At 35.4% G+C, this 72089-nt stretch overlaps 1 long non-coding RNA gene across 1 annotated transcript; it reads right to left on the bottom strand.

Annotated features, from left to right (window-relative positions):
- Positions 1 to 13294: 13294 nt before the first annotated feature.
- LOC109449691 (uncharacterized) lies at positions 13295 to 46872 on the bottom strand. Its single transcript, XR_012495154.1, has 4 exons — positions 46765 to 46872; positions 32038 to 32079; positions 31213 to 31288; positions 13295 to 14211 (listed from the first exon to the last, which is right to left on the bottom strand). It is a non-coding gene; the product is annotated as an uncharacterized LOC109449691 (long non-coding RNA).
- Between the last annotated feature and the right edge of the window lie 25217 nt (positions 46873 to 72089).

The following is a 72089-nucleotide window of genomic DNA, read 5'->3' as shown; positions in this document are numbered from 1 at the left end:
CCAGCGTTGCATGGTACAGGAACCCTGAAGAATGCTTAAGCCCTTGTATGGAGGGATGACCAACTTTTCCTTGCATGTTTGGTTATAATTTTTCCTCTATATCAGTCTAATGGAGAAAATAGGAATTTTGAAAAATAATTCACATTTTTAATGCATTCTCTTCAGTTATAGGACATCCTTTGCTTAAGAAGGTGTTTTCTGTTTCTTTTCTTTGGTAAACGGTTTCTCTTCTAAGGATTTATAAGAATACTAATGACTGGTTTGGGTTTTTAATTCTAACTGTAAAAAATACTTAAGTAGTTAAAGAGACTGACAAAATAATTTCAGGGATAGATAAAACAGACTTCCTAGCAGCTTAATCTCATAAATTCAGAGTACATCTAGGAAGATTTTAATAATAAAAATCCTTTTTTAGTACTAGTTCCGTAGCAAGTTTATACGTTTAATATTGTATTTATTTCTTATAGTTTCTGTATTTATGTAAAAAAGTAGTTGTATTATTAAAAGTATAAAGATCTGAACATATCTTTTAGAAAACCATAAATGATCCTAAGTTTTAAGAAATGTTTGTACTACATTAAAAGGGTAGGCTCTTCAATCCTAACTTTCCATGAATTACAGGGGAATAAAAGTATCTCCATAAATTAGTATGTGAAAAATTCCCCAGAGAGAAAAAGATTTTCAGCCATTGTGGAGGTAGAGAACCACACTAGTTGCCAGGAAAAACAAAAACATGTATACTCATTAGTATGGGTATCTGAATCAATCTGTCAAAATATTTTTAAAGTTATTTGTAAATTACAAGTAGGCAATTTTATTACTTTCTTCTTTAATTTAGGTCCAGAAAGGTGCTAGCAAAACTTTTTTTTTTTTTCCAGGACTAAAGAACATGCACAGAAACGCACAAATTACAAATTGCTTATATTGGTTAACAATTTATGTTTTTCACAAACAGTGTAGAGGTTGTAAACATTTTTCTATAAATAATATCTGTGGCTATAATTGATCAACAAAAAGATAATTCATCAGCCATTTTCAATCTCTCTTGGCACCTCTGATTATTGTCTCTATTACTCAAACTTCACACCAGTTTTAAGGTAGAAGAGTTTGTATCTCTAAGTATTGGGTTACCTCGGAATTTCACCATGGACTCAGACCACTCCAAAAATTTCCTTCTGTACCTTCTGGATGAATTCCAGAAAAGATTTTTTTTTTTTTTCTTTTTCCTGATTCAGACATTCTAAGAGGTGGACACTTACCCATTGGTTAAGGATAAAACCAATCAAATGAGGGAAGGAGAGACAGGGAGGAATGATATGTCCCAGTGCCTTTCCTGGACCATTGCCTTCTGCCAAGCCTGAGCCGTTAGGAAGGATTGCTCTAGGGAAAAAAAATCATGATCATTATCATCCCTGGGTGATGCAAAGCAGGCAGCAGGAGGGCTGGTGGAGAGGTGAATTATGACAGGTAGCATATTGAGCCTTCTTGGGTTCCCTTTGGGCAAGATTTGTGCACAGAGTGGAGCCTTTTGTCTATATGACAGCTAGTGTGAGGTGAGGTTGCTGAGAGCAGCTCAGTTCATGGGTCTGGGATTGGATTAAGGACTTCAGCATTTTGACTATTATACTCTCTTTTATATTTATAATGCTTTAAAATGTTTGACAAAAAAACACTCCCCAAAGAACGACGACAATTTAAATGGTATCCATGTGATTTCAACAGAATCTGTGAAGGGTGAAATATCAGTTAGTTCACTTCACTGAATTTCTTGATGCCCAGTAATGAAAAACCTACAAGGACACCCTGTTCATGATAAGACCAAAGCTGTCCGTGTTGGCTGTTTTTACCAATACCTTTCATTTATTGAGCCAGAGTCCTCATATGCATCATCTTACACACTCCTCATAACAGTTCCAAATGGTCCACATTATTATATAGAAGGAAGCTGAAGATCAGAGAGGTTCAGTACTGGGAAGGTCATAAGATGTGACCCAAAGCCCTCCACTTGCTGGTCTGTCTCTCATCCTCTAATCGACCCTCCTCCCTATTCCCACTGTCTCCCCTGCCAGCATTTGTGGTTTTACTCTCAATTGACCCTGGAGTTCTAAGAAAGCAAAGGTCTAGTAGAAAGAAAGAATCAAGCATATGGGGCATGAACCCCATGTCTGCCAGATGAGTGACCTTGGGCAGTTCCCTAACCTCTCCAGATCTCACTGTCCTCAATAAACCATGGATAATCCTCACTCATAGAAGACTGAGGGAGAGAATCAGATAAACTGCTGAGCACAGCAGGCACTCCATGAGGGCCGTGCATTAATTTATAATGATAAACCTCCCAGTCAAATTTTGAAAGGCTTTTCTTTCCCTTCAGGAATCTGAAGTAGAGGACTTTATAAAAACATACTCCTTTTCTTTAGAAGCCTCATAAAATTGAAGCACATTTATCCATAAAAGACATATTTATTTACATTTTTATAAAACATGGCCTCTTAGGATATTCAACACTTTTTGGGTACAATTATTTTATGTAAAATAGTGCTTTAGAATATTTTTCCTTTAAACTAATTTCTTTAGTTTATAAAAGTGGTAAGCATGGCATTTTGATTTAGAAAGAAGTTAAGCTTTTATAGCTGATTCTTGAGAAATTCTGATAATCATTTATCTTGAGCTGCTTTCCATTACCACCTTTCCATGAGAGATGCTTCTTTGCATATTGAAGGTGGAATGGGGGTGTCAATCAGTTCTTCAGATAAGAGAGCTTGCCAGGTAAGTATTCTGGACACCATCAGCTGTTAGATTTTCATGGCTTTGTTGATTTAGCATACGTTTATTGAACCCTTAACAATGTCTAAATTCTGTGAGAATAGAAGGATATGAAAAGAAAGACCCACTTACCTAAAGCAGCTTATTGTTGAGTAAGGGAGCTAAAGCATTGTATATAAACAAATATAAACTTGTGTGAGGGGGAAAACTGAGTTCACGGGAGGTAGGAATCCCTTCAACTGAGGGGATTAGGCTTCCTGGATGGGTGATTTTTTTAACTTAAGGTTATAGAGTAGGTGTGATTTGGATGAAGATAAGGGGAAGAACTTTTTGGTGAAAGAAGGAAGGAATAAAACGAACAAAGAATGAAAGACCAAGGTCTGTGGGCAGGGAACAATAAGAAGTCCTGCTCTGATAAGCAGAAAGGCGGGTTTTTACCTCAAGTACAGCAGAATTACCTGAGGAGTTTATTAAATGTACATGTCCCCAGCCCCCACCCCAACCTCCCCAATGTCTGTTTCATTCCTCTGGGATGAGGCCCAGGGAATAGAGTCCAGTTAATTCAGACGGAACCACTAGAAACAGAGAAAAGGCTGAGTAACTGGAAGTGATGGAATGGCTGAGGAGTGGACAAGTGATTCTTAGTCCAGACTGTGCATGCATTAGGACCACATGGAGAGGTTCCCCTCCCCCCCTCCTTCCTTCCTTTACTTATTTCCTCCTTCCTCCTTCCCCCCCTTGCCCTCCTCTTTCTTCTCTTTTGTTCTCTCTCTCTTATACCTAAGACCCAGGACAATTAAATTAGAATCTTTGAGGGTGGTTCCTTTATATCAATGTTTATATATTTTTCACTATTTATTATGGAAAATTTTAAGTATATGTAAAAGTAGGCAGAATAGTTTAGTTAACACCCATGTACCCAATCTTAACAATTGTTAACTCATGCCAGTCTTGTTTCATTTGTATTATTTTGAAGCAAATCTTGAAGATTATAAAATTTCATCCATAACATTTCAGAGTGTATCTCTAAATATGGACATAAAAGTGCCACAGTACTATTATAACATTTACAAACAATATGTTTTTAATACCATGAGATAGCCAGTTGTGTTCTAATTTTGTACTGTTTCATAAATGTGAGTGTGTACATATATGATTTTTTTTTACAGATTGTTCCAATCAAGACCTTAACAAGGTCCATACATTAAGGTTGGTTGATATGTCTCTCTTAATCTATACATCTCCTACGGTATCATTGAACATATTTGCTGGTCATCTGTGGATCTAGAGTTTTGATAAGATTAGGTTCCAGGTTTGTTTTTTTCCCAAGACCATTTTCTAGGTAGTGGTGTGTTTTTCTATTAGGAGCACATGATATCTATTTGTCTCCCTTATTGAAATGTTAGCAACCACTGATGAGTAATGTCTAGAGCCATTAATTTAATAGAAATTGCAAAATAATATTCAATCTTTTCTTCATTTATTTATTGGAATACTTTGGTAAAGAGACATTTCCCCTCATTTACTAGTTGCCTAAAAAGTGGTACAGTTTAGATAGGAAAGGCAAGATCTGTGATTCTTTCCCTTATTTACCAATTTTCAAAATAATGAATCTGTTCATTAACATCACTCAATGGGATCCACTTATTTAATTATTATTTTTTTATTTAGTGTTATTATGAATTTAAACATGTTTGGATATTCCAGTCCATTGCGATATTACTGCTATTGATTCTTAGATTGTTATTTCTTTGCTTGAAGGGAACCTCTTCAATTTGGCTCCTAAATTGTTTTGACATGACCCTAATAGTATTTGAAACATTATTTACTTTCTGCTATGACAAGATGTTACAGAATCATTGTGTACATTTCCTGCCCCAAACCTGCAATCGTTTATTTCTCCAAGGAGCTCTGAGATCTTTTAGTGGGAAACAATATTTGAAGATTACAATCTGGATGCTAGTGGTTCTCATTGCTATTAAGCGATGGTTCTGAATCTTTGCCGTGGAAAGAGCTAAGGAAGATTTTATTTTCTAAGGTACCATTACATCCCAAATTCATACCGATATTTTCAGTTCAAATCCAGCACGACAGGGATCTATTTTATGTTGGTATCTCCTTTTCCTCAGGTTCCCCCAACATCCCAGTTCTCACTGACATCAGGAATGTTAGAATGAGAATATTTTACAATGAACCATTTGCTTTGTCCTACAGTGCACACATAAATGTTTCAGATGAACAATACTAACACCTTTTCGGATAATGTTACTACTGAAAAGTTTATTCTTTTAGTCTTTTTGTTCGTGTATGTGCCACTGGGGATGCAGGCAAGTTGCTGTGTTTTAAAGTTACTTAGAATCATTCCTCTTTTTGCACCAGCAATTGGGCACATATTAAGGCTCATTTGTTTTATTTTATTTTCATTTTTAGAGATTATTGTATACATTTAATTTTGTTTTGTAATTATATAGAATGTTTAATTCAAAATTAAATTTAGAAAACAATTTTTTTTGTCAAAGTAGTTTAGTCTGTCCCTTGGGCCTATCTTCTTCCTCTCCCTAAGGATGACCATTTAAACAGTGTATGGTTTGTAGTTCTGCTGTTTATGTTCAGTACATAATTGTAAAGCTCCCCCCAGTGATCTTATGTGGTTTTGGACTGAAGAGCCTCTACTATAGAAAATGCTGAGCTGCAATGTCAGTCTTGTGGAGCAGGGACTTTGCCCAACATTTCAAAGACTGTATTTCTTACATCTAGATTAGTGGCTGGCACCTAGCAGATGGTTGGAAAATATGTGTTGTATGAATAAATGAATGAATGAGTAAATATTTATTAGAAGTTTGTGATCAGAAGAGTGAGAGAATCAAAGTTGTGCTTTTTTGGAAAGTTAATCTAACAGCAGAGGTTCAGGTAGTTTGGAAGGATAAACTGAACGCTGGGTAGCCAATTTGGAGACATTTGGTTGATTGGATGACAGTAATTTTGAATGAAGAAATAAAAAGCTTAAGTGTGTGTGTGTGTGTGTGTGTGTGAATTCTGTGGATTGAAGGGGTGATCCGTCTGGGCTGGCTCTACTAATCTCTGTTGGATTTGCTCATGTGTCCACAGTCAGCTGGCAGGTTGGCTGACTTCATTTACATCAATGGCAGTGGGCAGGCTTTTGCCGTGGGGCTGTCTGATTGTTGACTGGGTCACCTCACTTCTCTTTGATGTCTTTCATCTTTCATCCTCCAGCAGGCTAGCTTGGGTGTTTTCCATCCATGGTGGTCTCAGGATACCAATTACAGCAAAAGGCAAGCCTCAAGGAGCAAGTATTTTTCAAGCCTCTATTTGTGTCACGTTTGCGAATTCCCATTAGGCAAAAGAAACAATGTTGACAGCCCTCAAGAAGTAGAGAGGTGGACTCTAGCTCTTGATGAGAAGGGAAGAATGTATGGCCATTTTGAATTTCCCATAGTGTGGGATGTGTATGAAACACACAGGTGAATAAGGTCATTTGTTTCTTACAGCTTTTAGTTCCAGTGCCTTCCATGGTTGTTAATTTCTCCCTCTGTGTCATTTCTCATGTCCTTTTCTGAAATGTCTCTTATTCACATAGTCCATTTTGAGTTCTATATTTTATACAAAACTTTCCTTTACCAATGTTTCACTCATGAGAATTTCCTTAGTACTCGAGCTTTTACCTTGGTGAAAGCCTCTTAATTATACACTATTATGTATTTTTTGCATTGTTCTCTAAATTCTTCGTGTACGTTTCTCTTGAGTTCTCAACTAATTTGTGTTTTTTTTATTGTAATCCTCAATGAATTTAGAATAGTGTTAGAATATAAGTACTCTATAAATGATTATTACTTGAATTTTAGATTGACTAAGAAAACCCTTGTGTTATTGGGTATTATCAAAACCCTCTAATTTGCTTTCCAATGGCTCCGTCCAATCACAATTTGCCATGTCTAAATACAATGATTTAAGAAATCTGGTTCATTTCAGTAAAACAGTTGTTTTTTAAAGCATTTTCTCAATGGGAGTAGATCAGTTAAAAAGAAAATATTTGTAATTGTGTTTTTCAAATTATTTTACATGTACAGTAAGTAATTATTTTACATGACCACTGATAAGACATATCTAATACCCTTGCTAAAGCATGTATATGGCTGAGGGAGATCTTACAATGGTCCACATTTTTTGTTAAAAAACAAAACAAAACAAGCAACAGAGATGTGATGATCCAGAGCACCTTACTGGGAGAACTTCTTCGATTTTCTTTAGGACCAGGTCACATTGGGGGATCTCAAGGACAGCTGATGGTGTTTGTGTGAGGCAGAAGACTAAAGATGAAGGTTATGAGAAAAGGTGGAAAAGAGGAGAAAGAGGTAGGGCAGCACTGGCCATCAGCACCCACTGGCACCTCTGGCTCTGACTTAGCATCCTATGGTCTAAGGAAGCGTACTTAGGAATTCTCAGAGGAGAAAGCTCTTTTCTTCTCATTCTTACTGAACAAATATTTCAGAAAAGGGTGAAGGAAAAGTGAGATGCTGCTGAGAAAGAGAGAGGAGTGGAGTATGGGATCATTCTAGGTCTTAGAAGAGAAGGAGAGGAGAAAAAATGGAATTTATGCAAAAGCCTCTTCTCATAAACCAGTAGTGCTCTTTGCACCATGGTTGAAGAGATTTGTACCCAACTATGGGTGAACTAAATTCAAATTAAAACTGCCCATGAGATCTGGCTCTAATAGGATTATTTGTGAAATGTTTGACCATTTGAGGGTAGTGTGGTGGGATACCATGAATTTTGAGATTTTTCTGTGTAATGAGAGATACATAGAATTTGTGTTTTGTCTGGAGACTGTCATTGTAGACTGAAGTGAACCTCCAAAGTCTACATTGATCTTCTGTAAATGAAAAGGATTGCAAAGGAGTTAACAAGTGTATGTATATGGTAAGAAATGAGGCTTAGCAAAATGCATAGCAATTCATCAATGAGAGCAATATTAGTGTACAGAAGTCTAAGGAAGCTATCATTTTCAATAATTGTTGGAAAATGCTTGTTAACAGATTGGATTGTTTGTCATAGACAGTGACAAACTATAAGGATCTTGAACTTGTTTCATGCATATTAAATTATTTATGTAAATATACATACACATGCATATATTTTTCATGAGACTGTTTTTCTGCATTATACAGTTTCAGGATTTGTCTGATAAGGCCTGAAATCTTTTTACTAAATGGTGGAACTTATCGTGACATTTCTATACTCTAACATCCAATCATGTTGGTTTTAATGAAAATATTTTCCTTAAATATTTTGATAGTAAAGCATCTTCACTAAATCAAAACTGACATTTTAATTTGAACTCTCCACTCTGAAATGAGTTTGCAGTCAAAATTTGTCATTAAAAAAATTCAATGAAATGAAAAATAATGATATGCTGGCTTGCTCCTACAAGCATCTGGAATAGAAATGCTACAGATACTGTATTTTAATGCTCAGTCGGCTTCTTTTAATTCCACGAAGGGATTAAGTGGGAGGCAGCTCTCAGTGCAGTGCAAAGAGCCACGGCCTTAAACTCAGAAGAATTGCATTTAAGACAGAGCTGTGTCACTTATCAGTGGGATGACTTTGTTTAGGTAACTTAGTTTCTTTACACTTAAAATTGAGACTATGATAGATATATCACAGAGGCTTAAGACAATACTATGTGGAACAGTGTTACAGACAAAATCTTACGTAAAGGTAAGGTTATGAAAATGTACTTTTTATATTTTCTAATGAATGGTATTGTTCTATGAAAATCAGTTTCTATGAAAATCAATATATATTAGTTCCAACTATCTTATTGCTAAAGCAATACGTGGTGAAGTTGAAAAAAAAAAAAGAAAATTAAAAAAAAAAGCAAAACAGAGGAACTGAGGATTACCCATAATTCCAAATAATATTGTCACATGTTTATGTCATTTTCCTCTAAATTTTCACTTATGCATATAGTTTTAAAGGTATACCTTATTATTGCAGTCTGCAATGTACAATGTACAGTTCATTCCTTTTGCCCTTAACATTTTATTATGATCATGTTTTTATGACAATACATGTACTTTAAAGGATTGCATAAGTTAATATATACTTTTTATTTGAATGAACCACATTTATTATTTACTTAACCACTTTCCCATTAGTTGAACAAAAAAACTGTAGGATATTTCCAATCTCTCAAAGAGATGAATATTGTTTTTTATTAATCCTTGTATACAATCACTAGTATTCCTGGATAAAAGAGTAAACAACATTTCTGTGAGGGTATTTTTAGATGAGATTAACATATAAATCAGTGCACTTTGAGTCAAGCAGACTGCCTACCATAGTATCAGTGGACCTCATCCCATCAGTTGACAGCCTGAATAGAACAGAGAGACCCACCTCCCCGGAGCAAGAGAGACTTCTCCAGCAGAATGCCTTTGGACTCATCTGCAACATCAGCTCTTTCTGGTTCTACAGAAAATGGCCTTCAGACGTGAACTAGAACATTGGCTCTCCTGAGTCTCTAGCCTGCCAGCCCACCCTGCAAATTTTGGACTTGTCAGCCTCCATTAATCCAGTGAATCAATTCCTTATAATAAATCTCTTTCTATTTGTATGCACATGCTATTGGTTCAGTTTCTCTGGAGAACCCTAACTAATGCAGGTATGGTATTATACTTTTGTGTAAAACCCTTCAAGGGTGCCCTGTCACCTACAGGATATATAAAACTCTTTAGCTCACATACTCTACCTTCATGATCTAGTCTCTTGGAATTATATAAAGTACTGGGAATTTTCAAGAGGGGCCATGCTTTTTCTTGCACGTGCAGGCCCTTCTACCTCAAATGCCTTTATACTTCTGTTTTCCTGGAAAAGTCTTATCCTTTAGTTCTTAATTCAAATAATATCATCAGTGCAGGGAACCTTCCCAGCTAAATGCTTATGATTTGGAAGTACCTATTCGATTACCTCATCAGTTATCTCATTACTTTAGTTATTTGTTCATATGTCTGTCCTCTCCATCAAACTTTGAACTTCATGAGATAAGTGATCTTATTAATCTTCATGTTGACAATATTTAGTAAAGCTCCTGGCAGTATTAACAACAAATCCATACTTGTATACTATACTTCCAATGAAAGATCTCAGTCATTCTACGGTGTGTGCTTCCAGCACAAAGTATGAGTCTACTTGAGAATATTAATGATTGTTGGAGTCTGAATTTTTGGTGATGATCATTGCCACTGAATTTTTAATATACCCCAGTAATCATAAGTGATATATCAAAAATTATATAGCCTTTGTTTGTTTAAAATAAGACAGATTGTGCGGTATCTTCAAAGATGATCTTTGAGGCTCTTAGGACTCACAAATAGGTTTTTAGAAGATTCATTTTGATATGGTGAAAATGCAGATAAATAAGGAAAGTTTTTTTCTGTCACAAAAGATATCTGCATTTTACCAGAGTGTATTCAATTACATCTCCTTGTGTATTTTTTAAATTTAGTTTTACCTCCTTTGCAGAATTATTGAGTGCTGAGAAATGAAAAATTTCAGTTTATGAACCTCTGCAGTAAGGAAGATCAGTCTGAAATTACAATAAGGAAACTATACTGACTGACAAAAATTACATTAGCATGCATATTTCAGAGCACATATTTATCAAATGAAGTTGGCTTTATCTGAATTGCCTAGTGGAGGAGAAGTGGTCCAAGGAGAGGAGTTACAGGAAGATTCTGGATAACTGTTAAGTCGTCATATGTTCTTTCCAAGTGAGATTATTTTTTAAATGTGATTCCTCCATGAGTGAAGCTTCTGGGAGTTTCCAGTCTCTTCTGATGTATCTGTTTTGTCTGCCATCCCATCATCAACTCATTGTTCAAATAAATCTGCAGAACCATCATTCTTAATCTCCTCAGCTCACACACACTGTGGCTTGACTCTTTTCAGCATTTGTTCAACTCTATTAAATATACAAAAAAAAATAAATTATACACACACACACACACACACACTCAAACACACATATATATATATATGTATGGACAGCCGTGTCATTTCACAAAATCCCTAGAATTAGACACTAACTGCCTCAAAGTGGAGTGTTGTCAAATGGATAGCAAATTGTTTCAATTGACAACTTTTAAGTATAATTACACTCATTACCCTTCATCCTGTTCTGCCATCTTAAGCTAGATTAGTTCACTCCCAATATTACTGTTGATAATAAAATTTCTGTTAACACAGTATGTTGCTGAGGTACGTTCTTCTCATGAATGAAGGCTTGCTTGTTCCTCTGATGGAGACTGACACCCAGCTCTGTGCACCAGATCTTCTGGAAAGTAAAAAGTTCTTCCTTGTTATTGCCCTAAATCTTTGAAATCAGGAAGAACTTTGCACAGTTCCTGAAGAAATTGCCCCAATGTTCCTGCAGACAAACCTCAAATAAAATGACACAGCAAATGTTTTTCTGTTCGCAACGACTGCTAGTGGTGTGTTGGGAACGCTCCTAGGAACAGCCTATTCAGGGAGAAGTTAAGACCCCGTTGCAACAGCTGTAAGCACTGCTGACAGTGTTGCCTCCCGACTTTGGTATACAGATTTTCATCATTTTTGGTAATTACATAGTATTCTACACACTGATTAGTCATTAATTTATTTGGCCTACTTCTTATTGTTGGGACTTCTTTATGCATAAGTTTCTACAAACTACTCTTATTAGTTCTTTGGACTCTTTTCCAGAACTGTAGTTGCTAAATGAAAGTATATCTGTAGTTGTAATATGTGTAGTTGATCCATATTGTCAAATTGCCTTCCAGTAATGTACCATATACTCATAGTTATGCTGGTCATGTATGGTCAACCATTGTCCGGCATCGTCATCAAAGCGAGCATTATAGTTCTTGCTTTTTTTTTTTTAAAGGAAGGCGCAGCTCACAGTGGCCCATTCAGGGATCGAACCGGCAACCTTGGTGCTACCAGCACCACGCTCTAACCAACTGAACTCACTGGCTAGCCCCCACGAGCATTATATTTCATAGATTCACTCTTAACACTTCATAGAGGACACTACTGATGCATTTGTTAATATGATAACCAGTCTCTAGGTTCAGTGATTCAGCCTTTAAAAATTCTTTGCCACACATTTTTTCCACATATGCTTATTAAAAATTCATATTTTAGGAATCATAATTTCTTTTCTTCACTAAATAGTAAAACTAAAGGGACTGCAAAATGATTTATCTTCTGCATAATGGGTAACTGAATAATATATTAGAAAATCTTTCCTATTATTGGTGACATTACCACATTAACAGAAACTTTTACTTCACTTTGCTTTCAAGGTTCTATGAAAGGCTTTGCAACAGTTAGTGAAGATTATGTCACAAAATCTGTCCTCATTTGAATTAGTAATTCAAGTGTCTTTAACCTATGACAAGCAAAAAATCCATAAATTTACAGTAGACTTTATATGAAAACAAATTAAAAATCTACTGATTTTTTTTTAAGTGCGTGCTGTGCCCTGATTTTTCAGAATGGAGAAAGACAGCAGGAAAACATAAAGAACAATGACTTGAGGAAATTCTTTTTTTTAATGTTGGTTTTGATATTTCTATTTGTGATTGATGTTTCAACATTTACACTACAAAATAATTGTGTTAAGTTTAATGTCTAGTCAGTGTGTGGTGTACTTTATGGCTGAAATAAAAACAGTGTTAAAAACAATGCAGTAATGTTTTTATCTAAGAATTCAAAGTTAGAACAGATCTATGTTCAGATTGTTTTCTTCATTTCACCTTTCTCTAAGTACATTCCTTGACGTCAGCCTATTGAAAGTCATTATGATTTTTGTATATTTATTTCTGCCAATTTTAGTGATATATCATTTTACTGAAGTAAATGCTATGCCCCCAAGGAATAGCAGTGCATAAATTTTAACCTTCAAGGATGATCCTCTGTTGTGTTATAGTCAGAGTTCCTTATTAGATGAGAGGTAAGTTTTGAGGGGGTTTAATTTTCTCTTGCTGGACTCACAATCCTATGGATGGAAATGGAAATTTCACCTCCAACAAATATGGAATAAACATATTAAGCTAAACTGGATGTAAGAGAGACAAGAGGAAGTTTGGATAGTTATTCAGGCAACGCAGATATCATCTCTGCTTGGCGTGTGACTGACTAAGTTATATAGATGACTCAATTATGGCTTATATGTTAATATGTTTCAATGTTTTCTTTCTCTTTGCAACATCTTATATGGTTATGTGGACTTCCTCTTACTATTATTATATCATTACTGTTACTCATATTTTTATAATTGTTATGATAATGGATGACAGGTGCTATTATACTCTATTCTCAATGATAGATTGCTGAAGAGGGGCAGCAGTGGGGTGTAGAGATAAGATGTTTTGGGGGACATTTGGAAGCACATCATGATGACAGAGTCCCTGGTTGCTAGGAAACAGCACAGCAAACAAACCACACTCAGACTGACGGAAAATATTGAGTGTGTGTGTGTGTGTGTGTGTGTGTGTGTGTGTGTGTGTATGAGAGAGAGAGAGAGAGAGAGAGAGAGAGAGAGAAGGAGGGTGAGATACTGTGGACCATACAGCCACAAAATATAGCAAAATCTACATTAATCTTAAAAAAAAAGCTGTAATCCTTGTGTTGCATTTTGGCAGACTCAAATAGTAGGATCATTTCCTTCAACTATCATCTTATGTCAGAAAGAGCATTTTTAAAATTCAGTACTTCTGCCTCTATAGATTTTAAAGTGAGTTTTCTATTCCAAATGCAAACCGGTTTAACGACCGTTTTCCACATGTGGTATATTATTTAATTTTGCATACATTTTAGCATTTTTGCGACATAAAAATTATCATTTTCTTACCATTTAATTGCACTTTCCACTTTCTATGCAGGGTGCAAAACAGCCACAAAAAAACAAAAAAAGTCCCGCTAACGTCACTCTGCCTGGTGCCAAAGCCCTCTGCTGTGTGGTGTACTGTCAGTGGCTCCCTCTAACATACAGCCTGACCTGGTTTAGGGTTCCCACAACTTGAAGGCTTATCTCAGTACGAGAGCACAACAGGAACCCATCAAGCGGTCTCTGAGCTGGAGTCATCCCAGACACCAGACTTTTGTTCCTGGTGTCAATGTCCTAGGGCCAATATAAATATTTAGAGTCTCTCAAGCTGACTCCTCTCCCATGGTGGATCTGTGAGCCTGAGAATTGGGATAGTTGAATTCTGAGGCAAATCCTAATGCCATTTGTCACTAACTAGATCGATTCTTTCTCTCATCCATTCTCCCTCTCCTTGGAGCGCGACAGTTCTTTGGAGGTTCACTGGGGGCTACGAGGAGGATGTGGGAGACGCCGGCACCAGGATGTGAGCGCAGTTCCTATCTGTTTGTCATCAGGCTTCTCTGGAAAAATAAAAAGTATTTTGGAAAAAAAGTGAAAATGATGGAATTAGATGATCTCAAAAGTCCATTCTAGTTTTATCTTGTGGTAATTTCATCATTTTCCTGGATGTAAGACCCTATTTCTTGGCTCTCAAGGTTCCTAGGTTTTTGGGGAAGGCTCTACTTGTTTTATATAACATTGGACTACTGAGAGAAAGCCGTTTTTTTTGTGTGTTTTTTTTTTTTTACATTTCTATAACACATCACCTATACATTGCATTGTGTGTTCACCACCCAGTCAGTTCTCCTTCCGTCACCATATATTTGATCCTAGTTTAGCCCTTGATTGGTAGCACGCCTATACAGGAGACATGTGATTTTTGTTTGGCCATACCTCTTATCCATACTCCTCACATCACAGATATTTGCAGTATTGTGTCATCTAAGTGGACTTAACTAATAATAATAAAAATGTGTGCTTCCTTCAACTGATATATGATACAGATAACTATAATATATGTGTGTGCCTTAGCATGCCCTAAGCATCTGTTGCATAGAGAGAAAGGAGTATATTGTATTCTATTAGGTACATCATTTTTTTAAGGAAAACTTCATGTGTTTTTCAGCATGTTGGTTATGACCCATGTATATTATTTTTCTATAAAGATAATTATTCTTTTGTACTCACAGACACTCTCCCGGGGAATGACCACAGAGGAGGATGTGTGCTACATTTGAGGTACATTTAATCAGTTCCTTTAGCTAAACTTCCAAGTCGGGATGGGTTAAGTATTAACACTGAAAATTCTTTGGAGAACTGGATGGAAAGCATCAAAAAACAAATCATTAGATACCAATTCCCAATCTCCCTTCCTCCAGACCTAAAACTTGTTTATGCTAGGGCCCATATTCTCCTTCCGCACTTCTGTTACAATAATTTTCTCTTTCCATCTAAGATCTGGATCCCATCTCCAGCCTCCTTCTCAAGTTTCTCATTCCTTTGAATTATCACCACTATCATTCAATCAGGTTGTGATATTTCCCATCTTAAAAAAAAATTAACTCTCCCTCTTAGTCTGAATAAACTTCTCCAAAGAACTGTCTACACGTCTTTACCTTCTTACATCTCATTTACTTCTCGCAGTTGTAGTCTCACTGCTCTGCTGAAACCACTCTTGTCAACATCACCAATAACTTGCAAGCGCCGTATCTTGCAAACTCTTTGTCCTCAATTTAGTATTTTTCCTACTTGAAATCTTGTCTTCTGTTGACTTAGAGGACATGACTTGGAGGACATGCCTCTCTCCTGGTTTTCCTTGTTCACAACGGACCATTCTCTGTCAATTTCTTTTGCAGGTTTGTCCGTTACCACACTTAAAAATATTGGCGTTCTTCCAGGCTTGGTGCTGGGTTCACTGTTCTACTCTATACTTCGCCCACAGAGGAGAAGTCATTAAGTCTTGTGCACTTAAATATTATGTTTGCTCTGATGACTCCTAAATTTAAATCTCTAGACCTCACATGGGTCACATGCATTCTACTGCCTCCTAGACCTCTCTTTTTGGATGTATTATAGTCACTTCAAACTTCCTGTGTCCAAAATGGAAATTTTGATTCTTCATTTCACTAAGTCCATTTTCTTCTCCCAATTAGCTAGGTGCTAGGAGCCAACATTGATTTTTTTTTTGTCTTATGCCCTATTCTATCTATCAGAAAGTCTGCTTATATTCTCTACAAAACAGATATGGACCCATTCTCTTTTCTCTACTTCCACCACTGTCGCCTTAACCCAGGTCATCATTATTTCCCTCCTGAACGACTGCAACAGTCTAATATTAGGTGTCCCCACCAGCTTTTTCTCTCTTCTAATCCAATTTATTCTCAGCAAGAAAAGTGACCATACCACTTTCCTTGTAAAGGTCCTTCAGTAACTTCCCATTGCATTTAAAATTAAATTGAAACCTTTTACCAAGGTCTAAAAATCCCTATGTGGTTCCACCATTGCTTAATACCACTCTATTCCTTATTTGCCAGGTTCCAATCCCACTAACCTTTTCCTTTTACGAAGGTTTCAGCCCTTTCTCTCCTGAGACTTTATAGATGCTCTCACCTCTGCCTGGAGAGCTCATTTCAGTGTTCATAGAAATAGGTCCTCTTCCTTTTGGTCTCTGCTTAAATGCTCCCTCTAGAAGTCCGCCTCTGCCTACTCTCTATCATTCTTGTCCTCAAACCATTGGTTTTTCTTCATAGCATTTATTATAATTTATTTTTATTTTTTTGTAATTGCTCTAATCATGTAAGTGCCACAAGGGTAAAGAAGATGTCTATATAGTGTATTGTTTTGTTTTCAGTGAGTAGCACATTTCCTGGCACATAGTAGGTACTTAATAAATGTTGAATGAACAAATCTGTTGTCACTTCATTTTATTTGGAGGTACACAAAAACCATTGTGTACAGTTTTGTCAAGTTTTAATTTTCTAATTGAGAAAAAAGAAAAGTAGGCTGATTCTGATAGAACTAAGTGAAATGAGAAACAGGAAAAAACATTTGGGTGATTCAAGAAATTCAATCTATGTTTCCCTACATTTTTATTCAACCCATCTTTCACTATAAGGGTAAAGAACAATGTTACGTACTTACTATGATCTTAGGCATTTTGAGATTTGGGGCATATAAAGAAATATAAATTGTGATCTATTCCACAAATATTTTATAACCTAGTTTCCTTTAATTACCTGTCAGTTGTATAGGAAGAATTTTTGCTTGAATTTTATGGGTAATTATTTCAATATAATGATTCCAATGAAAACATTCATAGATAATATGTATTCATTAGCTTCAGTTTCCTTTTCGTATTGGTGGCTTTACTCTGCGAGGCAGAGGGTGAAGGACATTTTCCTCAGTTAAACTAGACCACTCTTCAGTTCAGGCATTTGATGTTCTATTTCAATTAGAGCATCAATTCCTGACCCACATCTAGTGGGATATGAATTTCAAGTTGTTTTTTTCAGTCAGGGGATATGAATTAAACCATATTCTTTTATGGTTTCCATTTGTCCCTTGGTATGTACTGATAAGATGCTGATTGAGGAGAAAGTTGCCACCAAAAGCTGTTGCTGCTGCATTTTTCTGTGAAAATAACTGTATTTTCAATCAAAGCACTGACTTTGTTAATAATATGCTCTCAAGAACTTCTTTAAAACCAGACACCCACATAATATTGCTCTTATTCTCTATCTCATCTGGGAATGAGCTCCCTCTTTACTGTTGCTTTTTAATGGCTGAAAGAAAAGTGTAAGTCCCTGAATTTATGAATAAGACAGAATGACTTATATGTTTTTTATACATTAGGATTTTAAAAATATATAGTTGTGAATTTTACTCACCTGTTTTACATCAGAGAATTCTAGGGCATTCCCTCATTTTTCCTGATATTTAAAAGGTGAGTATTTATGTATTTATGGTTTTAAAAATTGCTTTAAATATGAAATTATTTTTAATCTTATCACATGATAATAACACTTTACATGACCGTATACTGTTCAGTGGAATGTATGACCAAATATAAAGGAATAATCTATTTCTATATTGTATATCTTTCACATTTTTGAACAATGAATCTCTTGAATGTTCCATATTTACAAAAAAGAAAACATTGTAAAATGTTACTTTATAAAATTCTAGTGCACTTTCAAACTATCAACCTTTTGAGATGTAATTTATACTCAATAAAATGTACCCATTTTAAAAATACAGTTCAATGAGTTTTGAAAAATAGGTCTGTCCATGTAACCACTCCCTCATCAAGATATAAAACATCATCATCCCAAAAAGTTTCCTCCAGCCCCTTTGCAGCAACCACTGATCTGTTTTCTCTCACTATAGATTGGTTTGCCTTTTCCAATTTTCCAAATAAATAGAATCCTACAGTATATACTTTTTTTTTTTTTTTTTTAAGATTTTATTGGGGAAGGGGAACAGGACTTTATTGGGGAACAGTGTGTACTTCCAGGCCTTTTTTCCAAGTCAAAGTTGTTGTCCTTTCAATCTTAGCTGTGGAGGATGCCCATTCAGCTTCAACTTGCTGTCCTTTCTGTCTTAGTTGTAGAGGGCGCAGCTCACTCCAGGTCCAGTTGCCGTTTTCTAGTTGCAGGGGGCACAGCCCACCATCCCTTGCAGGAGTCGAACCGGCAACCTTGTGGTTGAGAGCCCGTGCTCCAACCAACTGAGCCATCTGGGAGGCAGCTCAGCTCAAGGTGCCGTGTTCAATCTTAGTTGCAGGGGGTGGAGCCCACCATCCCTTGTGGGACTCGAGGAGTTGAACCAGCAACCTTGTGGTTGAGAGCCCACTGGCCCATGTGGGAATCGAACTGGCAGCCTTCGGAGTTAGGAGCATGGAGCTCTAATCGCCTGAGCCACCGGGCCGGCCCCCAGTATATACATTTTTAAGTCTGGTGTCCATCACTTAACATAGATTTTTGTGTTTCATCCATGATGTTATGTGTATCAGTAGTTAATTTGTTTTATTGCTGAATAGTATTGTATTGTATGGATATACCACTATTTGTTTCTTCATTTACCTATTGTTGGACATATTTCCAGTTTTTGTCTAACGAGTGAAAATTCTATCAATACTTGTATATAAGTCATTTATTTTTATTTTTATTATTTATTTGCTTTTTTTAAGGAGGGTGAAGCTCACAGTGGCCCATGCGGGGATCGAACCGGCAACCCTGGTGCTCCCAGCACCACATTCCAACCAACTGAGCTAACTGGCCACCCCAAAAATCTTTGTATGTACATATTCAGAACTATTGGGTGCTGCAGTTAGAAAGTAAATGATGTAAAATAAAGTGATGTTTTTAAGAACCTCACACTGAAGAAATAAAACTAGATTAATAATAATTGCCAGTAACACAAGCTGGTAAAGTTCTGTAACAGAGGTATCAATTAAGTATTGAAAAATAGAGGAAGCTATACATCACACAAAATCTCTGTGTGGATATACTAGTATGTTTTCATTTCTTTCTGGTAAATAGCTCTGATTAAAATTGCTGAGTGTGATTGCCTTGAAACTGTGCTCCTCGCGCCTCCTGCTGTGACAAAGGCCAGGCTATCGGAAGTCTTCCCATGCTTCCCTGCCAATGGTTCAGCACAGCAGGGGAACCACAGAGATCCCATGCCTGCAAGATATGGGGTTACTCCCGTGGGTGAGTTTGACTTACATAGTCCTGACTGCATCTTTTTTGGAATTGTACAACAGTTGAAGACTCTACCAATCCTTCTTTCCTTCCGTCTTTCCTTCACAGATGTCAGACCTGCATTATGGTTTGATGGCTATCTCTCCCCACCTTCTCCAGGTCCCACCCCTTTACTGTTCACAGATGAACAAATTCCCCAAACAAATTTATTACATGTCCAACCCCGTCATAACATACGCTTCTTAGAGGACCTGGACTAGTAACACATGGGTCATTATCATAAGTGTATGTTTACATCCACCATAAACTGCCAAACTCATTTCCAAAGTTGTTGCACCATCTTACATTTTTACCAGAAACATGAGAATTCCAGGTGTTCCATGTCTTCACCAATACTGAGTCTTGTCAATCTTCATTTTATTCATTTTAGTAGGTGTGTAGTGATATCTCGATATGGTTTTAAAATTACTTGTGTCTGATGACTCAAGAAGTTGGGAAATGTTCTTCCCTCTGAATTTTATGTAATGCTTAGTGTGTGAGCATCTGTGAAATGCTTTACTGAGAAGCAACAGATGGCAATAATGAGGGGTTGAGTGAGACAACATCCAGAGAAGCAGAGGGAGGAAAGGGTGGAGAAAAGAAAACAATAAATAATGAAGATATTTATGGAATTCCAACCTGTGAATTGTCTTCTGTTATCATGTTGTTGTTGTCTTAGAAAATGTAGTGATGGTTCTAGTGGTTGTGGTTTGTTGATTATGAATGAATCTGTAAATCTAAGAAAGTGGTGTGTGTGTGAATTTCAATATTCTGGAGATAAACAGTGGAGCTTATTCATTTAAAGACTGTAATAACTGGATAGAAAAGAAAGAACAGACTTCTAGGTTTCAAAAAGCTAACATTCCCTACTTCTCTTTTAAAATTATATGTTTCTATTGAAGTTTTCATAGAAAAGTTACTAATAAACATATCAGCTCTGAGATAAAATACAGGCATTGTGACTCAGACTTCATTTAACCCAGGGTCCCGATCTACTCCAAGCTTATTCTATTTGGACTTCTGTTAAACATGCGTTGAACAAATATGAAATATTAATATCAACATTTCAAGATAAATTAAAAGCTTAAAATTAAAGGAACATAAAAGAGTCATATTGAGTTACTGACATAAGATTTCCATAATTTATTTTTAGCAAACTGTAGACCCAAATGGGGATGGCAACAATCAATGAATTTTAGAAATATCAGGTTTTCATTTTCTCCTCCTCCAAGAAGGCATACGGATGCGTTCTGAGTGCAGCACATTTCTTGAGAAGCTTTCGTATGCAGATCAGTACAAGAGAATTTCTGTCTACATGCTAGCGTGACATTGTGTAGTTTTAGACACTATGTCTTGGTGATTACCACATAACCCAACTGCCACATAAATTATCTTTATAAATAAAACTTTGCATACGTATGCAACATCCAGAACAGAGCAATAAATTGGTCATGACTCCTTGTCTCTCTAATGGCGCCACTTCATCACTTCCTTCAGCAAGTTGGGACTGAGGGCACATTGGTGAACGCCTTTGTCTAATCTCCTATCATGAGGCACCTCATATTTCAATATACAACTGGTACAGTTGGCCTTTGGAGGAAAGAAAAGTTCAGTTTCCTGCATGTCAGTCTTTTTACCTTCCTGCCTACAGCAAACTTAAAAAAAATTACTTGGAGAAATGTTAAGCAACCAAACCTTTTACAAAACATGTCAAGATTAATTGCTAGTTTCACTCATGAGCTGTGTAGACTGTTTCCTAAGATCCTCATCTTATTAGATACAATGATTCATTTTCCCTTTCTTGGCAAAACATCTGCTTCTTTGCAGATATCGCCATCAATAATGTAGGCAGGGATGGGGTTCTGCCAACACCAGACTCCCTTAAAAACACAAAGAATAAAAACCTTTTGAGAACCTCTTTGGTCTTTGGTACCTTAGACTTTAAATATTTAGTGCTTTGGTAATTTAGAACTCTCATTGTACTTAGCTATATTATGAGAATGATCCAAACCCCTAAACTTGTTTTATATTCATCCCAAACTGGAAAGCTGTTAATATGAGTTACTGAGCATTCTTACCCATATCCTTCATTTCTGGGATCTTGCAGTACTAATCATAAGGCTTCTAAGTCTTGAAATAGTTTCTTGGTCTTTTCTTCACATAGTGTTTCTATGACAGAGACTAAGACTGGCCGCTGCAACATTCGTTCCTACCTCCCTTTCTGCTTATTGCGTTCCACTACACATCATGATTTCTTAGCGTCCCTTGTGTCTAGGAATGCTTGCACGATTTGGTTCTGGCTAATTAGAAATCAGTGAAATACTATTGTGGGTTGCCTGAGACGTTTTTCTCTTTCTTTGCACAAAGGAGAGATCTGGCCAGAATCACCCTGTCTTGAAAGTGGATATGATGCTGGGAGCTCTAACAGCAAACGTGTGACAATGAGGTAACAAGCTTGAGAATGAGAGACTTACTGGTCCTGACATATCTGGGCCTCTGAACCACTGCCAGTAGCCTCCCCTTCTCGTCCTATGAGAAAAATATTGCCCTACTTATTCAAGCCTCGTTGTGCAGGCAGGTTTTCTTTTCTTTGTAGCTGCAAATAAACTGCTATGCTTACAATTGGATACAGTAATGGAAGTCAGCTTTACATTTGGACCCCAAATGTATTGAGAGGGAATCTTTCATCTGAGAATAAGATTTAAAGAGCAGTGAAACAATAAAATAGGTTTTACTTTTAGCATTCTTCAGACAAATCTTTATGATAGCTGATACTGGGTTAGTGCTAAAATCAGGCCTCCTAGTTGCAACGATGATGCAAGGTTATCAAAATTCAAACTCTTTAAACAGAGATTAAAGCTCTCCCCTGTAGATTCCTAGAAAAGCAATATACATTCTGACCTCTCCGTTTTTCTCATGACTTCATCGAAATGACATATGCTCTTATTCTCTTTATTCTCATTTCTTCCTCTTACTTAAAACCACCCAAGTCCCACCTTACCCATATAGGAGGGCGCACCTGACACACAAATCACAAGGATCACCCCCTCCCCTGACACAGACCTTAATTACTTGACCATTAGTTTAGCATTTTTCATATTGCATCTCTTATTGTTCTTTATTCTGCTATACGTTTTAAGTCTTTGATTAGATCACGTGATTTTGGGGAACAGAGAATGTATTTTATGCTGCATGTGGCTTGAAGAGTGCCCTCCTCATGGGGTAAACACACAATCAATAGTGTTGAGTGTGTGTACACTGGTGCAGATACCTCTAACTTTTATTCATTTAAGCTTTTTGTACAGCTACCACAATGCTATACATTTGCCTGCTGTTAAAACACTTACCTGTGAAAGAAAATATGAGTAACATGTAAAGTGCTGTAAGAAATCTCAATATGAAATCACTAAAATCCACACAGAAAGGTATGAAAACTTGTTTAGATACTTCAAAAATAAATTCAAATGACTAAAGAAAGTCTGTGCAAACACAAACCTTACTAATACTGAAAAAATAAAGATTACAATAACAAGATGCCATTTTTTCACCTATTAAATTAAAAACAATTTTTACTCAAAAGGTATTATTGGCAGTGGTTCGTTGAGTGGGTTGCTCTCATATACTACCTCGCGAGTGTCACTCGCACTCCTCCTGGAAAGTATTGTGGCAATATTTTAAAGAGCTTTAAAGGAGTTTGTACTACTTGACCTATTTTTAGGACTCTTCCCATAGAAACTAATGACAGAGCAGTAAAAATTAACTGATGCAGTTTTTTAAATAAAAACAAATTATTGGAAAAAAACACGTTACTTATCCAGAGTTAAATTGTTAATCCGAGAAGAGATCACCATTACAAAGCAATCAAAATATTTTTCTAGGAGCTCTAGAAAAGGAAATGAAAGAAAATGTTTCTTTAAGAACTGATGATAAAAGAAAGAAAAAAAAAGATAGGCTCAGATGTATGTATTAACTCCAAAGTGGAAAGACACTAAGGATCATGTTACAATTTATCTGAGTATCTCATTAGTAGGTTTGTAAGAAATAAAGACATTAACAATAGTTATCTTGATAATAAATACATTTTAATCAGATGCTAATACTCCTAATAGATCTGTATTCTGGTAATAATAATGATAAAGATTATAATCTTAATATTTATTGAGTGTAGATCCTGGGTCCTGTACTGAGCATTAGATACATATTTTTCATTTAATTTTCTCCACAACCCTAGGAGGTTGATTCCAATACTACCATTTTACAAACGAGAAACTGATGCTTCAGAAATGAAATAATTTTTGCCAAAGTAACAGAGTTTCTGAGGAATGGTGCAAGGTTTTGAACTTGCATCTCCCTGATTCCAGACTCTTAAGTTTTTAATCACTTTTGGGGTAATTTATCTTGCACATTCACCTAAGTACATCTTAGAATTATATCTTAGGGCTAGTTAATCACTTAATACTAAGGTATATACTTTACATGGGAAACTTCTCATGTAGTAGAGAATGCAGTTTCTTTGACTCAGTTCCATTTCATGCCTTCTCTAAACCCTGGGTTTTTCTGTAAAACATGGATGATATTTTTTACCTTGAAGGATTATTATGAAGGTATAAGTACATAAAGTGTTCATCACAGTGCTTGACACGTGAATGCAAATGGTAATCTATAATATTATCACTCCATCAACAATATGCTTTGGTTCACAACTACTGGCAAGAGGCATCCTGAGTTGTAAAGTACACATAGATGGAAGAAGCTTTTAAACATAAAGTTTCAACATTTTTTCTGTTGCCCTACCAACATATGTGTGGAGGGTTTTTGGCCACGGCTGTCCAAAAATGAGATAATAAAACACACACTTTTCTTACTGTTGTTGTTAATCAGGATCTTCTGGAAATCCTCCCATATCAACTGGGGCAGCTCTAATGTGCTCTTTTGAGGGCTGCATACTATTCCACAGTGGATAGGCCATGATTTTTTCAGCCATAATAGATCTGATGATAAAACGTTCATTTGGCTTCTAGTTCAGTTTCCAGTTCTATGCAATTCCAAACAGTTCATCTTTAAGTAGCCCTCTCAATACATCTTTGCATATGAGTACTTTAGTTCCTTTATGAGAAGTTATGGAAGTGCAGTTATATTTTTAATTTTAATAGGCTTTTTCAGATTACTTTCCAAAAGGTAGCAAAAATATACATTTCACCAATAGTATATAAGAATAGGTTTGTTTTGTTTTTTTCAAAAATTTCCCCTACTGTTCATTTTTGGTTTGGGCAATATAATAAAGGACAGCAAAGTGAGACAGCAGAAAACAGGCACGGGCAAAGAACACGACCAAATACTTCACAAATATATTAAAACAACCCAAGTAAATAAATTAAAATGAAATAACAATGAGGTGTCACTTTATATCTAATAGATTAACAAGCTCTTCCCAGGAACTGCTCTCTTTAGATCCTTCCTGGGGACTTGATTTTGCTGCTCCTTTGCTCACAGGGACCCGGAAGGTAGGCAGCATCAGCATGGTTTCTGGTTTCTACGCTCATGCTTTGCCTGCCTCCTCATCCCAGCCACTGCTTAGTTTGGACAATGAGGCTGGAATTGGAGCTGAGAGAGGAGAGGTCCTTGAATCAGCCCCTGGATGGGAACACCTGTGGAGAACTCCCAGACCCACAGAGGACTTCGAGTGAATGAGATTTAGAATAAATCGTTTTGTGTTAAACCACAGAGATTTATTTACTTATTTTTTTGACCACAGCCTACCTTAGCCTATTCGGACTACTATACTATTAGACCTGTGCTAGGGACAGCTCCTGGATGTATTTAATGTCCCACAGATCGACAAAGTCATTCCCAGCATCATTTACCAATGGAATACATGTATCTGGAGACCACAACTGATGGCAATCCTTAGGTGAGCGCCAGACAAAGAGGAATTTGAGTGTTTCAGCCCTCATACAAACTAACGTATCTTAGAGGACAGTTTCCTGGTGGTCAAGGTTAAGATGGCACCAGCCATATAGAGTAGACAAAGGGCTGGGAGATATGGGATGCTGTCCAGGTGACTACTAATGCATGCCAGCTTTTCAGAGCTCAAATGAAGACACTTTAGGTTTTTGTAAGCCAACTAATTTCAAGTTTTTATGTCTATTTCATTTTCTTGTAATATTCAGTAAAGCACTTGTGCAAATGTTAGCCAGTGTGTTAGTAGTAGCCAAAAGAAGAATTTTGTCCACACTTGAGCAAGAGCTGTAAAGGGAAATTGATGCAATCCTAGTGTCAGGGGTATGGTGACAGTGGTGAGAACAGTGAGAACCCCAAGAAGGGGATATTCAGGGAACAGAATTCTTTCTCTGATGCTAACTTTAGAGAGTCTAGGAATTTACCTAGACTTTGAAAGACAGATGGAATTTGCAAATGTTGTGCTGGGGCTGGGCATTCTGGGTGGAGGGCACAGACTGAGCATAGAAGCAGGAGAGCAATTGTGGCTGGGTTAATCATGAATGAGGTGTGGGAGGGTAAACTCCTCTCCCTTCCTCTTCTTTCACTGCAGAAAGGAAGAACTACAACACTACTCTAACTCTATCCCTTTCCTGCCCCTGATTGAGCTGTGTTTCATAGGGCACCAGATCACTGACCAACGGTGGGGGAGGGAGCCACCGCCTGGCTCTCCTGTTCTCTCCTTGCATGAAGCTGATGCAGGAAGTTCCCCTACCAGTGTGCCTGTCCACTGTGGGACCTGCCCTTTCTCTGCTCCTCCCACGTGTGCTAAGACCCTGGCAGCTGACTGATGGGCAGGTTTCTGGTTCAGCGAAAGGGAAGAGGTCTCTATAAACCGCAGATTAGGCTCAAGGGAGTCAGAGGCCTCTGTACTGGTCATAACGGTACAGTTATGATTAGAAATAAAATGACTCTGTGTGTCTCATTTACCATGGAAGCTACTGAAGAGAGGAAGAAGCAGGATTTGGGCATTCCTTCTTCCTAGCCAACTACTATCTAAGATCAACAAAACCTGATGTATAAGTCTTAACAATGGATAAACCAATTTCTGAACTAGAAAATAAGGATACTGATTATTTAACAGTAAATGGTTGTTAAATGGTAAATGACTGAGAACACACTTCATAATTTTAATATACACTGATTTTTTCTTCAACTTGGGTGAGAGTTTGAATCAGGTAAGCCTTTCACAATTTTACAAAGTGAATGCTATTTTTAGATTCTTTCGCATTGTTTTTTTCTGGTGTGATTAAAATAATCTTGAAAATATACTGAAAATTTGGTTTCTTAATTCTTAAATATACATAGATACTAATAATAAAGCTCAGATGTTCAGATCAGTAAAAATTTATCATCTATTTAAATTCAGTATAGACTTTTCAAGCCAAAAAAATAACAAAAAACAACTTTCATAACTCTATTCTTATTCTTAGTTGTGTACTTAGCTTTTGAAATTTTAGGAAAAAAATGAGCATAGAAATGTAAAAAGTGGACAGAATTCCCCTTTTTACTCTAAGAGAGCACCAGGCATGAAGAAAACTCCTACTGCTCAGTACATATCTAGGAACAGTAGGATAAAAATGAATACTTTAAAGATGTGCTTCCAGATGAATTTTTTAGAGTTCAGCAGTATTACTCTATGTACAAAGCAATCAGGGGATAAAGAAAGTACTCTTTTCTTTTTTAAAGAAACACAATGGATTTTGTATTTTTGGAGACCTGCTTCGAAAATTTTTTTTTTTCTTTATCTTTTTTCTTTTTTTAAATGCCACAAGATTTTCTTTAGACATTTAGCACCCTCAATTGATGTTTTCCAGGTACTTAGAGCTCTATCTCCCTTCTGAGACTAGAGACTTGTGATAATTACAATATTCTCTTTTAATGTATGCAGTTACTGACTAAAGAATTAACTATATTCCTAATCAATATAGTAAATAAAGAAAACTAAAGTCTATTATGTATATGGAGTAGATTTTCAATACTAGTTAACTGTACTTGCTTCTAAAGGTGACTTGAGGCAGCTGTACTATCACAGATAAAAGCACAGTCTTTAAGGTCAGAAAGATTATGGGAAGTTAGTCAGGGCTAAGCCTCCCCAAGGCTAGGTTTTCATCTGTAAAATGAGACATAGTAATTCATATTTCACCTGGCTTTTATGAGAACTAGTACTTTCATCATCATCAGTGACCTAAAACTTATCTAAGTCTCACTAGTCTTAGTATCTTTACAGTATTTTCAGGGGTTGACCTCTCCTTGTTTCTTGAAATAATTTTTCCTTCTTCGGTTCTGGGATATCCATTGATCTAATTTTGGTTTTCTTGCTACCTCATTGGCCACTTCCTCTAGCAGATTCTTGTTCTAGGAAAGTACAGGTAGTCTCATCAGAATTTCATAAACTAGCTCAAGGCTGGGCAGATTCTGATAAGACTCAGATTTCAATCACTAGCCTCAGACCTTTCTCTTAAATTCCGGAATCACATACCTAACTTCTGACCTCAAACCTGGATGTCTAATAAACATCACAGCCTAAACATGACTAAGACAGAACTATTGACAGTCCCTCTAAACCTTTTTCATCTCAGTAAATGGCACCATCTTCTGTCTAGTTGCTCAGACCAAAATCCTAGGAGTCATTGTTGATTCTTTTTTTGTCTCACACCGCAAACTTCAGTAAATTCAGTCACCTCTACCCTTGATCTGCCTACTTCCCACCATTTCTACTGATACAATACCAGTCCAAGGCACGATCGTCATTTGCCTGTCAACCACAATCATCAACTAACTGGTCTCTTTACCTCCAGACTTGCCCTGCTGCAGTCCACTCCCACCTAGCAGCTAAAATGATCTTCTGAAAGCACTAACCATGTTATACCACGCTTGAAGCCCTGGAATGGCTTACCATTACCATTACATGTATGTCCAAATGCCTCACAAACCTCATGATCTCGCCCTTGGCTATCTGACAGATCTCACCTCCGACCTTTCTGTCCTTCATTGATTCTGCTCTAGCATTCTGGTCTTTGTTCTGTCTGTCACATATGCCACATGTGTTCCTATCTAGGAGATCTTACCACATGCTTGGAAGGTCATTCCCAGGTTTGTTAGGACTGCCTACTTCTCATTCCTTCAGTTGTTAATATTCAGGAGTAAATATTGCTTTTTCAGAGAAGTCATCGTAAGTTCCCCAATGAAAGCAACTCTCCAATTTACTCTCTAGCGTGTTACTCTACATTTTTTTTTTTTGTATTTAGCACTTATCAATACCTGAAATTATTTAGTTACATCTTCATTTATTGCCTGTGTCTCCTATCCCTGCTCCTTATAGTAAAACATTTAGTTTTCCTATATACTGCTCTAAATCCAATGGCTGGCACTATGCCTGGCACAGTGTAAGGGCTGAATAAATGGTTACAAGAGTTGTTGTATTGCTATTTCAAATGAAGTTCAAACACTCACTAATACATACATTAATGGAGATGGTCTACTAATAATTTCTACTTTTGTTAATCTTTTTTATTCTCAAAAAAGGTGTTACATGTTGATTAACAGTTGTTACTGTGTGGAAATATTGGTTAACCCCAACTTCATTAGGAAAGGAAAGACCTTGTAACTACTAGATTGTGTGTTATTTATACACCTGCAGTTATTGTCAATACTAATATTGGGGACACTGAAATACAGGATCTTAGAAATCAGCTAGTTGAACCACCTCATTTGAAAGGAAATAAATTTAAGGAAAGAAATTCCCTTCAGCAAAATACTTTATTAATTAATTAGAAATACAATTATATCCCTGATTATTTTTCCCTGCTATAGGCATATTTTTCCCTGCTATAGGCATTAGCCAGTTTTGGGTCTTTAGTTCACACCTCTTCCCTGCCCCCTCCTCCTCTGTTTCCTCTGTTTACCTTTATAAAATATTTGATTAATTTTAATCATTTAAGTTTTTGGTTCTTCTTGCTAGTGTATTGGAAGATGTGTAGACTAATTCCATTGATTGTATAACCTTTTATATAGTGTCAGAATTCATTTCCATTCAGAGTATTGTAGTCCACAAATAGATAGTATATTTCTTTATAACACCAAAATTTATTAAAATGAACTATTAATTGCTTAAAGGTTTAGAGTAAAACTTTGAAAAACTTTTATTTTAGAATTCAAAGTCAATTAAAGTTTAAGGCATATGTTTGCCACAGTGAATTCAGGTATATTGTGAACTCGAATGTTTTCTTTTGAGATTTGATAGTTCCTTCCAGGTGTTTAATTCCATGCACTAGTTAGTTACCCTGCACCACTGAGCCCAGTGCAAATACTATAGCTGTTGAGAATCTGGCTGTTCATGCAATACTGCTCTTGCTCCATCTTGTGTTTACATTTGTATAGACTAAATTAGTAAGTGGATCCATATATAAATACAGCTAATGAAACTAAGAATTTATATTTTATATTTTATTTTTCTCATTTCAAAATTTATTGCATATGTGTCATTTTGTTAGACATCTCTTTTATCCTTTTTTTAAATGGAATATTCAAAGGTAGATGAAAGGAAATTTTGACTATAGAAAAAAAAACAACAACAACAACAACACACACACACCAAAGGGATGACAAACCAGGGAGTGAAAAAAGAAAAGCTGTTGCTCTTGGGTCCCACAGGGATTAACTGTATGAGAATGGAGAATAAACTCTAATGAGCATCTGCTACTGACTTCCTAGGATGGTAGGAAAGCCAGAATAAAATAAGAATTGCTAGATCAACTGCTCAGGAATTTGAAACCACAGGAAATACTGTAGTCCTTTGGGATTCAAGCATCTGTTAGGTAGCAGATTCAGCTAAACAAGGATCATCAAAGGAATACCAAAATTATGTCGAGGACAAGTTTATAATCCATCAAGAAGAAAATCAGCCACTGGGGAAGTTATCCTGGAAGAATGTAACCATAATAATTGTGCTGCTAAGTAGAAGTTCTTGGAAAAAAGTATTTCCAAAAATTTAACCCCTTCACTTCTTCCCATCCCCACCTTGCCAATAAAGAATGCCAGCTAGCGGAAGGAAGCTGGCTTGAGAAAACCAAGTCGGGATATATACTAGACAAAAAAACAACATTCATCATTAGATGCTAATGGAGTATCTCAGATGAAGTGTAATTTAAGATAGTTACCTCAATTATTTGCTGACTGTATTTTATAGTCACAAAAGGAAAATGGTTCCCTTGTTCATTGTAAGTATTTTATTTCTGTATATCCTTTAAGTAGTATATTGCTAGAAGAAACTGAAATGGGAAGTCTAACCTTTAAGGGAAGATGTAATATAGATTGGAATTTCAAACTACTGGAAACATAACATGGGGTGGAATCTCACACTAGCATCACTCTATCATCTCAGGAATATTAAGAATACATATTCTTTCTTTTACTCAATAAATACTTGTTAAGTACCTACTATGTGCTAGGTTTTAAGAATACAGTATTGAAGGAAAACAGGCAAAAATTCCTGTTTCTATGGAACGTCCCTTCCTTCTCATGGGAGGAGGAGTGGAATTATAAGGCTGCCAGGGAGAAGTCTCCCACAGAAGAGGGACATTAAGGGTATGTCACATCAGCCCATTCACTTCTCTTCTCTTTCATGCTAGGAATTCTCTCAGCAGAATGCTTTTTGGGGGTATATTATTTTTAACTTGGTTTGGTACTTACCACTTTTTACCAAATCATGAGCCAGCAATAAAGATGTGAGCCTTCACACACTTGATAAAAGGGAATCAAGTGGAAAATGTGTGTACCTACCTCTGTTATTTGCTTGCTTATGGGCTTGTATAGTCATTGCTCCTTTGTCCTTTACACTGCTGGTAGGTCCATGAAACTAAGAGGAAAGAGAAATGCAGGATATGATAAGGATGCTTTGGTGAAGGACCAGGAGGCAACATTCAGTTACAAATGAGCTTTTTTACATAATACATCAAAAATCAGGATTTAAGCTTGTTCTACCACCAGGATTCTTCTTAACATATAAGCACTCTCTCTCCACTCTTTCTCTTTTAGAGATCTCTTTGATCTGCATTGACCAATTTGAGCTCTCAATCTATAGAATCACTCAGAAAAGTTACTTAGCATATCAAATAAATGACTTGTCTGTTGGAAATCAAAATATGGCTCTGATGCACTGTTGATTTACCTGTAGATAATAAGGTATAGCCTAAGTGTTATTGGTATTTAAAAAGTTTCTGTTGGTTGCACTCACTTTTCATCACCAGTTGCTATTATACATAGGTTGAGCAATAATTATGTTCTTTGGTTCTTCTCTTTCCAGTTGGTACCTTTACCTCCTGGTCATTTTATTGTTCACTGACAGCTCTATTAACTATTCCTCAAATTAATCAATTCTGATACTTGTGTGATTTAGTTTGGTGTAGGTACGAAATTGCAAACATTTGCTGACATAGGTTTGGGGGCCTATAATTTTGACATTGGGGACTTGCAACAAATTTGACACAGGTAAAAGACATTAAAGTTCTAACCCCACTGAAGATTCCCAGGGCTTATTTTAATGGGTTAGGCATAGTCCTACCATATAGCTCAGATGGAGACTTCTTATTTACTTTTATAGCTCACCTCCTTAAGAGAGAAACTTCACAATGGAACACAGCAGCAAAGCTAGAAGAGTTTAAAAAAGAAGTTGTTAGTGCATCAGTAAAATTTGACCAGGTAATTTTTTTTCTTTTTCTCATTAGGTTTCAATATTCTGTAGTATTATGACTTATCCAAAACACACTAGCATTGAATCAGAGCTTTCAGTTTTTCAAAAATTATGATGTTTGTCTAAGTTCTATTTTACCTTGAATAACTGTATTTTGGACCTGCACTTCAGTAATTCTTTCACTAACATTTCAGAATAAGAACTTCAGAAGTAAATGCTTGAGTCATGTCATTAGTTAGGTCTTCTAAAGATTTATTGAACTTAAAATTAATTCAATCTCTTTAATAGCTCCATCAGAATAGAAACATGAGCTCTTATGTTTGTTTTTTCTTTAAAAAACAAAACAAAAACACCTTTTCATGATGAGACTTTCCAAACATAACCAAGTAGAAAGTACAATAAACCCCATGTATCCATCACCTGGCTTAAACAACCGCCAACATTTTGCCATTCATGTTTACGTTTTAATAAGCATAACTACTATTTATTAACAGAAAGAATCATTATTGCTGTATTTAAAAAGCTGGTAAGATTCCTTAGCTTGTAAAGAACTATGATTTTGGGTGAATTTCATTTTAAAAAGTAAAATATTATTTATAGAACAATAACCATATATGTATACTGAATTTTAAAAATTAGTGCCTATTTCTGCTTTTTGTAGCTATTATTTAAAATATTGGTGGAGTATAAAGTTTTATTTTCCAAATGTCAGCTGTTTCTTTCTTTATTCCTGGTTCAAAGCCAGCATTGTCAGAAGGGAGACAAGTTGGCAACTAGCCTAAATATCAGTGGGAATACATTATCTCTTTTGGACTTATATTCTTAAATACCACCTTAAAAATCTGTAGATAATTAGTGCCGCAATCTTGAAAATATTAATTAACAAAATAGCTAATAATTACTAGGCTTGAAACTGAAAGTGATATAATTCGACTTGAACTGTGAGGTTTTTACTGAAATTAATTAAGACCTTCAATGAATTGCTTGGCAAAGAAAAATTTCCCATTTCTATTAAATCTTTACTAGTTAATAGAAATATCAACAGGCCCACACATCTATTTGCGTATAGACTCTCTCATCTAATTCCATCTTATTTCAATTATTTATGTATAAAATGCTTAATTTTTAAAAAAGAAATTTAGCAGAGGTGGTCAAATATTCTTGACGAAAAGTAGATAAACTTGATTATGCTCTTAAAAAGCTATGTACTTTATATAGCATACAGACATTTTCTTCACTGAAATCTTAGCGTGTTTCCCAAATCATTGTCTATGCGTGTTACATAATGCTTTGAGTTTCTTTTTTCCCCTCTCTCAAAACAAAGAAAATTGAAATGGTGAATTGGAAAAAGGTCTCAAGCTAAATTATGCCATTTTGAATAGCTTGGTGCTGACAGGGTGGGTGATAGTTTAGGAGTTCTGACTGCTGACACTACTCTTACTCTGGTGGATAATATCCCTGTGAAATGTGTTGCCCTGCTCTGCCTTCAGAGAAGTTAACCGCATCAGTCAACCCCTGTTGCCTGAACCTATGAGGTCATCATTATTACTTCATTTTTTATTTCTACATAATCCAGGCTGAACTTCAGAAGCCTTTCTGCTTTTCCCATCACAAGTTATTACTCTGAAATGTGGAAATAATGTGGGAGACGTTTTATGAAATGTATGCTCTTCTATTTATCCTAAGTATGCAGTGGAAGCAACAAACTAATTTCTGAACAGGAATAAACCTAAACCAACTTCAGGTAAATCACATAGCTTCTTTCCACGCAAATATTCCTCTGGATAAAAAAGACAAAGAAGTCATTCTAATGGAACAAGGATGAGAGGACCACAGAGAAGGAAGATGGGGTTTGGGGAGAATGAAAAAATTTTTGAAAGAGAACAATTGCTGAAATAATGAAAAAGTGCCAGACATTGTTAACATCACTAACTCAAATAAGTTACATTAAAAAGAGTGAATTTCTACATCTTTTAAAAATCGTTAGGAATATGGGTTCAGAAGTTTGATCTGGATATAAATCCCAACACTACCACCTGCTAACTAAAATATTTTTAGATCTTGCTTCCTTCTATGACAGGGATTGATAATTTGTTTCTCTGAAGGACCGGAGAGTAAGTATTTTAGTCTTTGTGGGCCGTGCTGTCTCTTCCATCAGTACTCAACGCTGCCATTGTAGCGTGAAAGAAGCTAGACAACACATATATGAATGAGCATGCTGTGTTCCAATAAAACTTTAATTATGGATACTGAAATTTGACTGTTAACTGATTTTTATGTGTCACAAAATTTCTTTAAAATTTCTTTTCTATTTAAAACTAAAACCAATCTTAGCTTTCGGACCAAACAAGAAAAAGCCCCATTTCCTAGATTTGGCCCTTGGACCATAGTCTTCTGAAACCTTGTCTATAACAGTGGATTTCAAAATGTGGTCCATATACCAGCAGCATCAGTAGCACCTGGGAACCTTTTCATAATGCAAATTCTCAGGCCTGACACAAGACCCACTGAATTAGAAACTTTGGGGGTGGAGTGCAGCCAATATTTTAATAAGCATTCCAGATAATTCTGAAGCACACTCAAGTTTGAGAACCATTGATCTATAAATAATGCTAGTTAACTACTTTGAATTCTTGTGAGAATTAAAGGTAACCCCCCTATAACACAGGTGTTAGGTTCCTTAAAAATGCCGCATTAGGCGAATCCGTGTTATACGAAACAAAGAATTAGTACAAAAAAGCATATTAGATTCCAAAAATTAAAAAACACACATACTATTATATTTTTATAATTAAGAGAAATATCTTTATTAAAGCAATTTTCACCAAAAGTATAAAATATTAATATGTATTAAATAATGTTTTCTTCATCATCACTACTAAGCACCATTAACCAAGGGCGTTTTCTTTTTGACAAGGTATCTTCATCCTCTGAACTTGATACTCCATGAACAAACTGGATTTAAAATTCTAATAAATTTTAAAATTCTGCAGTCAAATCTGATACGACATCCACACTCAAATGAAAAATTTCAAATGAGATATCTTTTGCTCTTAAAAGCTTTTATTACGCTCCGTATTATGTTGGGGATTTCCCTAATTTCGAATGAGATACTTTTTGCTCTTAAAAGCTCTTATTACACTCCGTGTTGTTCGGGGAGTTCTCTAATTCTCAAACCGTGTTAGAGCGAAACCGTGATCTAGAAGTGCCGTGTTATACGGGGGTTACCTGTAATGAGATAACGAATTGACAGTGCTTAGCATGATGTTGAACCAGCTCAGTGTGCTAAACACCTGATAGTTATCATGAGGTAAATTGGTTCTAATTTTGATATTTTTATTCTTTTACAAAAGGATGACGGTGTATAACAGTCTTTTGCAAGAATTCCATAACAAACTAATATGCAGAAATTAAGAAAGATAATTTTAACCTTCTTGGACTAAATTGATAATACATGAGGATTAAGAAAAGCAACTCTCCACAGTGTAATAGACAACAATTTTTTTGGAAAACAGAATCCCTTTATTGTGAATACTTCTTTTGGCCTGTTAGTAATTGGAAAATGACAGCAACAGAATTTGTGGTGTGACAAATTTTACAGCAGAATAGATTCTTGCTAAAAAAAGCAACATGTGAATTTATGTTTATCAAACAAAAGCACCTACAACACAGCATTGCCATGAATGTATGGGCACAGGACTATCCCTGGTCATTCCCACCTTGTCGATGGGAGTCAACTGCTGACTATCGGACCCACTACAAGTTCTGGTTCGGATGGAATTGAGTAGGTGGAATGGCAAAAGCAAAAATAATATTATCTTGCAAAATAATTTATTTGTGCCTTTTGGAGAGCTGATGTCATGGAAACCTGCTTTCTTATGAAAACCTCTATCATTATTGAGCTGAGCATTTTGAAATATAAATAACTAAAGGAAAATGAAAGAAGACAGTACTCGCAGAAAAACACCATTTATAGTTCTTTAACTTTGAGTTTAATACTGTCTGTAAAAGTTCCTAAATAATCCCAGGTGAACAGAAAACATAATGAAGTTAAGAGTTAACATTTTTCATGAATATGGACTTCTTAGCAAGCCATACCTAACAAAATGGAGGGAGGGGAGATTCTGCCTTTCTCAAAATTAACTACATAAGTTTTTTTTTTTTTAATTTAAAAATTTTGCTATGATTTATCTGGATAGCTAGGACTATGTAGGTTTATCAAAATGTTCCACACAAAACATGTTTTGTGTGCATATTTTATTGCAGATGCTCATGAAATTTCTTGGTAACAGCTGGCCTCGTAACGCCCTCATCATAACCAGCGAATCTGCAAAAACAGATGAAATCCTTCTGTAAACTCAACTGAATTAGAAATCTAAAAAAAGAAAAATGCTTGGGCAAGTCCCTGGAATAAAAATGTTTTGTTAAAAGTTTTCCTGTGTTTCAGTATTTTAATAAAGACCACATGATATGAGGCTTCTTGCTTGGTTATACTTATTCTTGTTGCCATTTCTGTGACAGTCTTAGTCTATAAAGGACAGATTTTTCTGGTCATTTTAGCCAGGATTTGCTGGAAAATCACTTTGCATGAAGTGATCGCCACAATAAGTCTAGTTACCTTCTGTCACCATACAAAATCATTACAGCAGGAGCAATGTCACAGCACAGCTCATTGCAGCATACTGATGCAATTTTGACAGTTGAGCATTTCTGATAAAGAAAATATTAGATTTCATTTTTGTATATTATGTAACACTTGAAACTTTAGTATATTTGTTTATTCAGTAACTCTTAGTTACATCTGCAAAAATAACCCCGATGGGTAATTTCTAAAAAATATTGTTTATTCAGTAACTCTTAGTTACATCTGCAAAAATAACCCCAATGGGTAATTTCTAAAAAATACTGTCAGGACTTTGCTTGGTTCAGAGTGAACATTAAAATAGTAATAGCCATCAAACCTTTTCATGTTTAGTTGTGACCTCAAATATAAACAACCACAATCCAGATGTTTCCTCCTTTCGTAGCTGCAAGCTTCCTATGGTCATCTTTACTATCTAAATCAAGTGTCTTGAACTCAATTGTGGGAAGCCCGGAATCCCCCCCAATCTGGGATTTTTCTACGCGTACGCGAGTGCGCATCTGTGCACATTTCTGCTGTTGCTAACCCCTGATTGCCACAATTCATGTCTGTGGGTGCTCCTTCCTGTGCTGACCCAATGTGGGGTGCTGGCCCTCTTTCCTGCACTCTAGAGCCACAAACTGAAGCTCATGTGAGTGGCAGCCTTTTACTACAGATTTGAGGGTTGCGGAAAGTAATTACAGGTCTAAAAAACACTTCAACTTTAATGTCAGGTACACATATCAACGTTCCGAGTAATTTGTCAGCCATCCCCCTCCATGAGAAGTTTTCATGGCTGTGTGCCCTTGTAAGCTCCATCCTCTAGCTATGTGCCAGGAGCCCTCTTTCTTTTTTTCCTAGATCTTCCTGGCAACTTCTCTTTCTTTTTATTCCCAGGCCCCTCTCTTAGGCTGCCTGCAGCAAAGCCAAATTCTTCTCTTTATTATGCAGGGTAACAGTGCAGCTTCTTTATTTTTAATTGAAGTACAACAGACTTACACTATTATATTAATTTCAAATGCACAACACAGTGATTCAATGTTTATATACATTATGAAGTGATCACCACAATAAGTCTAGTTACCTTCTGTCACCATACAAAGTTATTACTGACTATATTCTTTATGCTGTTCGTTACTTCCCTGTGACTTATTTATTTAATCTTACACTACCCACCCACTCCAGACAATCTAGGTCAGGGACCTAACTTTCTCAACTGAAGGAAACAACTTGTACCTTGAAGGCATTTTCTAAAAAAAAAAAAAAAAAAAAAAAGCCATCTCCCTAGGGATGAATTATGCCTCTTCTCTGGAAGGCAGAACCAATTGTAGTCAGTTTTTGCTTCTAGTGGTAATAGCTTCTTTTTTCTGATGTGTACAGTATTTCCATCCAAGCAAGCCACTATGCTCTCTCATAGATAGGTTATTTGTACCCTGTTGGATACAGTCTTTACACTGCAGCCAGATGATCTCTATAAAGAGATCATTTGATCATGCCACTCTTTTGGTTAAACTATGAGTAGCATCTCTCTGCTCTCAGGATGAAGTTTCCACTCGGTAACAGACCCTGCAGAGCTCTGTGACTCCGCCCCCGACCCCCACCCCCATACCTCACCAGCCTTGACTTGTCTGTCTCTCCTGTTCTGTCTTCTCTCTCACTAAGACACAGGTATTTTGGCTTCTGGAACACCAGTCTGTTCCCTCCCCAAACACACAGGGCCTATGTATTTATTGTTCTCTATGCCTGGAAGTCCCTCTCCCCTCACCTAGTAATTTCTTACTTATTCAGTTCTCAGCTTAAATACTTCTTGTTTTCACTGACCTATAGCTAAGTTTAGGGCTCATTATCTGTACTCTTTTGGCACTTTATACTTTTCTTTCATAGCACTAATCAAAGTTGTAATTAATTCATTTTGAAAGGAGGGTGTCGGTCACATTGCTATGGTTTCCTCCATTCAGAGTTGCCTAGGATTATTGTCTTTGTCCTTCTATTTGAGGCTTCTACAACTAACATTTTCTCTCTATTCCATTAACTGCTCCCCTCCCCACAACCTGTCTGGATTCCAGTAACATATTCCTAAACTTTTACTATCTTTTCCAAGATCTTACATAACTGCTTAATCATTGGGTTGTCTCTTGCCAGACATCCTCTTAGCCACACAAATCTCTGCTTAAGCCATACTCAATTTATTCACTTCTTCCCAGGGACCATGTTCACATCCCCCACCCCCACCCGGGTCCTCACACGTACTGCTCCTATCATCCAAACACAGCAGCCCACCCCTAGCCCTGCTAAGTCTTGCCTTTATCTACCTAAATTCTACTTACCCTTCAAGGTTTATCTCATATTACTATCCTCTGAGAAGCCTTTTCTCAGACTTTATCTTCCCCGCCTCCTCACCGAATCTAGGTAGGTGCTTACGATAGGCAGAATAATGGCCCTCAAAGATGTCCATTTTCTAGTCCTCATTCCTAGAACTTAGGAATATGTTCTGTTACCTGGCAAGGGGGAATTAAGGTTGCAGATGGAATAAATGCTGCTAAGCAGGTGGCCTTGAGATGGAGAGACTATTCTAAATTATCTAGGTAGACACAACATAATCGTAAGGATGCTTATAAGTGACATAGAGTTAGGAGAATCAGTGGCAAAGATGAGGCATGAAAAAGATTCCACTGGCCATTGATGGGCTTTGAAGAAGGGAAGGGACCACAGGGTAAAGAATGCAAGCAGCCTGTAGAAACTGAAAAAGGCAAGGGGATGGATTTTCCCCTAGAACTTCCAGAAGGAACGAAGCCCTGCTGACAGCTTAATTTTAGCTCAGTGAGATGCATTTTAGATTTCTGATCTCCAGAATTGTAATATAATAAATCTGTTGTTTTTAGCTAGTAAATTGTAGCAATCTCTTACAGCAGCCATAGAAAACTAACCCAGGTACTCCTCCCAGGGGCTTATATATACTACACTTCTCCATCAAGTCATAGCTTTTGTTACCTTATATTAAAATTGCCCATTTTTTCATCTTGACTTTTTTTTTAATAGACTAAAGTCCACAGGACAAAGACAAGGACTGTCATATTCACTGTTGTATACCCAGTGATAACTATCATGCCTGAAGATAGTAGCCTTTCAATAAATATTTGCTGAGTAAATTAATGGCAGAGCCAGAATTCAAACACAGATCTTTGACATAATACAGTAGCCCTTTGGTCCTGAAGCAGATACTACTTGAGATTAATTCTTCCTCCTGGAAATCTGCCTAGAGGTGATCTGAAATCAGATATAGCTTGGCCAAGTTTAGCTATTTGAGAAAAATTTCCCAAGTATGTATCCATCCACTGTGCTATGACATCTCAGTTACCATCTAGAAAAAAATGCATCAGCAACAAATTCATTGTATCTTTTTAAGTTTTTCAAGAAAGTGGACGGTGTATTTCTCATTTGCCATTAAAGTTTGTTACATACTCATATTTCCATGATACATTGTTCAGAAATGGTCAGAAGCTGTTAGGTGGAGAAAGGAATGGCTGCCTATGAGCCACATACTGGATTTCAGATCCTGTGGTTCACTGTTTCTCCACGTAGGGCAAACTTAGTCTCATTTGAAGGTTACTGTCTCAAGATAAATCAACACAGTTTCATTTGTTTCAGATACTTGCACAGCAAAACTGCAACATCTTATTGGGTTGGTGCAAAAGTAATAGCGATTTTTGCAATTGCTTTTAACTTTTTAAACCATAATAACTTTTGCATCAGTCTAATAGCATTCCTGGAACAAATGCTATGGGGAAGACTGTTCAGGGCCTCAGCTTCAGCTTCCCTGTCTGTACTCTGAAAGTTCCTGGCTACTACCTAGTACATGCCAAAACAGAATAAATGATAAAGTTTTAACATGATAAAACCAGACTTTTAATTTTTTTTCCCTTTTTGGTATTTCTCTCTAGTGTACACTTTGGTGGGTGGATATTAAAAGCTATCGGAACTGAGTATATTATCAATTTCCATGCCTTTTATTTTCAAGATGGAAAGAAAGGAGGGAAAAATCCTTCTAAGTGATTCTTTTAACCTTTTTCAAATATAGTAACTCTACCAATTAAATTACTAAGAAATCAAAGCTGATTAGGGAATGTTAGGAAAGCTGTCAATGCATTTTTAAACATCAGGTGGAGAGTTGCAGTGCTCATTAAGCCCTCAGGGGAAGAAAGATATATTCTTCCAAATCACAACAACTGAAATGTATTTCTATTATTTTTTGCTAAGCCTCTTCAAGCACTTATACCAAACTTCAGAATGCTTCAACGACTTCAAACCAGTTGATAGTGTGTTAAATGCTGTGAGGAATGTATGTGTGGGAGACAGAGGAGGAACAGCATTTTCAATATCTAGCTAGTCAACTATTAATAGTTATTTTGCAGAATATAATTTTGGTAATGTTTAGATGACCTTGAAATTTTACACACATTTTATTTTGGACTGAAAAAGAAACCTTTTATTATAAGTTTGGGGGTTAAGGAAAGGGAAATTTATTTCCTTCAGAAAGAGTCTAATTTATACAAAATTAGGAGATTTAAAAAGCAGGCAATCAAACTCTTTTGGATCATGAGGAAGCTTCCCCAGAACGTTTTATACTGTAGCTTCTGCAAAGATTGTTTTGTGAAGGAGCCAGAGACTGGGTTGCTTGCTGAAGGGTAGAAGCCAAAGCATCAAACAGGCTACTTCAATTCATCACAATCCCCCTGAATTTGAGACAGAATAGGGATGGGGCTCACCGCCACCCCCTTAACCGTTGGGTCCCGCACTATCCAGTTCAGCTACTTTTGGAAGTCCGGAGAAGCAACTTTTCAATTACAAACTTCCCCAAGGCAATTGACCACCACACCTGCAGGCACACACAACCCCAAATGACCCCTATACAACCTTCCAGTGGTGGCCGGAGTGAGCAGTACTGCCATCTTGAGCCTACTGAGCCTGCACAGGACCTTGGCATTTACTGCGCATGCACAGGCCTCATAACCAGGAAGAAAGGAATCACCCCAGTTAATGTCAAGCGCTCCCTCTCATTGCCCTGTGTAATGTCCCCAACAACTTCGTTGGGGGAGCAAGCTGGAGAACTTTCCCTTTTGTGCTGTTTTCTCTTGTGCTCCAGCATAAACCCTAATAAACCTTGTCTGAGATTTCTGTTGGCCTCTTGTCAATTTCTGTTGCACAGAGAGCCTAAGAACCTAGAATCAGTAACAAAATTCATCTGGAGCATAGGCAGAAACCTAGTATCTGTCTCCAGGGCAAAAAGTACATGGCTGTATCTATCACAAGGAAAATTTCTTTCCAACATAGATCAGCAACTTCCGATCAGTAAGATGAAACATTTTGTAAAATGGTATGGGAAGCAATCCAGAGGAAAACAAGAATGAAAAGGAACCAACGCAAAATTGGTTTCTATCTAGGAAGGGAAAAAGCAAATAATTCCTCTGATAAATCTATCTTGCATGTGTTAAGCATTTTTCTACCTCCCATCACGCTGCTCCAGGGATTTACAAGCATATACCAGAATAAACCCATGATTCCCAAAGCCCCCACTTCACTTTCATCCGACTAAAAAGTACTTGTTTCTCCCTTAATTGTTCTCAGATTGAAAATAGAATTTGGAGTTGATTATGCCAAGATTTGCATGCTGGGAAGCAGTTGCAACTTTGTAGTGGTTGGATCTTCCACTTAAGCATGAAACACCTTCACACTGTCTTCTCTTTCAGCCATGTCAGAACAGACCATCTACCACAGCTACTTCAGCCTATTTGGCAGGATCAAACCAGCTTGCGGTGGCACATCCATCTTATAAACATTACTACATAAAGATGCAGTGTTGTAATAATGGAGAAATAATTTAACTTTCAGTGCTTTGAAATCACATAACATATTTGTTTTGATTATGCCGATATAGTGAAACTGAACAGAATTAATGGAAGGTTGGTCTGATAAAACACTATGTGTACCGAAAAGAGAAGAAATGCACAGCTTATATTTTCAACTCACCAGGACTCAAATTTATCTAAAATATATAAATATTGTGGAATCTGGTTTCCTTGGAAAATAGAGGTCTGTATCTGAAAATGTATTAAACTTGTTTTAAGGATCTGTAACAAGAAAGTCTATTGCAGCAAGAAAAATCTTACAATAAATGAAATATTAGATCTACAAGTAGGAGTCTTTTGAAATAAACTCCTTGCATTACATAGTTGCTATGTCACAGAATATTGGCTGAGTTTGATGACATTTTATCTGTCATTCCCGTTAGTATTTTTCATATTAGGAAATTTCCTAGTTAACTAAAACTAATGCTAATGAAGAATGTAAAACTTTCTCTCTCCACCTAAGGCCGCAGACTGTCAAGTTATGAGTGCTTGACATTTCATCTCCTGATATCAGAATGACAAATTATTTTTGTCTGACAACATCCTTTACAATGACATAGCTATTTACTAATTTGGACTTGTTATAGGCTGCTTGAATTGTAACTTACCCTGTTAATAGTGTGCCTGAGCATTAGCACTACATTTTTTAATTTAAAATTTTTGTTATTTTTATATTTCCTTGGAATACATACTTTTAGTTTATAAATGGGGTTTATTGCAAAAAAACACAAAAAACTGAATTGTTTGATATGAACTCAGACTATAGTTTTCCGTGGGGGTGGGGAAGTGAAGATTCTAGATTTCTAGGTCAGCCTATCTCTGAAAGACTGTTCAACCACTTCATCACACTGTAACTGAAATAATATTAATTGAGCCACAAAGGCCAAACTGGTAGAGGCCCTGGGCCTTGACTCCTGTTTCCTCAATTTTACTTCCCTCTTGTTGAGCTTCTTGAATTTGAGGGAGGCAGACTGTGAAGGAGCCTGTTGCTGGGCATGCAAAACTCCCAGCACACCACAAAGGTCTTCACTGGCTTGGAATTAAGGGGACAAGGGCTGAGATAGGGCCCTGGTAGAGTTGACAGCCTTAGAAAATCTGCAGGTAGATAATGCACTTGTAGCATGCGATAAAAGCATCATCATTGACTATTAATGATTTAAATAATAATAAAAGCCCAAGCTTTTCTCTAAGCAAGTCAAAAAGTCTTTAGAAGTCATATATAATTTTGAACATTCTTTGAACATATGTGATTTTCACTAAAATCAGTGTCGGAGTTGTGTCTATGTACAGGACAGATTTGCTCTAAGTATGACCATTTGAGGCACTTGTTGATGGCATAGAGACCCCAGTGCAATAGTCAGTGAAAATATGGCTCCCTATTGTAGGAGATAGAAGTTTAATGGGAATCAGTAAATAGGGAGACAACCAAAATTAGCTACCCTTTCAAGCATATAATTTAAGGAAATTTGAAGGACATGAGGCTTTAAAAAAAAAATTGGAAGTTTTTTTTTTCCTCCAAACTGTAAGATAGTCAAATAATTAGCATATCTCTTAAAACCTGAGTTTAATTTAGCACTCAGGGTGATATCACTGACTGTCTATAGCTCACAATAAAAGCAGTTCATTTTCTTATGTGTCAGTTTTGCTTATTTTCAAAATCGATGATGATCAGATTTAACTATCTCTAAATGAAATATAGCATAACTGCATATTGTTGAAGATACACGAACAACTCTATGTAGAGCTGGAGGTGGAAACAAAATGAAGTGAACTTATTTCCCTGTCTTTTCCTTGGTTGTAATAATAAATTTCCAGAACAGTTTTGACCATCCAGTGAATCTAGCTTTATGACACATAATTGAGGAGTAAAGGCGATATCTCAGGAACAAAAGAACAAAGAAGCATGAGATGATTCAAATTGGTGAGTGAGCAGAATTAATGACATTCAGAAGAAGTGTATTTCTCCCCCATCTCTTATTTTTAGGAACCCTGTCTATGCCATTTCTGCCTTATACCTAACGCCCTAGCATATCGTTAACACTAAGCATAAGATCAGTTTGGGGAACAGGGAGAGTGAAATATAATTCATTCAATAAAAATTACAGACATGAGTTAAGGAAGGTAAAAATAAATACATAATTTGGAATTTGGTAAGCAAATAAAACCTAGTATCTAATCACTTTTCCATTTATTTAAAAAAATTACAGTGAGAAGTTCTTTAGTATGGCAAGCAGTAACAATCATGATTTCATATCTTCTGTGAATTGCAACAGTGATGGTGAATATTGAAACAATATTCAATACTACAGAAATATATAAGTTTTTAAGAGCAGAAGAAAGACATTATAAAATATAACATCAACAGCACTAGGGGATTTTTGATTTTTATCATGAAATGCGATAAAGTTTTTTAACTGAAAAATCAAAATGAATGCAAATGCATAAAGGTAGTTTATATAAGATTTTACATTAAAGAATGATCCATTTAAATAGATGATATTTTACTATTTTTAATAGAGTACTTGAAATGCCATCAAATGGCAAATGTATATAGAATATCTGACAATATTTGATTTAAAGAAAACTATCATATGATATCAATTATGATCATAATTCATTTCAGAAATTTAGCACAATGATTACACGGCAGCTATTAATCAAATAATTCTATGATGATCTACACGTTAAGTGGATATAAGAATAAACTGACAGCTGAAAAACATACAGAATAACTTTAAAACACTTTCACTAGTATACATTTGATTTTAATCTGTGGAAAATAATGTGAATATTAATTTTAGTCATATATTACTTACAGTGATCTATCAAAATATGAAATATACCTTTGCAATTTTAACATCTCTTAAACTGTAGTTTTTGTGTCTGCATTCTCTCCTACCACTATTTAGAAAAGGGTCAAACAGTTTTCTGTTTAACAGTAAGTACAACATGGAGAAAGAGCATATCACTAAAAAGTGTTTAATCAGAAGTTATATTTACACCTCTCCATAACACACAGCTTGAGGTACTTTCTTGATCATAGTATTAAAATTGAATATTATAATTATATACATTCAAGCTAAAATGATGAGAATCATAGACAATAAAGTTCCCATAGAATTGTTATTGATCAGGAGAATCGATCATTTTGGTTTTTAATATTCTGCAAGTACACACTGAAAATTATTTTTTGAGCTTCAGAAAATGTGCTATGTCATAGACATAATTTAATTGTAAAGGATAAATATCCCAACCAGTCATTTTGGGTAAAAACTTTATTTTCCAGAGTATGTCTAAGAGTAACCAAGGTTAATTCACCAGATTTTAAAACTGAACGTGTTTGAACAAGCTACTTTTCATCTTAATTTTCAAATTAAAATAATGGGATCTCTTGTAAATCTTAATGCCAATTATTTCTGTCTGAATTAACTTGCGATCTTTATTGACACATAGAAAACTGAGGGATTCTTTTCTTGCTGATAATTATATTGTTCTGGTTGTTAGAATTATAGTGTCTCTGCTTTGTTCAAAGCTGGTCAGAACAAGTTTTTTGAACTTGGATTTATTACTACTTGTCTTAAGTCTATCACAACTTCAAGAGTTGTGACAAAGACTATTCAACTTATATTTTAGCACATTAAAAGGACAAGAACATCAATGGGGGACCCTTGGCACAAACAAGGTTTAGGAATATTTATTTGTGCAAGAGAAAAATATGCTTTGTCGCTATGTGCTATTTAAAAAAAAAAAAAAAGTAGTCATGATTTAGCTTTCACTTCTCTCAAACAGAAGAGTATTTTTCCTGAATTTTATGATTATATTATGCCAAAGAAAATGAGCCAGTACATTTTAGTGGATAAGAAAGTATTTTTGAGAAAATTTTTTCTGTAATAGGTTTTTTCTAATCTTTAAGTCTCTGCTTCTTTTCTTACTACATTGATAGTTTTCTATTGTGACTTTACCTGTCTCTCTTCCCACCCCCACCTTTCTCTCATTCTCTTTCAAAGCATTTTTTCAATCAGCACATGAGGTCCTGAAAGAATATTATTTAGTCTTGGCTTTTCCCTCAACTTTATTCAGCAAAGCTACTGACGTGAACAAAAGCAGTACTGTACCTGCTCCTGGCCGCCAGAAACAATGACGAGTGCCTTGATAAGATTAGATGTAATTTTAAATGCAGCGGGGACAAAGACTCCCTCCCACTAACCTCATTCGTAACCCCCTGCTGTAATTCCACCACAGTGAGCAGTTGAAAAATCCCTGACCAGAGCCAGACTGCTTGGTAAGCGCCACCTAACAGACATAGAAACATGATCTGCATCATTTTCAGGCTTGGCAGACATTTTGTGCATAAAAAAGAAAAGAAAAAGAAAGGAAAGAGAAGAAAAAAAAAAGGTCATCTTTGAAACCAGACACAAGCAAACTTTATATATTCCCACTTTATAGTTTGAAGGACTTAAATCTGAAATATTAAACCAAAAAAGGAAGAAAAATATGTTGAAAACATGTATAAAATCAATGTGTTTTATTTTCTTTTTGAATAGCAACTATCTTTAGATATAAAGATATCTAAATTAAATTCTTCTATAGATTGTGTACTGTTTTAAGCGATTCAAGTAAGCATTAATGTTTGTGTTTGAAGCTAAGAAGTGAGATACCCAATGTGCATCTTTTTAAAAACTTATAAAAATGTACCCTTTCATTTTGTAAAAGTACCAATGAATTGTCAGAGTTCTTTTTTTTTTCTTCTATCCTTTTGATAAAAGCCATGACTTCGTAAAAAACGTCTACCTTCCTTCATGTGTGTATTTGTTCTGGCCACAAAACTCTATTGATACTTCTTTTCTTGTACTAGAATGCAACTAACTTAATATTTGCTGTGTTCCACTTCTAAATCAATCAATTTACCTATCTATCATCTGTATCTATATATCCTTTTTATAAACACAAAACACTGATTTTTAAAGAGGAAAAATATATTGACAGCAATGAAAATGCATTTATTTATAGATGCAACTCACTTTGCCCACACAAATGCTTTTATAACATTACATTTAACTTGAATTTTTGTGAAATATTTTAAACCGCATTATATAACTGTTTTGAATCAAAAGTAACCCTTTTATAGTGTGGATAAGATCTTAATTTGCCAGCTCTAAGATGCATTTTTTTGTGTGTCAAATGTTCTTTACAGGGGCATGACGGCATGCTGAAAAAAAGTCAGATGTTGAAACTGGATGAAGAGTCTTAACTGACTAAATTTGAGAGGCTCACTAATCTCTGAACTTCTGATCTCATAGTAGTAGGTATTTTTTAGTTAATACAAGAGGACAAATCTCTACACTTGCCTAGTTATGGAAATTAGTGGTGTTTTGAGTATGGAGCCTACCCATTAACCTGACAAATAGACTGCATGCGTGTCCTGTGATTGCCCTTGTTTCTTGTCATAAAACTTCAAATAGCTGAGAAAATACTTTTAGAATCGTAATCCCTATTCCAATTCACTCTAAATTCTTATGTAGTTTTCCTTTGGGAGAAGAAACCTAAATAGTAAGAATTTTCACAAGATTTCAGTTAGATTCCACTAAGTATTACTGACATGTGTTACTGAAAGTAGCCAACTATTTTGATTTTTTAAAAATTGTTTCAGTGGGATCGAAAGGATTTCTTTCTCTTTTTTTTTTCTTTCCTCTTCTTTTCTTTCTTCCTTTCTTCTTTGTTCCTTGGCCGTATGCCTGTGTTTTTCAAACTACCAATAGTGTAACCAAATATCTTCAGTGGTCTTCTATCTCTCTTTCGTATCCTCCTCTATCTGTTCCTAGAAAGATGTGCATAGTAGCAGCAAGCCAGTCAGGATTGGGGAAAACGATAAAGATTACTCTCCTGATAGCCTCTTCCCAGGTGCGTGGCAGCCTTTGTATATTTCTAGATCTTCAGCAATTTTCCTGAACGGTTCCTCTTTTGTTCTCCCCCTCCCTCCTTTCCCTCTCTTCCTTCCTTCCTTTTCCTAGTTCCTACAATGTTTTTGACACTGTTTTAGAGGCTGCAGATTAACGAAGACATAAGTAGGATGTAATTTCTGCTCAAGGAGCTCATCATAGCCTGGTGACAAGAGACTCAAGAAAAGAGGCAGTGTTTGCTGCCGACCTTTCCCTCTCACCTGATCTGATCAGAATGGAAGCTTTCCATTTCCCATTCCTTCTACCCACCAGAAATCTGGGAAATGAATGCCAGCTAAATAATCTTTAAAAGTATTGTTCATCTCTGACTGTATTTACATTTTAACTCTTGCCTTCAAAAGTGGGGTAAAGAGTAAAGATTTTTGTCAGCGTAGAGCACAGATGAAAGGGAGAGATATTTTATATTAGAGAAACTTCCTCAGAATCTGAATTGTGACCAAAATGTATTTCTACTAATGTTGGCCTCATCATCTTGGTCCAGAGTTTATACAAATCCATGAGGATTCAAACTTGGAGAAAATGCATTACAATTATATAAATTTACTATTTTTTTTACATTTATCACTGTCAGTGTATATATTAAAGAAAAATAAGCCAAATTATTATTTACATGCCAACAAATAGTCATCATAAAATAATAAAATTTAGACATATATTAAAATATTGTTTTTTGCATTGCTAATATATCCTTGTAAAAATTAGAAGTGATCTCCAGTTTCAGAAAATCTCTACCTGGAAACTCTTCCATCTCTTTTTAATGTATCTCTGCGAGCATTATTTAAAATCCATAATTAATGTGTTTGTTGCGATAATATCACAAGCTCCACATAAACAAAACACAAGTAAAATAAGGAAAAATAGAATAAAATGTTATATTTCTAGCACTCAAAGAATAGTGATTCTTAACATCTGCTTTAAACTTTTGTTACTCAAATATTTCCATGTTTTTCCACCAGTGATACCTAGTGTACGCAGCAATTTTAAACCATTTTAACTGAACAATATATCACAAGTGTTTAAAATTCACTAGAACGATTAGCTTAATGTTTATAAATATGTTTCTATCTTTTAAATACCTGCATTGTGTGGTTGTACAATTTAATTCAAAAGATTCCCTTTTGTTTCTTGTCATCTTTCTCCTTCTTCCATTACACTAACGTATTCTCTTTTGGCTCTTTAACCTCCTGCCTCATGCTTTCATTTTTTTCTTCTCCTCCTTTATCTGCTTGTCTGGATATTGTGTCCACCCTGCAAGACTCAACTAATAGGCCTCTTTCTCAATGAAATCTCAAATTCAACTTCACCCTTTGCATTCCTATCATGCCTTTACTATACTTGTATTATGGAATTTATCACACTCTGTGGAATGGCATTGGCCTGGGTCAGAGGTCAGACTCTGCAAGGCTGGCAAGTGGCATGAGCAATGCATGTTAAATGCTCTGGACAGAGCGGCCTCTAGATGGCATAGACTGTTTTGGGAACTCCTTACTTGTGTTGGAAAGCAGGGAACCCTGAAACAGCTGCCTGGCTAAATTCTGTACTGCCTAGGCCCAAGGAGCCATGTGTGAGAGGATGTGAACTCTGATCCTAACTGGGGTTCAGGCAAATGTCAATCTGATTGAGGGAATGTGGGTTTTTCCAAAGAGACTCAATTGAAGGAAGAGATTGTAGCTCCCCAAGAGAAAATCACCTGTTAGTTGAGAGAGCCTGACCCTATAGGGTTGAAATGTTAGAGGGAGCAGTGGCTACTGCTGCAGCTTGACTTGGCTGTGCCTGGCCATCCTGCTGTGTCCTGGGAAGGAGGCTGCTATGTAACTAGAATGACTTGCACCGCTAAGGACCTAAAGGCTTAGCTATGCAAACCATCCTGAAAAAACGAGTCAGACTCAGACAGAAATGCACAGCCCAGATGTAGCCTGTGCCATGTGGAGGTCCTGACGCAGTTCACTCTGGCCAGCAGGAGTGTGGAGAGTGGCTGGGGTAACAGAGAGCTGAGATCAATAAAGCAGGACGGGGCAAGTGCAAAACCTGAACAGAGACAACCTCCAGGAGAAGCCCTCTATCCTCTACCCCCACGGTGCCGGCCCACTGCCTCCTGGAAAGATCCCAAGCAAAGATTGTACTTCCTCTTGTCAGAGCAGTAGGATTTAGGGTCTGGCTCCTGGTATGATACACACATATACATGGGAAACACATCTTTTTTACCCCTGCATATTCTCTACTGCTCAGTTTGGTGTCTGAATGCCTAACAGAATCACTTATTTATTAAACTCACAGATCTTGCTGACGTCTAATATATGCCTGGCATTATTCTAGGCACTGGGACAAAAATGGTGAGTGAAAAACAGGCATAGTTCTTGCCCCCCTGGAGCTAAATGTTCACGGAACAAGAATTCAAGCAAATAGATTTCATTACCCGGATATCTCTTCATGCAGTCTGTTTTGAAATATAATAACCCAAGTTTCACTTTATTTTCATAATACGTTCTTAAAACTGTGGAGGAGCAAGCAGTTCTAAAACATAAATAACCTAACAGGTTACAAATGATCCTTTATAGGTTTTGTTATGTAAATTGATACTTTGGAAGGTACATTAACTTTTCCAAGACACTAGGGCAGATGACTTGCTTTGGAACCCTAAATTGTTGATTAGCATATGGGGAATGCACATTTTGTACATATGCAATGCAACTAATTTGGAACTCTAAGCTAAAATCTCTTTATTTTGACCTGACAATGAAGCATAAAATGAAGAGTGGTAAGTATTTTGAACTTGATTCTTTAATAATTATTATTAATTGCTTAATGTATTCACGGTACTATATTTTGTTTTGGGAAAGAAAACAAGTGACTAAAAGATTGTTTCTACCATCAATATAGTATAAAACCTAGCAGATTTGGCCAAAGAGGTGGTCTTTTGAAACTTAGAAGCTGCAAAGTGCTACTTTTCCCCCACTCTTGACAGATCAGAATCTTAAGCCACAGCATTCGGCCTAGATGGGAGGAGGGATGTGCCCTCTGGGGGAACACAGGCGGGAAACAGTGTTGTCTATACAGCATGAAACAGACCCGCTCTTTTCAGGCACTCCTTTGTGCCCAATAAATGTTTCCAAAGTGTTTTCTATCCATCTCTCACTTGAATTCTGTTATTTTTAAGTCTTCAAATAGATGAATTGTCTATGATGATAATTAGAAAATGGACAATAATTAGAAAATGAAAAACCGCCACCTCTTTTCAAATGCTTTGTTCACTGCTGACTATAGCTTCATCACAAAAGTAACTAATGTGTACAGCATTTCATGTTTTATAAGAAGTCACACATTTAATTTTTACAGCAATTCCCTAAGCTCAGTAGTATTATCTTAATCTATAGGTAGCAAAACTGGACCAAAGATATTAGGCAATTTGTCCACTTTGACTAAGATGTGACAAGAATTGGATCAGTAATTAGAAATAAGCACATAAAAACCACTTATTTTTCTCCCACTTCAGCCACACTCGCTACTTCTAGGTGTTTTGGGGAGATGCTTATTATATGGATGGCATGACCTCTGTCCACAAAGACCCTCTAATTGAATGGAGATAAACTATTTATGTAATATACATAAATCATATTAAAAGTGCAAAATAATACAGTACAAGCTATAGGCATAAATCTGAGATCCCATGGAGTAATGCCATAGCTCAGTGATGTTAATGATATTAATACTAGGGATATTGCTTTCTCAGAGTGCAGGAGAGGTGTTGGGTGACTACCTTTGAGTCACTAGAAGTTTATCAAAAAATAATAGCAGAGAAACCAGGAAAAGAAAAATGAGTGTCTCTGAGCAGTACAAGGGCATCATGAAGAAGCAATTTCCTTTATAATTTCTAATTTTATCATTAAGGAAATGAAAAATACAGGAAATAAAAAACCATTACATTTTTACTAAGTATGAACAATACATATAAATATTTATGAATAAGTCTGAAAGATTATTTAAACACATAAGACATTAAGACAACTTTTCTCAGTGTGAAGTTTTCAAACCAGGGTAGAAACACGGATTCCCTTTACCATCTCTTCTCCCTTCTCTCCAAAGGTGCTTCGAATAAACTATAGTAGAGGAGCGCATATTCCCTTTAAGGAAAACCTCCAAGAAAGGGAGAATGCAATACCTCACCTCCATGTAATGCAACGTGATACTTTTTAAAGGAGAGGTTTTATTTTACAACAGACCTACAGCATATATTCCCACAGATGTAACACTGACTTACACCAATTGGTTCTGGGATATCTACTAATTAGATAGTAAAGTTTTTGAAGAGAAAAAGTTTTCAAAAGAAAAAATATGTTGCCTATATCTTTCAAGGTCCAGGGCAACTACCATTTACATGGACAGTGATGAGTTAAGCAAGCCAAAGCATCTCAGTTTGCTGTTTTTGGGGCAATGGAAGCAAGTTTTGCTGAAATACATTTTTTCCATATAGATTTTTTTTTCTTTCAGCTTCAATTGAAAAAAAAAATCCTTATGAAAGTTTTAAACAAGGAAGCATATTTAAATTTAGGCAGTTGACATGTGATATTTTTTTCTTTTAAATATTTTTGTAGACAGCAGTTATACAGAGTGATATTCCTTAAAATGCCTATTAATTGATGTATTCTTGAAATATTTTGTCTAGATCCTAGCTGATAAGCCCCAGGGTAAAAATTTGTACAAATAAAATAAGAATTTATCTAAGCCTACATTTGAAACATTACTTGCTTGAATTCTACCAGTATCCTGGATTATTGCCACAGAAATATTTTGGAACATGTCATAGGCATAGGGTCAGTGTTTTTTACATTTTTGAAATTTTAAGGTTATTGATGAATGTGGCTTTTGTGGTTAATCTTAGTATACCATGATATTTAATATTATTTACAACCAGTATGGTCTTTGAAAAATGCTGATACCATGTTAAGTGGAAGTCAACAAGAGCTGCGGTCCCAATTAGTTAGCCTGTGAGTGACTTCACTCAGGCCACTTACTTTCTTTGTGTCTCTGTTTTCTTCATGTGCCCAGCAACGTTAATAAAACCCATTCCCTAAGTCACAAGATTTGCAAAGACAGATGAGATACTACTTGCAAAAGAATTCTGAAGAAGATGAAGCATTCATATATGAATGATATAATTGTGGAATATTCAACTTGACTCTTTGTATTAACCAGAAGATGATACCTAATACTATTGATGCTACCAGTGATACTTACGTATTTATTTAAAACTGAAAATATACTTAGGCCTTGTGGAGATCCCAAGAAGCAAGGTGGTGTAGTGCCAAACACATATTCTCCATGTCAGGGAGACTATAGTTGAAATCCTGACAAGGCTGTTTACTAGTGAAGTGATCTAGGACATGATATTTATCTCCTCCAAGTCCCATTTTCCCCATCTGTAAACAAGGATGGCGATGTTCATCTAATTGGGTTTTTACACAGATTAATAAGGTTCAGTGTTTGTCATATTAGTGTTGGCTACTTACTGGATAGGTGCTTTTAGGAAGTTGATTAATACATGAGCACAGCAAATTTTTAACCAATGTCTGATAAGGTTGTTTGAATTTTTTTTTTTGAACTATGTCACATCATGGCAATCTTGATAAATTCATGCTCCTCAAAATACCTGAAATAACTAGGATAGCAGCAGTATTTAATTTTTAATTATCTGAGAAAAAATGATTTAGGGTTGACATCCAGATGTTAGCTATACTGTATTGCAAAATTTTTAAAAATCAGGTATTTAGCTAGACAAATACTATATGAAATAAGTGCCAAATTTTCCTGGAGATAAACTAAATTATTTTTTTTATTCCGTATTAATTTCTACACAGAGTACATTTTTAGCCTCTGTTATATTTTTAGAATAAGGGTTTTTATGTATGTATCTTTTATACAAATGAAGAAAATTATAAGCTATTTTAAATTATTTTTAGCTGTCATTATTTTATGGTAAGTAGCTGGTTTAACTCACTCATCATTTGCTAACTTTAAGAAATTTTACTTTAAATTTTTGTAAAAATTGTTTAGAGTTTGATGTGTTTTCTCATTGTTAACTTTCTGAGGAAATGAGGAAAAATTTCTTTATGATAATACAAATTGTTTGGTATGATATGTATCATTGTCAAAATAGTGGTAGAATTCTTAAATATCGCCACTATTTTTCAGTATTTTGGGCCTTTTAAAGAATTCTATTTTTATACTCCCAGTCTAAAACTAAGAGTCAAAAAGAATGACCTATATTAGTGACTGTAATTACATTTTTAGAAATGGAACAAAAGTCATGCATCTTCATAAATGTTAGAATAAGGCACTTTGGTGATCAGAGCCACTCTGGACTATTTGGAATGTATTTTTGAAGAAGATAACTGAAGCTCTGTGCTTGGTTTTATGAGGTAGAAAACAAGCACTTAATGCAGTTTAAAGAAAAAAGTAATTTTGCAGGTGAAGTTTTAAAGAAATATGGAAAACTAATCCTTTGAGAAATCGTTTTTTACAGTTGTTCAGTATGTCCACACTATACAATTAAAATAATGGGAGGTAATGGAAATGTCAAATATAAGCTTGGTTAGGGTGTTCATTGGAAACAGAGAAAAAATTTAGCATTATTGAAGAATTGAGATGACAGCAGAGTTTGAGTGAAAAATGAAAGTACTTCCTTTGAGTTGGTAATAAAAAGTGATGCCAGATCTACTCTTCCAATGGCTTAGAATAGTGTCAATGAGTCAATGATTCAAGTAAACAGTACAGAAACTACTTTTTTGGTACCTAGCTCTTTCTGAGAAAATGTTTTGTTGATGTTCCCCTGTGATATGTTATTCCAGAGATTCTTCTTGTAGGGAGTAATTATTTGTTACTGGGGACAAGCAGGCCCAAGAAGAAGACCCTTTTCACAGAATTCTGTGAATAGACTGCATTTTAAATGAAAAAGGAATCATCATCTTGCTGACCAGATTCAGGGGAGAGATGTGGCTTTCATAAAGTCACAGGGAAAACACTCTGTGACTTAAAGCAAATATGTTTGTGGGGGTAGGTGTTGGTGAGTTGTTCACTTCTGGACAAGCAGAAAGAGGGTTTCCTTCCAACTCTGACTCGGGAACATATAACTACAAAAGAAATGAAAAAGCAGCTGGGAATCCTAAAGAGAATTAGAATTCTTGCCTTTTCTCTATGTTTTTCTTGGTCAGTGTTAATATTTTGAGCAGATTTTCTGGAGAATGGGTCTTTTCATGTAGTAGACACTTAAAAAGAGCTCTTGACTGAATGTGGAATGAGAGCAGATAATTTGGAAGAACAGTGAGGACTCTGGATTATTCTTACCCAGGTAAAAGTTTAATTTAAAAAATCCCCACCCATCCTTACTGTAGTGTATTGCTGATGCACTCATAAATTTGGCCATGGAATATTGACACTTGCTGTTAAAGTTAGCTTCAATTAACAAAGAGGTATCTATGTTAAACCTAGAAGTGTCTAAGTTCAAGTTGAGAACTGTTAAGAACAGAGTCAAATCACCTTTTTAAATAAAAATGAATATCGTTTTAATGAATGTGCCTATTTTATAAAAGTAACTGATGCAGAAAAATTAAGTGATGTTTATGTGCTTTCCTAATAATTTTAATTGAGTTTTAAAATACTTAAATTTACTAATGAAAGGAGACAAGGTGAAATACTGACATGTTTTTTCTCTCCAGTTATTAAAATAACAAGTTTCAATAAAATTATTACAGCAAACTTTAACTATTTTTTGAAAAATGTATTTTTTTTCTTTGAAAAATGTATTTTTATAAAATAATCTTAGGCCCAACATATTAAACTTAAAATTGAGGTGTGGTTTTATGAAAATTCAAGACCTTTATATTTCAAAATTATAAGAATGTGAATAGGTAAAGCAAATGTCTATCATTCATAATAGAAAGTTTGAGGATACAAACATTTAAATCTTAGCCAGGCATTAAGAATATTTTGATGTATTATCTGCTTAATTTTATAACTTCAATTTTTCAGAAATTAAGAAAAAAAAATCAAATAGTAAAAGCATTTTGAGCATACAAATAAGAATAGAAAAAACAGGCTAATAACTGGTTGGGTAAAAATCTACGCACACACACGCACACATTTGCCTAATTATCTAGATACCTAAGGCATTAATATTTCATTTTTTACCAATCATAAACATTGTTTGTAGGGACTATTTCAATCTTCCACTAGGCGGCTAGTTGTGACACAGTTACTAAACTAAAACCATCTGTTCTTTTTAGAACTGCTAATAAATATCTTTTAAGGGTAACAACCTCCAACTACAAACGAGGCACCTCAAATGAAAATGGTAGAACCAAGAGGATCATAGATTAATATCTGACTTAAGGCAACAAAGCTAGTACACATTTTTAGTTTAGTAAGTACTTTTACTTTACCTTGATGAGGCTTAAACAATATATTACATATTTTCAACTTAAGCATATGCTTATTCTACATACATGTAATCTTGGACCCTACTGATAAACTAGTCTTGTGCATAAGTGATACCCACACTCTAGCAATTTTAAGAGTTAAAATGGCCAGAGAAATGAATAGGCCTGATAATACTAAGTTACACATTTTAAAGTGACACCTTTGTCCTTTGATATCATTTCCCAACAAGGTTATCATTGAAACTTCTTCCATTCGAAAGAACTGTATTTCTCAGTCAGCTAAAGTAGCTGACAACACAGTGTGAGCTGACATGCAGCTCTAGGTCCTTTCTTTTTTTTTTCCTTTTTGGACTTCTCTCAAAAGATTTTAGTTATCTGTCATCAGGACCAAGTTTAGATTCCCCCAAGCCAAAGCAGCTTGGAATGTGTTGGTGAAGAGGACACTCCAGACAGGGCAATATGCTTGTCTACAGGGTGAGCGTGAGGAAGAATGCTGAGAGGTTGTGCGGTATTGCTCTGGCTGGTGTGAGCCATGGGGATGGGGCGGGGAGCCACTGGGAGCGAAACCTGGTGCTGAAAAGGTGCACTTCAACCTTTCAGTTTGTACACAAACCTCAGAGCAACAGCATTATCTGGCAATTGGCCTTCTTATGCCTAATTTTCAAGCCATAAGTAGGAGTGAGCTTGTTGAGGATATCCTCACCCTTAGAGTTATTCACTTTGCATAATGACTCTACTTAGCACGTTAGGAGGGAGTGCTGATGCCTAAGTGCCGATCTGCTCCATCGTCCTTGCTGTGCACCCTTCAATTAAGCAGTCCAGATATGAGTCCTTTCAAGATAAACTGAAAGTGATTATGGTGGTGGTTACATGCGTATGTACATTTGTCAAAACTCATCTGGCACTTAAAATACGGGGATTTTATTGTAAGTAAATTATACCTCAATGGAGTTGATATTAAAAAAAGTTTAGGCATCTCAAAGTGTGAAGAACTGTTAGATAAAATAAGAAAGCTGCTGTCATCAAGGGCATGCTAATTTCTGTCCTTGTTCCAGCAATAAACTTTTCTGAGTAGAGAATACATTAACCGTTTATAGTAAATAGTAAAACCAGCCTATAATTGATGTTTTTCACAATGATTATATAAAAGAGCATACCTCCCTTTTTCATCATTGTATTTCCAAGGATTTGCCTGGTGCACAGTGCTTAGTAGGTCCTCAATAAATATTAGTGGAATAATGGATGTCTGAAAGTGTAATCATTAGCATATAAAATGTCATCATGCATTACTGGCTTAAAATATTTTTTAAAATGTATAAAGCAAAGGAAAAGGGTGATAGAAATATTAATTTAATCAGCCTATAGCTGAAAAGACATTTTGAACTGCTTTGCTAACTATCCTTTATCACTATCACACTTTTATTGCAATTTGGCAAGCTCCGCATGTTGGATGTTCCTATACTCACTTGATGGTCGACATCAGAAGTAAGAATTCAAGTTCATCACGATGTGCTGGATTTTGATTTCTCCTCTTAGGGAAATCAAGGGTTTTTCCGGTGTATTTAATTTTGAATATATGATGCTTTCTACAACCCGACACGTAACTATATGTTTGTTTGGGGGAATGGGTGGGGAAAATAACAAGGTTTGAAATCTTCAGATCTGCGTTTATTCAAGAAGGTAGTGGTGGGGTGAGAGTGAGAGCAGCTCTCCCCCATGTATATGACTCTGGTGTCGTGTAAGTCACAGGAGTTTTGAACAATTTGGGGAAGCACATTGAAGGAAGGATTATGCCTTGGTTTGCGAAGAAGCCTTTGCTAATTTGGTTGCTTTCAACAAAACATTTATTTTAAGTCATTTAAATTATATAATCTAAAGAAACAAACAAAAAAGATAGTGGCAGGGAATGGGTGAGTCTTCTCTTTGGTTGAAGGATGGTTGAATGTGGTGACCACAGTGTTTTGAGAAAATAAAATATTTAGGGGGAGGTGTATGGCTGGAGGCGTTTCTACTTATTTTGTAGCTAAAAGCAATAGTTAAGGTTGGCTCTCAGTTGAGTATCTTACAATTCAGAACACAAGCCTGGAGAAGATGGAAATAGAGCAAGAAATGTCCTTAGCCTTTTGTGCTGTGTTTAGCTCTCAGCTAAACACAGTAGAGAGGAAGGGACAGAGCCATCATTTTGAAGTGGTATATATGAAGCCCTGCATCAACAGTACTAAATATTTAAAATAATTAACTGAAAGAGTTTCTTAAAATATTTATAAAATAAGACTTTCCTAGAATGATTCCAACCTGCTATTAGTTACAATTATATTTACCTTGTTTTCTTAAGCAAACTCTTATTTAAGTAAGTAAAATCACTTTATTTTTATGTGAAAGACATGGACAGAAAGGAGATAAATGAATACAGATAAGCATTGCCGTCATCACAAATCCTCTGTGGCTTCAAGCTTGGTCCTAAAGTTCTCTTAGCTTAATTATGTTGACCCTCATCATACACTCACTTCTTTTTCACAATTTTCTCTGTTATACTATAAGCGCTTTCATGGTTCGGACCAGTTCAGTTCTCTCTGCACCACTCACAATGTCTAACACATAATATGATGGTCATTAAATACTTCTGGAATTATTGAATGAATGCATTACCGATAAATGCATGTGCACAAATGCTTACTGTGGTTAAACATATCAAGTGTTTACATTTTCTCTTTTTTCTTTTTATTACTAGAACATTGCAAGTTTAAGCGGAGTATAAGACTTCTCAGATAGTTTCCATTTTTCAAGTTTTTCTTGTATCTAATTTTAACCATATGACCACTCTGATATTATCAGAAAAGATGTCTGCAAATTTTGATATTTCCAATTGAGGACAAGCTTTTGGTCTTAGGTTTCCACTCTTTTATTTTCTCATGAACTGGATCACTAACTTGACTGTGAGTCAGCTCCAAACATACAGAGGATAATGTTCCATGAGATGACAAAGCATGAAGATAGGAGGAATCTGGACCTCTTAATGACAGCTTGCAGCACAATTGTCTTTCAGAGTGGACCACCCAAACTGGAACGCAAGACAGATGTAAACATCTATTTCATTTGGCAATCTTTGTTACAGCAGCCTAACTTGGATGCTAACTAATATATATCTTTTACTAGCATATACAGATGAGTATGTAGTATATACACATACAATCACACACCTATGAATTGAGTTAAAAGGAAAAGAAAACTATCTAAATAACCCCATTAAAAAATAAAAACAACTCCTTTGTTATTATTTATTTCACATGTGAACAATAATGCTTATGTAATCATCTACCATTTTCCATACTTTAAAAAAGACTACTACTATACAATATAGAATTGAAAGTCAATGCCTTGACTCTGAGCTTGTTGACTTAATCTTTATGGGGCTCATTTTTGAAATCTATGATTTGAGCTCTAAAATTTTATTTACCTTTGAAACTCTATGAATTCTTAATATTATAGCAATATCAATTTTAAAGAATTCCAATGAGATACTTTCCCAATGACCTTGCGCATAAAGTACTTCCAAACTTAATCACAGGGCTCATTAGAAAGAACTGCATGCTTGCTTAGAGTATTCCCTCTATAGTCAATCATGAACATGTAACCCTATATTCCATTATTTAGAAGGATGAGTAACAAGATGCCCAGTAGTAATCTTAGCAAGTCTTTTCCCGTTTTGATCCTGTTTTTGGATTCCCATTTCTCTGTCAGACCAACCTGAGAATTTACACTAGTGTAGATGTAAGAAAGATAGCAATTACATTTTTCATTGTTCTCTTCTAAAGTACACTATAAAACATTTTCATGTCTGAACTGAGAATATTTATTAGCTCAAAGATTTATATTCTTTCTTATTATTTCTCCCAATCTTTGTCTTTCCAAAATTATTATAAAAATCTATAAACATTATGATAATTTATCAAGGCAACTGTGGTAGTTGAATGAATAGAAAGATATTTTAGACACGGTTCTTATTTTTAGGTGTCTACAGACTCATGAGAAAATAAAATATAAACACACACACAAATAAAAACGAAATGTAATGTTATAGATCTTTTTACTTGAGGAGCTCAGATATGAGAGAAATATGAGTGAAATTGGGAAGATGATGTTTTAATAGTTGATGTAGATTTGAAATGGACCTTCTGGTATGAATGGGCTGTAAACAAGAGCTCAGAAGTGTGGAGCCAGTGGGAAACAAGATGGAAATATTTACGTCATATTCATTAAGCTAGAAGTAGCCTGGTTTCACTGAAGCAGTCAGTTTGGGTAAGGCATATTCCTATGTGGAATATAGGCTTTAGGAATTGCCTTGGGCCAAACTAATTCTGTTCTTGAAAATGAACTTGAGAAGTATGGAGTTTATTCTTTTTTTTTTTTTTTAAGGAAGGAAAGGTACATGAAAATCAGCTGTTTAGGAAGATCAATTTCAGAGCATTATATTAAAGGGATTAGAGAAGACAAATTGAAGTCAGAGAATTAAACTGGGGGAAAATTGCAGTTACCCAGACAGGAGGGGATGTAGATTTAAACCAGAAGAAATGGCAGAATGAATGACGTCTAAAACCCTATTCTATTGACAAAGAATTTTAACTTAATGTCTATTTGTTTTTTAACTCTTACCTCCACTGCCCTTCCATGAGATCTGTCTTCTCATTGTCAACTGAGTCTTTTGACTCTCTCACACAGAGAATTTTTATTTTATTAGTCGTAGCAGAAGTAGCAGTAGTAGCTATCATTTGATGACACATTTTGTTGATCACTTACTATGAGCCATGCACCATCTAAAGCAATTAACATGTATTCCCACATGCAAATAACATGTTGAAGCATGTGAAATTGCCATTCTCACAGGTAAAAAATGATTGAAGAGCAGCAATTTCATTTAATCCTCACAATAACCATATGAGTTAGTTACTATTATTACCTGCATTTTCATGCAAGAAGATTGAGGCATAGAGAACTTAATTTGCCTAAGGTTGTAAATCTAGTATGTGGCAGAGCTGGGATTCAAACACAAGCAGTGTTGGCCTAGAGCTCATGCTCTAAACCACATGTTAGCTGCCTGCACTGTACTAAACCCTCATATCTTATGTAATATTTTCAGCAATCTTAGGAAATAGATACACTGTCATTTTAAAGATAAGAAAAGTGACACACAAAAAAGTAATTTGCCCATGGTTACCCAAATGAGGAGAAAAAGTCAAGACTTGAAGCTAGCTCCGCCTGACTCCATGTTACACTTAACTGCTATACCTTATATAGAAAGAGGAGGCAAGATTTGCATCCTCCTGGGTCCCTATTCATGTTTTCGAGATTGCTCTAAAATCCTTTTCATTATCCCACTTTCCTGCTTAATGTATGGCCTTTGTCAACAACCAAAAGTGTTCCACATCTGTAATCTTATATTTTGAAATTCTTTACTGATGCTACAACTTGCCATCATTCCATCTCTCCCATGTCTATGAAGCATTGCCTTTGAATTTAAACTGACATCAATTCCTTAATCACATTTTATTTCACACATCTATTAGTCCCTTTCTTGTTTCACTTCATACCCAAATCATAATGGGTGTTACAGTCAGTTATTTTATCTCTACCTTCTTATCATTTTCAATTTCCTAATCTCATTCACACATTTGTTTCAGTTTACCAATTAATCTCCACCCTGGTTCAACCAAACTGTCAATTTTCTCTAATTCTGTTTGTAGGCAATTTGGAGATAGCTGGAGAAAAATTACAGAATCAGGTGGATTGACTTCAATATAAATGTATGCTTTCCAATCTAAGTTTCACCCTTGATACTACACAGTAATATATTTTTTTAAAAAGTCATTTAACTCATTTTTGAAGTTTCCAAAAAACAAGTAGAAGTTGTTTTAAACTGTATCTTCTTTTCTTAAACTGCCAATTCCTTTTCCAGGCTTTTAAATAAAAGTCCCTAATTCAGAGAATTTCTCAGTTTTACCACCATGCTTGTTTACCTCTTCTCCCAACCTAATATTTCATCCCACTCAGAAGACAAGTTGCTCCCATCTCCCCACCTCACTCCAAAGATAACCCTTCTCTTAAAGTTTCGTTCTTTCCCAGGACTTTGAGCATTAGATTATCTTTTCTCTTTTGAATCATTAATCTCCCATTCATTTTTAATGAATCTGTTGTTGCTGCTTAAAAACATACTCAAGGCTTCAGCCACTCCTTCCTAAAAAGAAAAACAAATCTGCCCTTGATCTGGATGCCATGGGGACTATTATAGCTCTGCCCCAGTGCCAGAAAGTGCTCTCCCACTTACTCCTGAACCACTTATCTGTCTTAGCTCTTCTCACAAAATGCTTCCTAAACTTCTCCAGATCTTTCCCAACTCTCACTCTATTTGCTATTTGCAGCCTCACTTTGCTTCTTATCCCTATCCCATGAGCTCAGCATTGCCTCTACTTTTAATTTATGTTTTTTTTTTTTTTTTTTTTTTTTTTTTTAAAGCATAGCTCCGTACTGGAGGATTCTCCAGCCATATGACTGGGATGCAAATAATTCTTTTACTATCTACCCCCCTAACTCTTTCTTTATTAAATCCTGAAATCCATCCTAAGAGTGTAGTCTACATGTGTTGACTATTCTTAAACTGTCTTAGATATTTCGTTCTCTTGCAATCTGGTTTTATTCTCACCACTGTACTGAAACTACTCTTCCTAGAATAATAAATGACCTTCAAGTTGAGTACCCAAATCAAATTCTCTAATTTCATTTTTCCCCTCTTTTTTCTGTATGGTTAAATCATCTTTCTCCAACAGTTTTTTTCCCGGATTCTTTGATAATTCTTTCTTCTATTAATTAATTCTGAAAAATTTTGAGCATGTTTTTTATTACTGGCAATAGACTAGGCTCTAGGAATAGAGAGATGAATCAGATACATCTCCTGTTCTGAAGAAACTGATAATCTAAGGAACAAGAGTGACAAGAAAATGAGCTATTATAATATGATGTATTAAGTGATATAATACAGCATAAATAAACCTGAAGAGGATATGATAGTACAACAAGAATAAAAGGACAGTTTCTTGGGGTGTGAAAGCTTAATTTATCTTTTATTAGTGCTCTTTAAATATCAGCATTCTCCAGAATTACCTCTTCACCTTTTTGCTCCTCTTCTTTTCCAATACTATTTTATCTTTCCTTTTGAAATATCATCCATGTCCCTATTTTACCTTACCTTAATGTCCAACTCAATATTAGTTGCTCACTTCTACCTGCCAAATTTAAGACCAGTCATTGCCTCCTATAATTTCTTCAGTGTATTAAAAATATGTTCATTTTCTTTCCTAGAAAATATATGTTTTCTCCTGAGTTGCCTTTCTTAGTAGTCTTATTTACTCAGTCCCCAAACTAGTGACCTCACATTAATCTGGAATGCCACCACACTATTTCTAATTTGGATCCCCAATTAAGTAGTTGGTTACTAAAAGGCAGACACTTTTTTCCTTTCATTTTTGATTGAACTCTGCCTAGCATATTCAAGGCTTCATGATGTTTACAAATGAATGTGTGGAGACGAGGAAACAGATTAGGAATTATTAACAACACATTAGGAATCATAGATGGTGTTCAGGTTTGAGTCTTGGTGATGGAGAGAAAGGTTATATCATCAATGCTGAGTGAGGGAAGGGGAAAACAGAAACTCATGGTCTGTTTTTGTTATTTTTAGGTGTGATGTATTGGTGAGAGCAATTCAGGTTGTATTTGGAAATACTGCTCTGGACTTGACAAAAAAAATTGAGAGCTCTCACTAAAGAAAGGAATGGGGATAACACTATTAGAACTTGGATACAGGAAAATAGAAAAGGTGAAATGTCTCAAAACTTTTAATGATGATTAATAACATCATTTTGGTACTACTATAGGCATAGAGACACCCAGGGGGATTTTATATATACAGTGTTTTGGGTCAAAATTGAATATCCAAGTGGCAAAGCCCTTGCATATTTCTTAGACAACTAAGAGAGCAACTGTTGAACTGGAATAGTATTGTAACAAAAATCAAAGGTGATAGGAGAATGGTGTTTGGTGTGGCTAATCTGGTGAATAACAGCGATGTCCACTTCTCACCATTGTATATAACAGCAAAGAAGAGATACTGTTTTAAGGAGGTAGTCAATGTCATTGAAAGAAATTAAAGCTCAATCTGAATGAAATGGAAAAAAACAACCACCACCAACTGATTGTGCCATTTGATTGAGTAACCTTGTAGAATAAAATTATGGTAGGATGACAAGGGCAGTAGTTAGGTAGCAGGTGGTTAAGGAGAAACCAGTGATGGAGGTAATGAACGTAAATCACACTTCAAGGAATTCGGCATAAATGGAAGGTGAAATATAAAATACTAACTCAAGGAGTAATGAAGTAAAAATATTTTAATTTTAATTTTCATTTCTTTCTTTTTTTTTTTTTAATTTGGTGGGGTAGGGTGTGGAAGGGAGTCCTGCTTTGTTCATAGGTAGATAGAATGTAGGTAGAGTAGCCAAGAAAGATGAAAAGGGATAATTGAGTGCGAACCAAATTTACTGGAAGGGGCTCTTGGGTTAAACTTAGGGAAAGTCTATTCATAGTGCCAGGCTGCAAACAGCTCTTTCTTGAGTGCATAATGCTACTTTGGTGGCCTGAGTCCAGGATTCTAAGGAGGTTTTTTTTTTTTCTCCCCCCTAAATTGGGGATGTTCAAGCACGTAGAGATCTAATCCAATCCCTGACCTTTATATACCTTACTTTGTGGTTATAAGGGAAAGGTGCCAAGGCAGTGAATGGGAACGTGAGATTCACAGTTCTGATGCCGGTTATGCACATACCATGTTTCCCTGAGAATAAGACCTGGCTGGACCATCAACTCTAATGTGTCTTTTGGAGCAAAGATTAATATAAGACAGGGTATTATATTATATTATATTATATTATATTATATTATATTATATTATATTATACCAGGTCTCACAGTAAAATAAGACCAGGTCTTATTATTAATTTTTGCTCCAAAAGATGCATTAGAGCTGATGGTCTGGCTAGGTCTTATTTTTGGGGAAACACAGTAGTAAACATGATTTCCAGTCTTGATTTAGGACTTATTTGCTAACACTGTATTTGGGGAACACAAAGTTAGTAATTGTTTAGGTGTAAACTATAGAGGTTTTATCAAGTGTAATAAAATAAAATAATTGAAATTTGTAGAAATTCAAGGATTTATATTTATATTTTATTGTAAATTGCCTTTGTGAATGTTAATTCATGAATGGTAATGTTATCTATCATCTTTTCCATGTGAAGACTCCCTTACAAAATAGATAATTGACTGGTATGTTTTATTGTATTGGTAGCTCTCTCCTATATTTATGTTTCTTCCCTTGTTTAGGAGCAAGTTTTAAAAATTTCATTCATTAATAAGCAACATACATTAGGATGCATTTTCCTGACTATTTAACAAATTCATTCTAGAATTCACATTTATTTATAAATGCACTTTTTAAAGTTATAATTTAATACTTCTCATTTCCAGGTGTTTAACGTATTTGAGTTCTAACATCTTCAAACCCACGAACAGCCTATAACCAATTTAAGGTGCTTCCCACAAAAAGTTAACATAATGATACCACATAATGAAACCTATCTTTTGCTCAGTACTTAATACATTCACATCCTCAAATTAGGTTTTATGAAAAATATAAGCTTTCTAATTACACTAAAAAATGTGCATTTCTGACCCAGAAAAATACCTAGAACTTTGTAAAAACATTCACTTCTTAAGGAGAAAGTGGTTAATTCTTGGTGCTGTCATCATTTGTAAAGAGATTAATAGAAGCTGACAACATGTGCCATTTATGTGTCAGGCTGGTTAGCAAAATCTTTTGATATGCAGAACTATTTGTCAGGTAACACATTTCTAGTACTCTCTTCACCTTATGTGGATCTATGTATTTTGGGTCATTTCTATCTGTCTCTGATAGCAGGACTTAAGTACAATTGAGCCCTATGAATTTTGTGTTCCTTCTTTACTCCCGTTTCTTAAAAACTCTCAACAAATCTTATTTTTTTAAATACCTGTTAAACTTTTCTCTGCAGCGGCACAGCAAAAATGAGGTAGAAGATGACCCAAACATAGATTCTAGTCTACAATTCGAACATTTGAGACTTAACCTGAATTACTTACATGATTTTTTTAGTTTACTGCCTACCTCTCATTTCAATTTAAATATATTGTATACCTAATCTCAAATACATAATAATATATAATATATAATATGATATCAAAAATGTAAAATTTGACTCATCAAAGACATGTTACCAAGAGCTTTCAATTTTATATAGGTATCTAACTGCAGTGCAGTTTAGAACTTCAACAATGAGAACGTAAACAAAATCAACAAATCAACAAGCAAACAAAAAACAAACAACAAACCAATTTTTCACTAATTCCAACCTTCTCACTTGCTATATTTTCATTGTCTCGAAGGTCTTTATGATTGTGCAGTTTTGTTAGAAGATAAATCCATGATATTAGCTAAGAATAATTTATATATATATACATATATATATGTGTATATACACACACACACATCAGAGGTGCGAAAAACATGTGTACAAGTGGACACTTTGGTCAATGTTGCTCAAACAGTAGTTCGCCATAATCAGAAGTGTCTGGATGCTGATGGTAACCACTTTGAATACCTCTTGTAATTGCAGAAGTCAAATGTGACTTGTACCATTTCCCCGAAAATATGACCTAGCCGGACAATCAGCTCTAATGTGTCTTTTAGAGCAAAAATTAATATAAGACCCAGTATTACATTATAATATATCACATTATATTATATTATACCTGGTCTTATAGTAAAATAAGAACCGGTCCTATATTATATTATATTATATTATATTATATTATATTATATTATATTATATTATATTAGATCAGGTCTTATATTATAGTAAAATAAGACCGGGTCTTATATTAATTTTTGCTCCAAAGACGCATTAAAGCTGATGGTCTGGCTAGGTCTTATTTTCAGGGAAACATGGTATTTATCTTTTGTTGTCCGTATACATTGAGTATTACAATTTTAATACAGTTTTCCTTTCTTAAAATATATACTTTTTTTGGGGGGGGAGAGAGAGAGAGAGAGAGAGAGAGAGAGAGAGAGAGAGAGATAATAGTGAATTCAATCCAAACTGGGATTTGTAATAATTAATGCAATTCCTGTTCATTATCAAAGTCACTATGCTTGTATTTTGGGGAGGTATATAATTCATATATCACTGGTTTTAGCATCTACACTCGGTGGTATAAGAAGTCAGAGGGGAAAACATATCTTTGGACATTTATTTGGCATAACTTTATTTAAATAACTATGTCTCTGATATTCTAATTGGATATGTAAATCAGCAGTTCCTTTGTTAGTTCTTTGAACAGTGCACAGTCTATTACCTATTTGGGAATTACTGCCTCTTAATATTTTTACAGCAATTGGTCATGCAATGGTTTCTTTCTTGATCAGGAAAAATATAATTGTACTCATATGATTTCAAACCCATATGAGTTTCCAAAACAGTTAGAGTAAACATTTTTATATGTGAAGGAAAGTAAACTTTCAGTGTGCTGTATATAATATTTCAATTTTCAGAGGAGTTCAGATATTTCAGGGGAAAAAAAACCCTATATATTTATACCAGTGATTAAATATATTTGCCAACTTCTCAAATTCAACTTTCAATTCTTTTTATAACTTCACCTAATTTTGTATTAAATTTGATTTTGTTATATTTCACAAGACACAATAAGTCATTTTTTTAAAAAGTTCTCTCTTATGTTTATACCATATGAAAAATGCTTTTAAGTTACATTCATTAAAAGACATATTCCTTTTGACTTTGCTGAGTCCATCATCTCAAACTGGCAATTAAAGGGTTATTTAATTGGAGAAGTTCAGAGTCGGATCAGCATTTCCCAGTGGCACATATCTTTAGCAGTAAGTGTGGAAGCCAATTCGGAAGAAACACGTTTGAAGTGGCAGAACTAATCATGCAGAAGCAATTTGCGATTTTCTCTCTCAGCCTAGATAAAGCAGAGCATTATGACATTGGCTGTGCCGAGCAAGGTCAATTTACTGTGAAAAGCCAGCTATAGACTCCAACTTCAAATAGACTTTTATCCTGCGTAGCTAAAAACAGGATTTACTCTATTGCTTACACTACAGAATGGGCAAAATGAAGTGGACAATTCAATTAGGATGCATACATATGTGTCACTACTTTTTTTTTTTTTTTTTTTTAACTGTTTCAGATAATCAGCTTGTAACTAAATCTCAAGATATCTCTCACCCCTGGGAATGAGGTATAAATGCTTGGTTGTTCATGTTCTGGGCAATAAAGTTTACCTTTTAGTGTTTTGAAATGTAATCAATAAGAATCTACCAATTTAACTTAAAAAAGTTCAGTGCTGATTTTCTTTTATTCCATTTAATTATTTTTGGCTTTAAAATGAAAGACTTCTCTCAGAAATATACACACAACTGTCTTTGCAAAAATATAGCATATTAAAAGCACCGAAGACATTTGTTGGTTTAGCATTTATGTAATGTGCTATATGAATGTTTATTGTCCGTAATATAAAAGACACCACATGAAGATGATCCTACTTCTTCTGTTGGACTAGATGTAAAATTTGCATTAATTTTTGGAAATGATTATATTTATGGCAGCAATCATATAAATTGTTTGGCTAATCACAGTGAATAAACACAGTCTATTCTCTTAGCCATTTGCTTAGCCTACCTTCTTTTTTGGCTGATATCCAGAGTAGATTATTCTTATGAAAAAATGAAACAAGAGTATACCTTAATTAGATGTTCAAGGATTTAGCCATCTGGGATATCTATGTTTTAAAGCATTTAATTTTATTAGGTGCATCTGATGGACTTCTCTGGTCACCATTTATATTGCTAATGGTGCCAATAATCAATTACATTCAAAATATCATGAAAGTGGGATGGAACTTGTTCCTGGAAGCTGAGCCAGAAAGTAAATGAAGATATGATTAAATGTCATTCTTATTATAGATCATAATAAAAAATATACATCCATAGCAAGGTTACAATAGCTCTACAAATTAATGTACTAGTCAACAGTTTTTTGGATAATATTCTGGTGTTCCTGTTAAAAGTTTAGCAGGTGATGGAACTCCATGGCACTGACATTTGCTCCTGGAACATTGTAGAAGCCAGTCTTTTAATGCTTTCATAGGCTTACCGAGCTGCTGAAGTGATGCAGAGCTCATTGGTTTCCTGATTTTGCTGACCCAATGATTGACAGTAATGCAATGTTCTTTAGAATTCACTACTCTGGGTAAAGGACACAATGAAATCATGAGACTCAGGTCAAAACGAGAATGAAGAATATCAGAGATGAGGTGCTCATTTTCAATAGAAGTGTAGAATCATTAGTTTTTAATATTGTATTTTAAAACACAAACTTGGGATAATTGAAAACGATATATTTTTTTCCCCACAGAAACTAATGTTTCTGCTTAATAACATCAAAATTATATAAAACATTTAAAGCACATATGTGTAAATTAATTTTGCTTTTCATTTTTCAAACTTAGGCATTTTAGATCATTTGTATATTTACTTATTTCTTTTTATTTTATGGCACATATGTCCTCCTAGATAAGCCTCCATAATTCAGTCTATTGTGAATTTATAAGATATATGTAAAATTTATAATTTATGTTTATGTTGTGAGTTGATAGGGCTGGTGGATTGTAAACTTTATTCTCCCCTTGTATTATAGCATTGCTGAATTCCATTCTATGTGACAGAATATAATTCACTAAATAATTTGCATATACTATATTTTCACAAAAGTAAATTTTTAGATTTTTTAAAACTAGAGAATTTTAAGGTAATCATGTTATCTATTTTGAATACAACTTTAACATGTACATATTATTCTGTAACTGTGACAGCTGTACACTGAAATAAATGATGTGAATACTGTCATCATTATATCACCTCATAGTTCTTAGTCTTCACTGCAATCACCTCGCTAGCTTCAAATTATATTGTGGTTGGTTCCCCCACAAAATTGTGTTTTAATTGGTCTGGGATATTGCCTGACTACAGTATTTACAAAGTAAAAGATGCCAACCATTTCTTGGTCTACATAACTCCAACATACTGGTCAGTTCATTGCAAATTTGGGGGTAAATGTCATTAGTTTTAAAGAATTTTTCCTATTATTTACCCTGATCATTTATTTTTTCAGTTCTTCATCTTGCCTAAGTAGAACCTAAATTATAATATTTTTTTTCTTTTGCGTGTGTATGTATGTGTGTATGTGGACTAATTTCTCAGAAATCATTTATTTTTTTTATTTTTTAAGATTTTTGTTAAAATATTACCAATATACCATATTATATTAGTTTCAGGGATACACCATAGTTATTCAACATTATGTACCTAAAGAAATGATCACCATGATAAGTCCAACAACCATCTGATACCATACTATGCTATCACAATATTATTGACTATATTCCTTATGCTGTGACTTATGCCCATGACTTATTTGTTTTATACCTGGACATTTGTACCTCTTATTCCTCTTCACCTACACTCATCAGAAATCAGTTTTAATACAAACATTTCAGTGTTGAATATTTGAAATAACTTTAAAAGTGCTATTTAAAATGCACCTATACAAACTGTTTCTTTAAATTATTTGAGGTTTCACAGTCACTACAATGACAATTTTATGATATAACAGATGTGAAAGTACTTTTAAAAGTTAATGCTAAATAAATGTGAAGTACTGGTATTAAGGCACTATTGTGTATCAACAAATTAACTTAATTGAGAAGTCTTGATGCTAATTAATATTCAGCCATAATCCAAGCATTCTCATCATGAAGAATATTTTAAGTACCTTCTTATGTAGTCTGTTTGACATTTTACATTTTATCTCACTTTAGTCAAACTTCTTA

This window comes from Rhinolophus sinicus, linkage group LG03, assembly GCF_036562045.2.
Source record: "Rhinolophus sinicus isolate RSC01 linkage group LG03, ASM3656204v1, whole genome shotgun sequence".
In the NCBI taxonomy this organism is placed as follows: domain Eukaryota; kingdom Metazoa; phylum Chordata; class Mammalia; order Chiroptera; family Rhinolophidae; genus Rhinolophus; species Rhinolophus sinicus.
This window is presented reverse-complemented; position numbering and strand designations above follow the sequence as displayed.